Source organism: Lampetra planeri, chromosome 9 (genome assembly GCF_965212315.1).
Source record: "Lampetra planeri chromosome 9, kcLamPlan1.2.h2, whole genome shotgun sequence".
Classification (NCBI taxonomy): domain Eukaryota; kingdom Metazoa; phylum Chordata; class Hyperoartia; order Petromyzontiformes; family Petromyzontidae; genus Lampetra; species Lampetra planeri.
This window is the reverse complement of record NC_136115.1, coordinates 2,478,751-2,550,839: the sequence shown is the minus strand read 5'-3', so window position 1 is coordinate 2,550,839 and position 72,089 is coordinate 2,478,751. Positions and strand designations below refer to the sequence as shown.

At 47.1% G+C, this 72,089-nt stretch overlaps 2 protein-coding genes across 3 annotated transcripts; one reads left to right on the top strand and one right to left on the bottom strand.

Moving 5' to 3' along the window:
* The first annotated feature begins 35,278 nt into the window (after window positions 1-35,278).
* Window positions 35,279-47,238, top strand: TIMM23 (translocase of inner mitochondrial membrane 23). Its single transcript, XM_078597376.1, has 7 exons — window positions 35,279-35,585; window positions 37,797-37,855; window positions 38,657-38,750; window positions 40,208-40,292; window positions 41,606-41,664; window positions 43,315-43,425; window positions 46,802-47,238. The coding sequence occupies exons 1-7, from the start codon at window positions 35,483-35,485 to the stop codon at window positions 46,915-46,917; spliced, it is 627 nt and encodes a 208-aa protein (XP_078453502.1). The 5' UTR covers window positions 35,279-35,482; the 3' UTR covers window positions 46,918-47,238.
* A 3-nt stretch (window positions 47,239-47,241) lies between these two features.
* NCOA4 (nuclear receptor coactivator 4) lies at window positions 47,242-59,454 on the bottom strand. 2 transcript variants are annotated; one of them, XM_078597369.1, is made up of 10 exons: window positions 59,287-59,454; window positions 56,070-56,201; window positions 54,628-54,768; window positions 52,376-52,470; window positions 52,151-52,259; window positions 51,140-51,229; window positions 50,751-50,906; window positions 48,540-49,799; window positions 48,140-48,232; window positions 47,242-47,918 (listed from the first exon to the last, which is right to left on the bottom strand). In XM_078597369.1, the coding sequence occupies exons 2-10, from the start codon at window positions 56,187-56,189 to the stop codon at window positions 47,913-47,915; spliced, it is 2,070 nt and encodes a 689-aa protein (XP_078453495.1). In that variant the 5' UTR covers window positions 56,190-56,201; window positions 59,287-59,454; the 3' UTR covers window positions 47,242-47,912. The 2 variants fall into 2 exon arrangements, with proteins under 2 accessions (XP_078453495.1, XP_078453496.1); XM_078597370.1 differs by lacking the exon at window positions 51,140-51,229 and having other exon boundaries at window positions 59,287-59,444.
* Window positions 59,455-72,089: the final 12,635 nt, after the last annotated feature.

Below are 72,089 nucleotides of genomic sequence, written 5' to 3'. Positions count from 1 at the left end.
TTGAGGCCAGAACGCCGCACAAGGGCTGGTGTGACGAGCACCACGCTCGCCCACCTTCGTCTCCCGAGTAGTGATTGTGTACACATCGCACCAAGTACCATGGGTACACATCAGATACCCACAGCACGTATACATACATGCACACTGATACGTATGGGTACATGTGCAAAAACACCTTAACATTTCCCACTTTCTTAGATGCATCGATACAATTGATTATGTCGTCTTGTTCTGTCTTCACTTTCGAAATTCACATTTTGTCTCCCTGAATTTCCACGCAGACCTATAATAAGTATGGCGTGGAGCGGTGGCGCGGCTATTCAGTGCGCACTGCACGGTGAACATCCCTTCTTCATCTGTCAATTCGATTATTCGGCCACGGCTAGCGACAGTGACGAGCCACATCCAAAGTAAGCCCGCGTTGACCAGCGCGGCCAAGTATTCCCAACCACCGAGCCACGGCAGTCGGCCGGAGCATTCAACCGAAAAGAACAACGGAGGACCACGTGCTTACGACCCCCCCCCCCACCCCACGGACTGCCTGATTCCGGTCACCACCTTCAAAACGTGGGCGAATCGAGCGAGGTTTGCGGAGGAGACGCTGGCCAAACCGCGGGGGCGCATCGCGAAAGTCACAGAGATCTAACTCAGGAGGCAGAACGATAGCAGGAGCAGCAAATCCATGCAAGCTCAGTTTACCACGCAGGCTTTCGCGACCAATATCATCCATAATTATAGAGGATTGACGGGTGGTGGCGGGTTTTAACGACACGTTTATATATTTACGCGATCTAACCCCCCCCAAAAAAAACCCTCGACTATGGATCATTCAACCTCACCTGAAGCCGTCGCACGTGCCTTTAAAACGTGGATCGAGATATTTAACGTTGCTATTCGTTAAGCCGTACGCATGAAGACGGATTTTAACAATCCAGTGGAGACCTTCACCACCACTGCCCGTCGATCAGGTTCAAGTGGGGTGAGTCGGGAGCATTTGAGATGTTACTCCCCATTGATGTGAGGCAGACCGGGAAGCGAACGTAGGTCGCCGGGTTGACAGGGCAGTGCGCGAACCACTGAGCCACCGCTCCACCTTCATTAATTACGCTGCTAATAAAACAATCGTCACATTCGTCAACAACGGCTCCGCTATGTAGAAGGGCCATTGCCTGAAACGTCGCCTATTAATGTATAGATATTTTCCGCATTTTCGGACAGTGCCATTGACAACTGTGTTTAGTTTGGCTTCATTGTATGGTAATCAATTATTGATTCCAAATACAAAGAAAAACGTCCCCTCTATCTAGCCTTTAAAAACAGACTATTTGTGCAAGTGTTGTTTGCAGTTTCTGTCTTCCCAGTGGCGATGTTTACACACCGCATCAGCTGCTCATTGAGGCTGAGTCGACCTAGGGGAGTCCCAGGTCTTTGTCAGCGAGCACTTTTGAAGGCCGGCACGACGCACGAGGGGGTTGGGAGGCCAGCACCACGCCCGGCCGCTCCAAAGACAAAGATCCCCCATATAGCCTTAGCAGACTGTAGGGGCAAGTGCTGTTAGCGAGCACCTATGAAGGCCGCAACAGTACACGAGGGGGTGGGTGGCCAGCACCACGCCCGACCGCCTTTGTCTCCCCAGTGGCGATGTTTACACACCGCACCAGGTACTCATTTGAGGTTGAGTCGACCTAGGGGAGGCCCAGGACCGGTTCAAATAATCGTCACTGTGGTGTTGGCCGTGAGCCGGAATCGAACCCGTGTCGCCGGGTTCATAGCGCAGCGCGCTAACCGCACCCCCACCGCTCCCCCACCGCTCCACACAGACGCACACGCACATCACCCACTCACTACGTGATACCCGGCACTGTTTGCGGCAGTTGGCATTGCGTGCTTGTGCCCTGTGTCTCTGCGCCTGATTACGTAATGCTGTGCTAAGCCGCCTTAAACTAGGCTGCCGTGGCAAGTGAATCCGTAAAATATATATTTAAATAAAAAATTTCCTGTGCTAGTGTGCCTGTAAAAGACAAACCTCGATTTGCTTACACTGTATGTCTGACCTCTAATTGCGCATGTGGAAGAAGTAAGCTTTTTTGTAATGGTTATTTAAATATATAAAAAAATCCCAAATAGTTCATGTCATGGATATCAATGCATTGCCCTATTTAAATGTTGCTTTGAATAGCCACGTTCCTACAGAATACTGTTTGTCGCAAATATGAAACAACAGTACTCATGTCAGCCCTGCATGTGCTAAAATGGTTGAGACGAACGACGGATTGGCAGCCGAAGGAGGGAACAACACGGCCAATTGGACGTCTGCCGCACCACGCAAATCATCAAACTCGCGCGCGTGCGCTTTGTGGATGCACCGCTTTTGCATCGCAAGACCCTGAGAGATGGCGATGGTTTCCCGCACCTCCGATTGGCACGGTTGGCTACGTACGGTGCGAAAGAAGCTCAACATACATGCCTTCATTGTGGTGGACTGAATATAACGATGATGAGCATGTGCTCATAAGGCAGTGCTCTATGAAACCCGTCACGCAATTCTGGATTAACTATTCACCCCCGCAATGCGATGGCATACGCGGGTTTACGTTTGCAACTGAGACTGTGCTGGTCTCGCAAGTTCTCTCACCCTCTGCCTAATCGTCAACTTGAAACTATTTTCAGCTTCGTAGGAGAAAGCGCCAATGTCTTGAATCACGTCGTGTCGTGTCTCCAATTGTATCGCCACGGATGTGTTGAAGGCGCGCTGTGAAGTATGGAAATGCATCATCATCATCATCAACAGCCTTTATCAATCCGCTGATGGATGAGAGCCTCCTCAAGCCGTCGTCACCTCTCCTGCGATGGAACAATCCACCCAGCAGCTGCACACGAACTGATTTAATCGCTCCATCTCCTCGGTGGTCCACCTATCGGATGGTGTTCCACTCCTTGGCCGTGACGTGTACTTGTTGGTAATAATAGTTTAGTCATTGTATCCACTGCTGCTGAACTATACTCCATCACTGTGGCTCGGTTTAGATATCATTCGCCACTGATGAGGGTGTTGAGCGGTGACCCGTTGCAAATGATGGAAGACCACGATCTCACTGGATGTCTCACATCAAACACGGTGGCGAGATTTTAACTGCCTCGCCTGGTATACATGAGGTCGTGGGTTTAATCCCGACCCTGACGCCTGCTGTATATTTTGAGTTTGTATGTTCTCACCGTCGTCATAACGTGGATTTTTCTCCGGGTCTTCCGGGTTTCTCCCTCCATATTTAGAAACATGCGCTTCGAGGATTGACTGCTATACATTTCTACATGATAATCCACTTAATTGGGCTATCATTTGTGGTCAGGCCGCTTCTGAACAAGATCTGTATAGCTCAGTGGGTCTTACATGCCAAAATACAAATAGCTAAATAGTTCAAACAGCGGACGAGATGGAAGCAACGTCATTCGCAAGAAGCAGCGACGGACAGAGACCGCTGCAAGGAGATAACAGCGAAGAAAACGTCTCGTGCTATATACGATCCAAAGCGCCAAGCCATGGGAAGAAGACCCGATGCTAGCCACGACAGGGAATATGACTTAGATTCGTCGCGTTCATAGCGCGATGTGCTAACCCCCTGCGCCCACCAGCCAACCCCAAGCTCAATAACACAGGCGTGCGCGCGTACAAGAGAGGGAGATAGATTGCACGGAAAGATATAGACGTTGGGGAGAAGGGGTGAATTGGCGGTGCTGTCCGAAACCAATTGCATTTGCCAAATTAAATTCGATTCCTGTTTATAAGAATAAGGTTGGCTCCACTGACTGGTGATCCGATCACATTTGGAGCTGTAAATATTTTCATCGCGTTTCAGTGTAACGTGTGTTCTCTATTGCTTTCAAACAACCACACACACACCTCGATATTTTTTATAACAGCACACGAGAAGGCGCTGTGACAAAATAGATCTTGAAGTTGTTGTTGATGGCGTTTTGTTTAAAATATAAGTCTGGGCAACGATTGTCAATATATAATCAGACTCCCTGGGTTCGAATCCTGTCCGCGGCTAACAATGAATTGCGCGTGATATCTTAAGCGGTACATCCCACCCCCTCTGTATTACTCTACACATTTACACACGTAGCTTATGGCCATATTCACCCGCAATCTGTACGATCTCGTCAGATCCCGGAAGCTAAGCGGTGGTTAGCCTGGATAATGTTTGGAGGGGCGACCACCATGCATAATTCCCTGGCTGACAACAACAATGTGGACTCCACGTGTCCCGTCTGTATGGGATAGAGTGTTTCTCCCTCGCACGCGTTGGCCATCTCAGGGTGCTTTGATTTCCTCCCACATGTAAACAGTAATTAAGTGAGAATTATTTTATTATGTTTTATTTTTATTATTTTATTATTTCCCTTCTACGTGACTTTACCGAAAGAACCAAGAAGATGAATCCCTGCAGTCACGAAAGCTTTAAATCGAAAAGTAATTAAGTGGCCGATAACACCTTCATATGTAGAAGACCGCAAAGCTTGGGAAATTTCTGACACTGGCTCACGGCATGGCTGTCTTCCTGCTCGTCTGTGGTTCCTCTTCGCGCCTCTGAGTCGTTCTCTCTCTCTTCAAATGAGTGAATACTGTGCACGTTACAGGTTTAAATTGTTATTACAACAAGGTTGTATAGGCTGCTGCGGGGCTGTGTTGTGAGCTGTAGGTATACATTTGGACGAATAACCCCTATGGCCGACATGGCGTGGGGAAGCTTTCCTCGGTCTATAGCAATGGATTGCCAAAGGCCATTATATCGTGATATGCAATGTTATCGATTGCCAATAGTGTATTGATTGGTTACAAAAAAGGTTATCGAAGGGTCATCAAGAGAGCACGAATTACCCCAATGGTTCATTTGAACGCTGTACACAGACGACGCGAACGATGCACCTCAGTGGCCAGCATACGCAATGTCATTTATTTTAAAGCCGTTTGTCGGTCCACCGTTGAACGAAGACCTCCATACGAGCGCGCGACATGGGTTATATTATTTTCTTTACCATACATCATCACGATGGTCAGTGCTGGTTGATAAAGAGTCGAGGGCAAAGGGGGGCGAGAGGCGAGGTGGGGAAGGAGAAGGAGGGGGGGGGCAGTATCATCTGAACCATGAGTCACCACTGAATCAAACTCGCAGTGCGCGCAGTGCGCGAAACGCCGCGTCACTGTCTGATCGCAACTCAACGTACACATTGAAGAGTTAGTGATTTATTTCATTGCATATTCGGAGTTCAGCGGGCGTGTGCGTGTGATGAATAATATCGGAAGTGGCTCGCGTGTTTGGGAACGCGCCAGGGGTCACGTCGACCGCGGAGATGGAGCGTTGTGATCGGACTCGGGTGTCGCGGGCTCATAGCGCAGTGCACGTGCTATCCCACTGCACCGCTGCTCCAGCCCAATTGTCTGATGAGCACTTTCGTTCTGTCGGAGAGGATGCGTTTGCTACACTCTGACCCGTAAGGCGGTCGCACCCTCGGCGTCATTGATGCACCACCAGTGCACAGGGATTCGACATACAATAGATAACGCTCCATTGTGTGTGCCTCTGCGCTCATCACATCCACATGCACATCGATGCTCGGTGTATCACCTAGCTCTCAATGCAGCGCCCTTGCACCGTCAGCTGGCAAACGAGACAAAAGTCGCCGTTTGCTTTGACCTCTACACGACCAAGGTCAAACGTTGCTTTGTTTATTTCACTACGCCCAACGCAAGTTTCTGTGCTGTGTTGCGTTGCTCGCTATACTCGGCAGAGCGGTGCTCCACTGAGCTGAGTTCGATTCCCAGCCATAGCTAAAATAGTAGCCTTGCACAGCCTCCCAACCCACACACACGCACTTCACCAACGCGCACTGGCAAAGCGTCGTGAAGTATGGTAAATCAACCCACATGTGTGAAAAAGAGCTTCATAGCTCCTCGGATTCCTCCAGTGTAAATACGCACTCTGATTCTGAACTCCCATGTGCCACGCACGTAGGGAGGTCTGCATCCAGCAGCGAAGTGACAACCCGTTTAGATTATAATACCGTGGTTCATCACAAATACATTACGCAATGGCAAGGCGTTCATCTGAATCTTGCCCATTAATAAACTACATAGATGGATTTTAATGAGCGAAATCCTATTCAAAACATTTGTGAATTGCATAAATAAAGACCACATATAAAAACAATTGTGGTGGCTTGGCGAAGCCTTCATCCAGCAGTTGATTGGCCATGGCTGCTGCTGATGCTCCTGATGATGATAACATATCTGTATGTAAATATCGGTTCATGAATCACCATCATGAACCGAGGTCTGACCCCCGAGTGTCAGCGCTCTGCAAAGGGTAACGGCAACAGACGAGACAGACATTCTACCCACGCCTGTGCTGTCATCATCAAATCAACTCGTGAGAATATTTTGGCATTCACACGCCCATTCGCCGTGGTGGCGAGATGTTAACTACCTCGCCCGGTATACAGGATGACGTGGGTTCGATCCCGACCGTGACGCCTGCATGTTTTGAGTTTGCGTGTCTCTCTCCATGTGGTCGCGTCGATTTTTTTTCGAGGTCCCCAGGGGTTTCCCTCCACATTTAGAAACACGCGTTTAGAGTAATTTGACTGATATAAATGTCCACGTGACGATAAGCCACTTCGTTGAGCGGTCATTTGTGGCCAGGTTGCTTCTGAAAAAAAACTTTAAAGCTCAGTAGGCCTTACCTGCTAAAAAAATATAGTTTAGAATAGTTATAAATAGTTTAACGCGCAAGGCTGCCACGAAGGTGCTGATTCACGCGCACACAGTCTTCAGTAGTGTCGCAGTAGAGCACAAATGATTGCCACGTGGTCTCAAAATTTGGTAATTTTCGGGTAACTTTTTAAACGTGGCAACATATTTGGACCGTGACGCGGGCACACGTGGCCCAACTCCTTATTTTTCCGAATGACGCCACGACGTGCGTTAATGTTCTCGAACCGCGAACATTTGCAACAAAGCGGCATTGCATTTAACCGCTCAATCATCTGGGCTCAATCACCGCGTGCACGTGACTCGCCGGGGAGCATCGCGCGAATTTGTTTTAATTTTGTTCGCGTTTGTCTCGAAACGAACCCAACCCATCTATCGGACGTCCAGGCCGCTCGAGAGCCGCGTCCTTTGAACCACATTGGTCGACCAAGGAACGCACGCGTTGGAGAGAGAAAAAAAAACGCGAGCTGTAGAGAGGTCATTTGTTGACTTGAGAAAAGTAAGAGGTGGGTTTTGGGGCACGACTGGGCAGGACATTTCACGGCTCGAGACAAAGGAGGGAAAGAACACGCTCCAGGTGACGTGGACTGCAGACGTGGAAGCGACACGATCATCTGGTGTGCTTGTGCGTAGGTGAATCGTTAACGTCACAGAACCGTGACAGATGGTGACGGCTTTGTGGAGGCCTTCATCCAGCAGTGAATTGATAATTGCTTAACGATGATGATGATGATGGTGATCGACAATTATCGACCCAGACCAGCTGATAACGCCAACCGTGCAGACCAGTAATGATACCCATTTAAAAGAGACAACCCACGCTTGCATTTGTAGGAACATGATAACCCCTTTTGCACGGCACCTAACTCTGAATGCATCACGTGGCAATGCACACACACACACAAAATCGAAAGTTATTCCAATTCGAAAAAAAAAACCCGTCCCAGAGCATCCGATGCATATTCACGGCACATATATGCATGGTAGAGAGCAGGATACTCATTATACAATGTAGTCAGTGGCGATTACATAACACGTATTTACATATACAGTAGAGCAATGAATATGCACGTGCACCGCGGCACGAGAATTAATTCACGCAACGCGTTGTCCAAAAACCTATCTTTTGAAATATATTAAAAACAAACACATATACTTGGCATAGTACGTCTGCACTCGATATTTATACAGAGCCGACACCTAATAGACCTCATCGTCATCATCAGCCATGTTCTATTCACTGCTGGATGAAGGCATCTCCCCGATCCGTCGTTATATCTCCACGCAAACTCCGGTCATCCTCGCAGCGGCTTTGATGCTGGCAATGGAACAGAGGCGGCAGTCAACGCATCGCGCGATTTCAGATGCGCTTCTGCGGCCGTCTGGAACGCTCTTCTTCCCGACATTCGGAAGCCACTGGAGCTATGCACTTTGAAATCATCATCTAGGTTGACAAACTAATTTACGTCGTACTGCTCTTTGTGTCTCGTTTGTTGTCCTTCATCCGCACCTCCGATTCGCACGGTTGGCTACGTCCTGTTGTAAGGAAGGTCAACATACATTACACAGTTAAATACACGTCTCGCAACGCATAATCACATCGGGCTCTTTCCTCCTCCTACACGCGCGTTGATTCCCATTGTTCTATTTCCGCGGTGGGTAGGCGGGGGGGGGCGAAACGGGCGCGGCACGGGTTAGAGAAGAGATGGAATGATGCGTGCTACGAGAGGATATGGAGTCGAGTGGACTTGCCAATGACTGAAAGCAGCGGCGTCAAAATCGGCCTCGGTGGAGGAGGCTCGTGAAGGACGCTGCTACTGGACAGCTGGAGGCAGTCGCCCTCCAGCAACAAGGCAGGTCAGAGAAGCGACGCTCACAACAACGAGCGGAGCGCCAGGCGGATTAAAACACATCAAGTTGGTACAGTCGAGGGCACAGGTGGTGCATCTGGCAGCCATCTCAGTCAGTGAACCCACGGCACCTGGGTCTGTCTCGTGACCTTCTGCCAGCGGGCGTTCGACACTTCACATGACCTTAAAGTGCACGTAGCCTGGCACAAGCGTCGTGGTGACGAGCGGCGGTTATTGTTGTCCTCTCCTTTAGCTGCGCACTCCGTCGTTTAAACTCGACCACCGCACTCGTCATTCCTCCAGAGTGACGGGTCTTGCCCAAGCCCACTTCATCTTCGCGGCAGTCAGACACCTGTGTGTGTGTATGATGTGTCTCTAACGTGCGCGTGTTCCGTAGTCCGTGTCTTCCTCCTCTTCCGCGGCTGATCGTAATCCCAAGGGGGCATCTCTTCCGCGCTTCTTCGCGCACTCGTCAGATTTGTTCCAGTTCTCACGACGTCCGCGTGTGCCCTGTCGGATAGGGACGGCGAGAATTCACGCCCCACGTGGTCGTGGTTTGGACTTCGCGCAAAACAGCAGATGGTCGTGTTGGGTCACCTGTACGTTAACCATTCGCCTTTTCTTCATTAGCCTCAATTATGCCTGGGCCTGTTTATAGCATCAACGACTGGGTCTGTACACTGTACTATTCATACTACTGTTATACTAGTTTATTTTATTTTACCAGGTAAGGCGCACTGAGCTATATAGCTCTTTTTCAGAAGCGACCTGGCCACAAATGATAGTTCAACGAAGTGGCTCATCATCACGTGGACATTTATCGCAGCCAAATCCTCTAAACGCACGTTGATTCTAAATGTGGAGGGAATAACCGGAGGATCCAGAGAAAATTCCACGCGACCACGGGAAGAGAGAGAGAGAGAACTTGCAAACTCCAAATCTAGAGCAGGTGTCAGGAACGGGATCAGACCCACGACCTCCTGCATAGCAGGCGAGGTAGTTAACATCTCACGACCTTGGCACAGTGGGGGGGGGGGGGGGGGGGGTTGAGCTGAGCCTTCAACAGAAGGGGTCCCCCCCCCCCAACACAACGGGACTGGCCCGGTACTACTTGGTACTGCTACTTGTGCAATGTGCAGAGAGAAGCGCTTCGTGTACGCGATGTTGCAGCAACGCAACCTCCTCTACGTTTCAAGGTTGCAAGAGCTATATTTAGATAATGCCTGTTTCGGGCACTGCGTATCTGCACCGTGCGCGCCCCTATATATAGCCGGTCGCATAGCATCTATACCAAGCGCAACTTGGCGGCGCGTAAAGGAACTAGAGGAGAGCTCGCATATACGATTAATTAAATAACATATTTCAGTACTTTGCTGATTATTGGTTCGACTCATCTGATGACACGAAACGAGTTGCGGCGGGCAAGGGGGGGGGGGTCTTACCTCTGCTCCCATGCGTGCCGCTGGACGGGAGGTGATGGCCGAGGCTCGCTGCTACGCTGGAGGCATGGTTTGTGGCGGGATTTTCCGCCGTTCTTTTTTTAAGGGACCTGAATAATCGACGAATGGTTCCAGCTTTTCAACTCGAGCATGGTGGCACTTATCAGCCGACAGCCTACACCTTGCATGTGTATGTTTCGCGACACGGTACAGACGTCCGTTAAAATATGTTGTTACCCATAATGCTCCAAAAAACGCATAATGAGTTTGTCTAGAATGTTGATTTTAGTGATGGAACAGCGCCCCGTCGTTTAGACAGAATGCTCGTGCCAATCACACGTGGTAAATCAGGAGAAATTATTTAACAAGCTAGATGAGATCAACAGGGTCAAAACGGGTTCTGAGTTTGCTTCCTTCAAAGCAAATACTACCGAATAAAATTGGTCTGGAAAGCCAATAGGCCGATGACTAAACACATCTAATTCGTATGCAGAGACGCAGAACGGAGATCTGTTCATGCATGCTGCATATTAAAGTAATTGTATTTTTTCATTTGCTATACAGCCAGATAATACGACAAATCGCTAACCTTAAACACCCAGTCGTTCATAAAAGTCGAAGGCAGTATAGTACTATAGTAATAGAGCAAGCGTTTAGTGCGGGGACGTCCAACAATACGAACACATGACATGAGTGTAAAGTACAAGTAAGGTAAACACATCACCCAACACATGCGAATACAACTAAAACATCGCCAAAACTGCGGACACGAACTCAACAACTATCCTTGTACCACAGCAGTGATTGCCCTCTCTGCATTGTGAACCAGGGCAATTGCGCTCAATGAACTCGTCCTTTGAAGCAGCAAAGTGGTGGGCGGAAGGTGGGGGAGGGTGCTCAGGATAACTTCGAGCAAAACAAAGATCATGCTCAAGAAACACTCAACAGGTTCGTTAATAATATTTCCCCCCCAAAATATAAATACCGTACGTATTTTTATGCAGGGAATTGGCAACCATTCGGGCAATGGTTATTCTTCATAGTTTTTTGCTGTTGTTTAGACATCTCTGTCATAGATGAAAAATATGATCCGTATGTGTTTTTTTGGGGGGCATTAGGCCACGTGGTAGTAGTTTCCTCCTAAATTTATTGTCATTAACTCCTCTTCTGCCCGACAAGTGTGTCACGTTTTCAAGGATGTTGTTGAAACGTGTCAATGCATCAATCAAATGCTGATCAAGAAAGTTCATCCCCACTCGGTGGCTGGAGACATTTCAAACTGCGATGAGCTTCATCAGGTAGTGGCGTCGGGAATTGCAATTTTGACTTAAGAGATGTTGGAAAAATACAGGAACGGACTTGACTCTTTAACCAACCTGAAGTTGTCCCAAGTCACTACAGGTCGAAATTCCCGTACAGAGTTCCAGGTGTACGGATGTTCTCCGCTCATAAACGCAATTAATAAAAAATAATAATAAATCACGACGTTTCGGAGGCAACACAAGTCTCCGTCATCAGGTGGGTCTGTCACAGCCAGATTTGCTGTATCACTTGATTTTTGTTTATTTTATTTTTATAAATTTTAATTTCATTTTGTACCTACGTGACTTTACCTAAAAAACTAAGAGTATGAATCCTTGCAGTCACGAAAGCTTCAAATCTAGAAGGGATGTTAATTGCCTTGCCTGTTATACAGGAGGTCGTGGGTTTGATCCCGACCTTGACGCCTGTATATTTGGAGTTTGCACGTCTCTCTCTGTGGTCGTGTACATTTTTCTCCGCGTCCACCAGTTTTTCCCTCCACATTAAGAATCAATGCGATGAGAGTATTTGGCTGATATAAAATCCCACGTGATAAGTCACTTTGTTGAACTATCATTCGTGGTCGAGTAGCTTCTGAAAAAGAGCCACATAGTTCAGTGGGCCTTATCTGGTAAAATAAAATAAAAAGTTGAGTTTTATATTAATAATTGTTCCACGAAATAATCAGCGTCGTTGCAGAGAATATAAATAAGACAGCAGATAGACAGCCAAATTACCCCTTCTGCACAGATCTGTCTGGCCACGTAAAAAAAACCTACAATAATTCGTTTGTATACATCTCATCACACAACCCACTGGCACCACGGTCTTCTAGAAGTGCATAATTTCAGCAGAATTGATCTAATGAAAGCAACCACTCTGAAACGATTTCCGACAAAAAGTCCCGGTAGATGTGCCAAATTTGAACGTGGCTTTTTTTTTACTGGGGTGTTTCATCAGTCGAGTCCTGCTTGCCCTGAATCAATGCATTGTTTGATGATGATGATGATGTCTATATGATGATGATGTCTATGATGATGAAGTTGATGATGATGATGTTTATGATGATGTCTATGGAGATGATGATGTCTATGATGATGTTTATGATGATGTCTATGATGATGATGATGTCTATGATGATGATGATGTCGATGATGATGATGTCGATGATGATGATGTCTATGATTTTCGATTTAAAGCTTTCGTGACTGCAGGGATTCATCTTCTTGGTTCTTTCGGTAAAGTCATGCAGAATGGAAATAATAAAATAATAAAAATAAAACAATAAAATAATATTTTAAAGTTTTATTTTCATTATTTTATTATTTCCATAATAATATTTTACAGTTTTATTTTTATTATTTTATTGTTTCCATTCTGCGTGACTTTACCGAAAGAACCAAGAAGATGTCTATGATGATGATGTCTATGATGATGATGATGATGTCTATGATGATGATGTCTTTGATGATGATGATTTACACTTTCTCGTTGCAAAAAATCCCCAGCAGTAGGCGCAGTGACGTCAACTGCCAGTGGGATGTCGGTGAAAGTCGCCGCACGCCGCCTCTGCGCACGTTCCACGAGGCCGTGATTATGTAACAGACTCCCATTAATAATTCACAACGCGAAACTGCACGCACTGCTACTGCCTGCACAAGTAGGCGGGCACACGCACGCCGGGGAGAGAGAGAGCGAGAGAGATGCGTGTGGTTTTCTTTTAAATTTAGATTTTTCTGGGTGTTTTTTTTTTTAACGAACGCATTCTTCCGGAATATAAGGCGCGCGCCGTGGAATAATACGCATCCACCCCAATAAAAGCGCGTGTGTCCGGTGTTGATAACGTTATGGAAAGCTGGTCACAAACAAAAAATACTGCACGCGTATATTTGTTTTACGGGCTCCATCGTCAACGTTTTCGTTGTGGTTGTTGTTGTAATTGAACCCCGTCTGTACACAAGCAGCATTGAATGTTACCAGCAGTGCACTGTACAACGTTTGTCCGAGTCATTTGCTGCAAGGTGTGCACTGTTGCGTGGCTAAAGCGTGTTGCGCATTGCCCGTGAGTTAGATAGACCCTTAAATGTGGAATTTCCATTCATTGCGCTCATTTATTTTTAAATCACCATCTGGGGGGGGGGGGGGGGTCTGTTTTCTCCCCACCTCCCGCTCAGATCAGACCCCCCAACTCCCATCGCCACCCGCATCCCTCCCCTATATCCTTACCTGTCGGTTCACCTACACGTTGATCCCCATGAACGTTTGAATTTCAACCGGAAGAGTCCGCAAAGCTGTTCGGGGCATAACATGTTGGCACCCAACCAACATCCATAATCCCATCATGCGCTGGAGTGTGCCGTGGGGGTGCTAAACCAAGCCCATCATCTCTCAGCGGTCGAAAAAATATTTACTGCTTTGTGGGGAAGTAAATTATGGTTTTCCGATGGGTAGACTCTTCCTCCCTCCCCCCGCCATAGGAACGTGGAATGTCCACCACTGGTCATGGTAGCACCACCTGATTATTTGGGCAGGATATAACTGATCGTTTTTATTCAATGGGAGGGGTGGGGGTTGGGGGGCTGGGGGGGGGGCGTGAGGGGCGTGGTGAGTTGCCAGCCACGTGCAGAGAGCTTCCGAAATGCATGCATTGTCGGAGATAATTTCTTAACGCTATTTGCTAGCGCGTGTCCCTGCGCGTTACATAACCGCGCTGAGTAAACGCGAGCCGTGCGTGTGTCTGCCTCCCTTGGCAAGCGCAGTGATTAAACAACCTACATTGAAATCCTGGGCTCACTCACTAATGGATTATTAAGTTTTTTCCAATTCACTTCCCCCCCACCCCATCACCAGCAGCTTACCTACTTTTTGTCAAGGGGCCACACCTCCCACACGCATCTCACGTGGGATGTAGTAAATATCAGCAGAATTCCGTTTTGTTGTCACATATAAATACAAATATGTTTTTTAAGACCATCAGCATATTGGCTTTTCCAGACAAGTATTATCAAACAGATATGTTTTAAGATGATTATCTTTTCCTTAACTCTCAACCGGTTTCGACCTTTGGTTCTAAGTGGTAGTCAGGCTTGTTAAACAAATGCTCAATTTTTCTTGGTTCTTTCGGTAAAGTCACGTAGATTGAAAATTAAAATAATAAAATTAAAATGTCATTAAAATAAAAGCAAAAAACCCATGAAGTTTCGATCGCAAAAACAAGCGGTCTTCATTAGAATATGAATTCCTGCAGTCACGAAAGTTTTCAGTCAAAATTTAAATGCTCCATTACGAGATGTTATTGGCAAGAGCGTGCACTCCGTATACAATATGGAGCTGCCATCAACGCAAAAAAGGTCGAAATTGTTTCAACGTATACTGCTGAATGGCATTGGTCTGGAAAGCCGATAGGCCGATAGACTGAAATAAAATTAGCATTCATATTTTGAAACACAGAATGGATGTTTGCTTTTCGTGTATTTGCTTTTACCCACAATGCCCCACGGCAATGCATCGTTCGTTTGCCTGAGAGGATGACTGTTTTACGATGAGGCTTTTTATCGCCGTATTCTGCAGATCTTAAGACGCGCTCGGTGTCAATAAAGTTATACATATATCAGCACACACACACACATGTACCGTATTATAATACGCGTCCCAATCACTTCTTTAAAACGCTGGAGGAAAAGTGCGTCTTATACTCCAGAGAATACGGTAATCGATCACTGCGTTTTCACTTGCTTAATAAAATGTAACTTTGCTGGTTTGCAAACAACCAAAAAAAATCTCCTTTCTACAGCAAGGCCAGTCTATCACAATTTTTAAACGCCAAACAGTCAATTCCATGAATCTTTTCTCTGCCATGGCAATTGGGAAGGACGAGGCCTTGATGAAAAAAAAATGCCCTTGGGAGCAGGAGCTACCAAAAGGCATAAACTATCGAGCAAAGAAACATATTTTGCAAATTGCTCCATCAATGGGATACTGGTGTGGTGTGCTGCTAAGCGCACTGTACTTGCACTCCAGAGGTCACTGGTTCGATCTCCTGGCGCGGCAGTTGGAGACAGTGGTGCAATGTTCTCAAATCCTCCTGTGCCTCTGCCTGCTCGGCAATATCAAATGTCGTACACCCACGGCGATCGGTAGGTAGGTCACGTGTGGTGTGATAAAGCATCGGGACGTCAACCTCTTACCAAGACGTCCGGCCAGTGTGAAAGAGTAGGCCAAAAGCACCCTCTCGTGCAGTGTTCTCCACTAATTTGCATACACTTGGGCCACTTTCGCCGATGAGACATCATCGGTGTGAGGGCCGCCACACATTTGAAACCATTGTTGGGTTTAACAGCAGCACGATGATGATGATGGGGGGGGGGGGGGTGTTGTCACTCTTTGTGTACTGTCGGGGGGCCCGCATGTCAGAGGCCGCACTAAAGGCCGCCAGGGACCGCCAGTGGCCTGCGGGCCTTGCAATGAAGAGCACTGCTCGAGTGGGACTCCAGCGGAGGCCCTTCTGTCAGCAGTGGCGTGAGCAAGCAATTGCACAGCTGCGCCTTCACCCCTTGACTGCTTCAAGCGGCCCCCTGCCAATAAACAGTGTGCACGTGGATGCAAAGCATACATTGCAAAGACCAACGATAATACATCCACCGAGAACACGGGGATAGATGTTTGGTACGGTTAAATTCCAAAATACGTCCAAAAACCGTTGTCAAATATGTGAATGCATTGCCCTTTAATCAAGGGCAGCAATGACCTACTTTTTTGACCCACAGAGTTGTAGCACACAGCACACACACAGCTCTTAAAATCCACAGTGCTGCTGCATTCGCTCTGACATTCGCAGCACTGCCAAACAAGTTTGCTCTTGTGTATAAACCCCTGCCACATATACTGTATCGTGTAATGCATGCCCAACACCGCATTTCGGTGTGTGTGTGTGGCTTTTGCACGCATCACGAGCAACTAGAGACATTTTTTTTTTAAACCGTGCAGCAAATTGGCAACCGAACATTTGTGATCGATAGATAGACGAATCACGCAGCGTTTGTGTTGGCAGACAGCATAGGATGAAACTACGAGGCATTATATAAACTACCTAAAGACAACGTTTTGGGCGCATACGGTGTGAGAGAGTTGAATTGGCTGTCAAGTGAATTGCCGTAACGAACGTTGTGAAATCACACAATTTGAATACCAGGCACAACTATTTAGTCAGTATTGCAGACTAGCTCAAGGGGTTTTCTCGTTTTTTTTACGGTTCATTCTCAATCCACTTCTGGATTAATGCCGTTCAACAAACTCCATCGTGTCGTTGATTCAGACCAACATTTACATTTTCTGGAAGTTATTAGTGAATATGCACCTTGTATAACAATATAATAATGACATATTCTTGGTTCTTTCGGTAAAGTCACCGTAGATAGAAAACAAAAATCTAAATTAAAAGCAAAAAAACCCCACGACGTTTCGATCGCAACACCTGAAGAAGACCGCTTGTGTTGCGATCGAAACGTCGTGGGTTTTTTTTGCTTGTAATTTAGATTTTTGTTTTCTATCTACGTGACCTTTACCGAAAGAACCAAGAATATGAATTCCTGCAGTCACGAAAGTTTTAAGTCTAAATAATAATAATAATAATGACAATTTAAAGCCGATCGTCAATGCACTGCTGGGTGAAGGCCTTCGCCAAAGCCTTGCAATGGCCCCCAGAAAAATGTGCATCGTTTTTCGTGCATGGGTGTTGTTTGGCTACACCTCACCACACTGGCCAGTTGGCCGTCGCTTTAAAGGTGGGGCCCGGGATCGGCTCGGATATCACTCGCCACCGATGTTATCTGTGGCCGCCAATCAAAACATCGTGCGGTCACATCGCCAAGGCTCACTCGGTAAAGTCCAACCAGCAGAGAGGCGTGTGAACAGAGGTGAGGCTTATTCCGCCCCCCCCCCCCAACTGATTTTCATGGTATCTGATTTTTTTTAAACTATATTTATTTAGGCTGTTTAGCTTAATTTTTTTTTTACCTAATTTCAACTTTATTTTTCAGGACAGTTTTGTCAAGTTTTTGCAGTAGAGGGCAATGTTTCCAAATGTAATCCCAAGTAGGTTATGTTTTAGCATTCCAATTTTTGGCCAATATCAAGTTCAAGTTTACGTGTTTTTTTAGCCGAGTAATTGAACTGATAATTACCGATAGAGAAATCGATTAATTAAATCATCAGACAGCCCAGCTCTACACACGTTCAAGACTGACAGCAGCCGGCCATAGATGACAATAATTTCAACTTACAACAATAATTAAAACTCACTGTCGGAGAAAGAGAATGGAATTCAGAGGCACCAGGAGGAAACACAGACTCGCGTAAAAGTCAGCAGCCACGCGGAGAGCCGGCGCCTAATTTCCTGCCAAGCTCTGTGCTCCTCTATATATGAAGACGTTATCGGCCAACTAAAGCGTGTTTACGTGTGGGAAGAAACAAGAGCACCCGGACACAAACCCACGCATGCAAGGGCGCAACACCGTATCCCATACAGATGACGCAGTTGGAGTCCACGTCTGCTGTACCGTCTTCTTCCGGCAAGCCAGGGTTATGGCATCTGGACGCCAAATGAGAATTTAATTTCTCAACATTTCTGCGAACCTCCAACCTTCGCATCTACACCGCTGGGTTGCAGCCGCGTGTCACCGCCACCGCAGCCGCACAATGCAAACCATAGCACGATGGGCGGGCAGCCCTTTCAGCGGCAATGGTTTATTTTCCACTAAGCGATGCCACGTGCACAGTGGGTCCATCGCAATGCACAGCGGACGTTTGTTTTCTGCAAATCATTTGGAACCGCAAAGCCAAGCGCGTGGTTTCCTTTACCAGCGACTAACAGCAGCGGCGATGTATCGATAACTTCTGAGCAAAATGCCCCTGAGCGCATGCAACGTGGAAACAAATTGCGTACGCGCATGTGCACGTACGGGACACGAAACACGATGCTTTACGTCCCATACGTGACGCCGTTTTGTCGAGAGTAATGTAATAGGAATTCAATGAACATGCTTTGTGGTAACGTCAAGGCTAGAAAGGTACTTTTTTTTCTCGAGAATACTTGTATGCATCTTTAACTTTTTTCGCACCGTACTGGGCTAATCGGAGGTACTTGACCATAACATCCACATATGGATGGCAACTCTATCATTAAAATATGGATCATGGAGACAGGAACGATGTCTCTTACTCTATAATTCCGGGAGCTGTGAGCAGTTTTATGAAACACCTTCAGTGAAAATATTTCCTTCATTTCCACTGATTGATTGGTTGTACTATTTTAAACTTCTTTCGCACCTTACGTAGCCAACCGCGTTAATCGGAGGTGTGAAATTGATTGAAATATGATGTCAGGGCAGTTTGTTGCATGCAAATGACCCCTGGGCTTTAAGACAGCCACCAGAATGAGAGGATAAGAGTTTGCAATAAAGGAAGTTTGAAATAGAATGTGGCATCAAAGTTGTGTTGTAGTAGATGCATTCAGGAAGAGGAAGTTGCAATCAGTGGGGCACATGTGCAGGATGGGGGATGAGATAAACAATTTACAGCTTCGGAATTGAACGAGGTTAGAAGAGTGGCGTAGATGCAGTCAGGAAGAGAAAGAACGGTGCAACGAGCGGCATTACAGGAGGGAGAATGTTCACCAACGCAGTCAAGTTCAAGTTCATTTATTAGGTATAGCCCTGTGAGCCATTAGGCTCTTGAATCGGGTGCAACCGCAACAAACAAAAAACAAAAACATGAACAAAAAAACATCTTAGAGTGAATATGTGACTGAGTGCAAACAGAAAATCCAAGAAAAGACAGCAACATATTGCAGAAAAAAACACCGTACACCAACGCTGTGTGCAAAAATCTCAGTGGGATGCAAGTCAAACAACCAACAACAACGAAGTGGCCCAAACAAGTTGGTAGCGAAGAGTATGACCTCAAACCAGATGGTGGAATACCGTACAGAGGACACCGCTTTGAGGAGGGGGTGGGGGAGTGGCAGGTATCGATTCTGATAAAGCTGCGGTAAGATCGCCACGACGAGATGTGGTGGCATCAGTGGTTGTTGGCTGTCGTCACTTTGACAAAAGAATTCGACTTTTTGTTTACTGTCATTCCCCCCCTCCCCCACTCCGCGTGCCCCACTTTATCTTGATTGCGCAATCGGAGCCACGTCATCGACGAAGTAGCGCAACCCTCTGTGTTAGAAAACAGTCCGAATAAGTGGAAATCACAGAGCCGCCCTCTGAGATCCCTTCTTCCAGTGGCCTGTGGTCCACACATCGGAAGGCCGCACTTTTACACCCGCTCTGCTTTTGGGGAGTAATGTTTGTCCCGTGACAGTCAAACCGATAGGTGACATCTCAGCGCTGGAATTGAGCAAATGGCAAGGGCAGAATCATATTAAACGTGGCGGCCATTTTTTTCGTGTTCGCAAATTATGACCTGGCTAAGACCATCAATTCACGACGCCCCAGGACCTGGTTTAACCACAGACAGCCGCCTTAGATTGGGGTGCCAACTCGGCATTCTGGGCGTTCCAGCCACACCGCTGTCAACCCACACGGTTTACCCCGTGTTCTTGTACAGCCAAATTGAGTTTTCAGGTCCACATGGCGTACAGCCGTTTCAATGCGGGAAACATTTTTTTCGTCTATGTGTCCTTCCCTTGTGATGGGACTTTGTCGGATGGACGTTGAGATGTATAAGGGGCACGGGGTGATCAATAAGGTCTGAATTGGTCTGCAATAAGGTAGGGCACTGATAAGGGGTTGACAGGTACGAAGCCACCTCTGATCATTTTGAAATCACGAAGACAAAATGTCAACGCGAGTTGCACTTTCAGCAAGGGTTCAGCACCGTGTAGTTTTGTGGGACTGGTGGTGTTTTAAATGGAGGGTTACTTTGGGATATGCCCCCCCCCATTCACCCCACTTCCCCAACCCTACAACCACACTCCCACCTCATGGTGTATAAATAGCATTTAGACCCATCCCCATTCAGCTGTTTCTGAATTGTGAATGGGCTTGCCATTCACGAGGGTCTATCCGGCTCCCGTGATTTGAACTCCCACGTGTCATAGCACACGGGCTGACAATAATCACGCAGTGCTGTGTTATAAGCGCGCATCGCCATTCAGATGATCGTTTGTGGCAATGCACTTTCTACACGCAGTATATTAAAATAATCGTATTGCTATGTGATGCATTGCTGAAGAGAACTGGTTGGAAACAACATTTCCCAACATCGAGCTGTGAGAATTACAGATTATTCTCAGTCAGATTTGCTTAAACATTGCAAACATTGCAGGTGGCCAGGTGGCTTGGCGGGCAGGAAACTGAGTTGGCATTTCTGAGACCCTGCCTGGGTGCATAGCCAGGCTGCCGCCAGTGATTGAACTGTGTTCTCAAATGTTGTGAGTTGATAGTTTCAGCCCTGGCACAAATAGACTACAAAGACAAATGTCCCCCTTTTATTTATTTATGTCAAATTTTCTTGCTGTGGATTTCACACCTGATGATGATTGCTTGTGTTGCAGTCGAAACGTCGTGATAATTTTTATTGTTTTATATTAGCATTATTTTATTATTTCCCTTCTACGTGACTTTACCGAAAGAACCAAGAATATGAATCCCTGCAGTCACGAAAGCTTTAAATCAAAATATATAAGCCTATTACGTAATGTTGATGTCTTGCTCTTTGAACGCCTTGCAGTGCGCTAACCGCTGCGCCACCGCTCCACACCCCCGCAGACAGCTCGATGACCTTTAACATGTACAGACAGGTGGGGGCCCATTGAGAGCAGAAATCTCTTCTCGCAGAGAGACCAGACTTTAAATACAAGACATCTGCATTAATAATTAAGGAATGCCGTCCACGCGTGGGACCTAGGGTTGGCGCCTCTTGGGGTATTAAGAAGCCGGCTCATATCGTGGGCAGAAGAAACATCTCAAAATACTGGAAAAATTAAAGAATGTAATGGAAATTATGAAAAAAATTCAGCAGCCTCTTTCACATATATTGTCCCTCCACATAAACATTTTAAAATGTTTTTTTTTAATATATTTATAAGAAGCCCATCAGCCACACGGCCTTCTGTGAGTGCATCATTTAATTGTGTTATGCAACTGAGAACAAAGACTCAACAAGAGGACGCGTGTGGGAGGAGCTTCATCTGTGACGCTTCTACCCCCCCCCCCCCCCCATTTAGTCGCGCGATATTCCACGTCGTGGCATAACCTTTCCGCGGTTCCAATTTCCTCGCGTCGTCAAAGATAACAGCGAATTAAGTGATGCCCACTTGAAATTCGCGGGGCTCATCGCAACCCGCGACTTGCAATGGACTCTACCGTCAGCCGTGGGAACACGTGGACGCGACTCGGCTTTGTCGTTGTTCTCGATGATTTTTTTTTCTCTCCGGTTCATTCGCGGGGCTCAAATGCTTCACGTGGGGGGGGGGGGGGGGCACGATGCTTGGCTTAGAGGCAGACGGTGGGACCGTCGGTCCGTCGGTCGGTCGGTCGGTCCGTGCGTCCGTCGGGATAGCTGGCGACTCGTCTAGACAACACCGACACGCGCTCACGCACCGCGCTCTATTCATAGCGGCGGGGTGATGAGTGCCCTGCGATAGCACACTGTACACAAGATGTGCCCTTGTGCCATCTGGCAGCGACGTTGTTGTGTCATTCCCTGTGCGCGGGCAGACACAAGCCTCGTGCACAATCTCGCAGTGACGCTGTGTACACAATCAGTGCACAATTTCGCAGTGACGCCGTGTACACAATCCTCGTGCACAATCTCGCAGTGACGCCGTGTACACAATCAGTGCACAATCTCGCAGTGACGCTGTGTATACAATCCTCGTGCACAATCTCGCAGTGACGCCGTGTACACAATCAGTGCACAATCTCGCAGTGACGCTGCTGTTCTTATGCAAATGTATTATGCAAGCTCGTTGTGATTATTTTGCGTCGTTATTCGTAATGATAAACAACCTCTGTGCACAATCTCTCTGCGATTCTGTATGCCAAGTATGCCAGCCCGGTGTGTACCGTATAACCTTCACGTTCCTCTGCGCACACGCCCTGTCTATTGTGTACACTCTCTCGATGACACTACTTTTTGTCCGAAATCGCTCGAATCTCTGTACACAAACTTCCCGTGGAACCTCAGTGATGCTGTCGTTGCAGTCCACAATCCCTATGCAATCCAACAGCCACGCGTATTTCCTATACACACGCCTTGCGTACAATGTCAAAGCGATTATGTATTCCGTATACACACGCCCTATATATATACATTTTCCTTCTGTGACGCTATATCACCTGCATGTGTGCAAGCATTGTGTCCAATCGAATCGCGCCTTTTGGCGTCATCTGGTCCAACACCATGTGAGACTAGGCTCTAAGGAAAGCTGTCTCGGGTGTCGACCAATCAACTTCAAGGACAATGCATACATTATCAGAGTTATGTTTTTGTTTGCATTATGACTGCAGGTATTGTGGTCTATGCAAACATGACTCTTTGTAAAAAAAGGTGTCAGTTTTGTTGCCATATAAAAGGGTAAAAAAACAATTACTGGCAAATGAGGTTCCAATGGTCCAATCGAATCGTGACGATGTCGCTGCTCATGTGCACAGTTTCTTCTGCAACCGTCTCAATTATGTTGTATAAAATTTTTTTTTTTTAAATATGAACAATCTGACCACTATTCTGCAGTTGCCGTGCACAAAGCCGCATTGCACAATCCGCTTTGTGATTCTGCCTGACCCGTGCACGAGCCCCCTGCACCACGTGTTCCTTCCATAGCCTCGGGGTCGACCAACCAGCGGCTCTGTTAAGGACCGCTTCGTGAGCCTCATCCACAGGTATTGTGGCCCCTTGCAATATTGAGTTGTTTGTTTGTTTGGCGAACCCAGGCCCTGCACCGTACACAAGCCTCGTCTAGCTAGACACGCGCTCTCTCTCTCTGATGATCACGTATTTCCTATGCAGGATCCTAATGTGCGATCTCATTGTTATCCTCCTACAGCGTCACTCAGAGAGATTGCATAACCCCATTGTGTGCAGCAACAGCAGTATCACTGTTCGATTGCACACGGGGATCACGCACGAGGCATCGGGCATCGTATACAATTCTGATGTGTAATACAAAGCGCCTCGGTGCCGAGATGTTGACTCCCTCGTCGGGTATACAGGAGGTCTTGGGTTCGATCCCGACACTGACGCCTGCTGTATATTTGGAGTTTGCACGTTCTCCCCGGAGAACCCGGATTTTTCTCCAGGTTTTCCGGCTTTTCCCTCTACGTTTAGAATGAACATCACACGTTTCGAGTAGTTGGCTGCTATACGTCTCCACGTGATGATAAGCCACTTCGTTTGAGCTATCATTTGTGGCCAGTGAGCTTCTGCAAAAGAGCGATATATCTCAGTGGGACTTACCTGGTAAAATTAATACATCTTCTTGGTTCTTTCGGTAAAGTCACGTAGAAGGGAAATAATAAAATAACAGACATGTTCTTCACCTGAGGACGGCTGCTTGCGTTGTGGCCGAAACGTCGTGAGAATTATTTAATTACGTTTTATTTTTATTATTTTATTATTTCCCTTCTACGTGACTTTACCGAAAGAACCAAGAAGAAAAATTTATATAGTTTAGCTTTTATAGTTTAGTATGTCTGTGATGATAGTGACCCAATTGACACGTCGAATTGACAATCTCTCTGTAATAATGCATTCTCTATACGCAAACAACGTCTACAAGATCTCCATTATTCTACAGTTCCCATGCATAACCCTCTTTAAAAAATGTATCTTTGATGTATGTTGAACTTCTTTCGCACCGCACGTAGCCAACTGTGTTCATCGGAGCTGCGGCTCTGCTGATCCTGCACACAATCCTCATGCTCGCAGTATGCAGCTGTATTCTGCGTACACAAGCTTCGTGAATATTCTCTTTCTCAGTCTCTCATGCTGAAGTTCCCCAATATCATTCCAATAACGGATACAAGCGTCCACTGCGTGTGCTAAATGCTCTCGGTCTAAAGCGTTATGCAAAACCACACGCTCCCGATTAACCACACTGGGGTCATCATGCCTTAAGCCACCATCAATAAATTTCGTTCTCTGGTCTGCATTCATAGTATTATAGGATTTCTCGCCATTTACGGATTCGAATTCCAATTCCCATCTAACAGTCTATTTGTGATGAGCAAGCAAGCTTCGTTCAAATTCCCCGTTGTTATTCTGCCGTTCCCATATACACTTCCAATGCACAATCGCTCCCCGAATCCGTATTCTCCATATGCCAGCCCCATGCACAACCTCACCGTTATTCCGCAGTCGCCCGTTCACAAGTCTCCTAGTCCCGCTGCTGCTACCCCCATTCGCAATCATCCTGCAGTCTCTCTCCACGATGCTGCCAACCCCGTACAGAGCAGTGTTTATCAACTCTTTAATTGGCTGAGAATAGGTTTTCCCCTTTTTTCTGCCAACAATTGCTTATTGTAACCCCACCTTGCTGAATTTAGTTTCAACGGAGTAACCCCCCTTGCCTGACCCAACATGACTCAGAGAAATAAATGTGTGAATAACGAACATTACCAATTGTCCATTTTTGTGAGATATCCCAACTGGCTCGTGACTGCAAGCGAATAAAACTAAAATTCAACGACTGCTCCGCATGCGTGCGGTGATTTGTTCGCGCCCACTGATTACTCTTGGAAACGACATTGTTTACGATCAATCAGTTTATAAATTTAGTTTATATATTGTCAGATTCATACATGATTATTCACAATTACTCATGTATGATATAATTTTACACGTTTATGAATCACCTCACCTACCCCCTGGGATATTGGCACGTACCCCCAGGGATCCGCATATCCCCGGTTCAAAGCCACTGCCATTGCTCGACAGCCCCAGAGCACATTATATAACTCAGCTGCTGCTGCTGTTGATGTATGAGCTGTGCACAGTCTTCCCCTCCTAATGCCACAGCGCCTATGCACCAGCTCTGTCGACAATTTGCTTGTAATGCTGCTGCTATTCCTGTACCCAATCCTTGTACACAACCACAATATTACAAACTCACGACGTTGCACAAAGCAAAGATCCCATACCCCCCCCACCCCACATACAGCCTTCAGCAAGAGACTATTGGGGACAGTGCCGTTCGCGTGGTGTTAGCGATCAACAATGAAAACCGTCACAACGCCCGTTCACCTTTGCCTCCCCAATGCCGATGTTGACACAACGCAGCAATGATCGCGTCGTTTGTGGCTCGCTTAACATAGGAGAGGCCCAGGACCGGTCAACGTGTTCGTCACCGATGTTGGCTGCGAGCTGAACGCTCACACCGCGTGACGACTGAACCCTCCACACACACTCCCGTGGTCCTATCTCTCCACATTGCTAAGGAGACCCCTAATGGCAGCTGTCCCCGTGCGGCTCAAAGTAAACACAGCACCGGCCTGCAAGTAGGGGGTGGGCTATGTTGCTACTGGTTATTCCTATCAAGTTATTTGAATAATATTTTTCGAAAAACGTCACGGGCTCTTTAATAAGTGAAGCAGACGGCTCGTGTTTCGTGGTCAATACACCCCAACAATTATTCACACACAATCCCGACGCCAAATCCCACCCACCCCACCCAACTCGAGTCGCCCAATCACATCCTGCCAGTCCCACGCACGGGGCAGCAAATATAGGGCCGTCCTTAAATGACGTCACGCACCTAGGGGGGGGGGGGTCAGACATTTGTGACGATGTGTGACGAGGGGGGGGGTTTGAGAAATGTGACGTCACATCAAAATGCGCAACTTTAAATACATATGGACAATACGTTCTACTTAATTAAATATACTTTTAAATAAATGTTTTCTCCTACAACATCAGAGTGCAGCGTCACATTAAATACGCACCACAATGACAATAGTTTAAAGCGATTTGAAGCATGTTTTATTTGGGGGCGGGAGGGGGCAGAGCTTTGTGACGTCATATTTGAGGGGGGGGGGGTCTGACTTTTTGTGACGCCGTGTGACGAGAGGGGGGGGTCAAAAATTGTCCAAAATCGCGTGACGTCATTTATGGACGGCCCCTGTGACCTCCCTAGCGCCAGATAACGGATCTAAATCCGAACTGCATTTCCTATTGCACTGATATTACGATAAGTCGAGCTTAGTGAGCGGGGGTGGGGTGGTGGTACATGGCCAGCGCCCCTCCGATTAGCACGGTTGGCTACGTACGGCGCGAAAGAAGTTCAACATTCAGCTTGCTGCACCCGGAGCGATGTGAGTGCCGGCGGTGGGCATAAGGAAACCAAGCAAAAGTGGAGTGACCCAAGAAGCTCAGGGGGATGGTGGTGGTAGGGGGGCTCTGATTGTCATTCGTCTGCACTTCTCTTACCTCGCTACATCTGTAACTCTTGCCGATGTGTCATCAGTGGCAAGGATTGTATACACGGAGAGGAGATGGCCTCAAAAATAATGTCTGCTTAGGGCCGCCAACGGCATGAGCCCCATCACTGGCCAAACATCCTAATGCTGTAAATTTATAAATGCAATCTATTGGTATGACACAAAATAACGTTGCCCCCCTACTGCTACAACTTGGCACGACCCTGAAAAAAAGAAGAGCCTTGGAGACTTTTTTTCTGAATGAGGCTTTCCTGGTTAAAGCATCATCATCACAATAACATTGCATATTCATTATTCTACATACTGTATAATCGTCATCCCGTTGTTTCTCCGTGATAAAAAAAAACACGTCCCACTGTTTTGTGCATCGTTCCGGGATATGCGGTTGCACTTAAGAGGCGATATGAATCTAATTCGTAAGTTGTAATGGGAAAGTATAACATCCCACGGGGCAGCTGTTACGTAACGTGCAGAACGCCCACTCGACTCTCAGCCACAATGCATGCGCACGTGCCCGCGTGAATTCGGAGGCGTCCCTAGTGGTACAACATCTTGTGTGCACAGGAGCGTAGGACATGCACAGTCCGTGTAACAGTCCTTGTGTCAATCCACTGCTGGATGACAGCCTCACCACGCCGAGCGGATAGTGGCATACGTTTGACCATACTTCACCCATCTGGTTTAGTGCGGGGTGGTGAGGTGCGGGGGGGGGGAAGTTGAGGACCGCTTCAGATATCGCGTGACCCACCGATGTTAGCGGTGCCCGGGACTCGAATTCAAAGCGCAGTGCGCTAACCACTGCACCACCGCTCCTCCCTCTTTGCACTGCTGAATGCATTCCGCGCATAGTTTATCCGGCCCTATAAACAAATATATGGCTACTGCATTAAAGCAAGTAACTGCAGTCATTGCGTGCTGTGCACTTCTGTATGTACCCGTGTGTATAGTCATGCAGTGATATATACCGTACAGTACACGCCTATGAATCTTAGTCATTCCGTATGACCACTTTATGCCTTCATGCCAACACAAAGCATAATGTTTATTTTACCCGCTGTTTGGAATTGCGAATGATACAATCTCAAAACTAAATATTCCCCACGATCGGACCGACGGAGAGTTGGCTGCATCCCTGGCACAAGCACCTGTAAAAACAAGGAAGAATAAGCAGGCGTACGCATGGCCTCTCTTCGTAACGCTTTCAAGTAGGCGTGTGTCCACGAAATGGTATTTACATACTAGTTCATGAAGCCCGTCTTCGCCAGGCAAAAGTTTTCAATAAATTATAATAATAAACCTGATACGATTTTTTACAATTGTTATCTACGATCAGACATTAACAACTACATCAAAACATTTCTGCAAAAAAACCGACTTGATTTAACTTCTTCAATTTAAAAAGACGTAGCCATCGAAAACCGCTCCATTTCAATATTCCGTTCTTTTTTATTATAAAGAACAAAAATTTATGAACTTAATACTCTGAGGGGACGCTTCTCTCTTTTACCGTTTTCGAATTATTCAGATTTGAACATCATCAAATTCGTATATTTTCGTTCAAAACCGCTTTAATCCGAAACATCTCAAAAACAATAAAAGATATGGCAATGGTTCTCGCTTTAATTCAACTTGCTGTTTAACGCTCTATCAAACGAAACATCCCGCAATCTTATATTTTGAACGGTTTCTGAATGACACGCACAAACATGTTTATGGGACACATAAAATCGAGATTTGTGGTTAAATAATAATACAATTTCGGATTTTCAGATTGTTCCTGTTGTTTGTGTCCCAAAAGCTACCTATGTTCCCACTTTTAGCTTTCTACCTTGTTGGGAAGTGCCCTAGAGGTTTTTGAGACGTACATATTAAGGTCTGTATTTATATAGGTGAGATAGAGAGGCAATGCGAAAGCCGACGGATATCCATCACGGCGAAGCGCCCGTGAATATGTGCACGTACGATCGCCGTTTTAGCGCTGGGTGAAGCACAAAGCACGCACGCCCCACACACACTGACGAACACTGCCACACATGTGTTCACACTATACCTAGCGATCTGGCTATAGTTAAATCTTGACTTGAAGCTTTCGTGACTGCAGTAATTCATATTGTTTGGGTCTTTCGATAACGCCACGTATGGATAGGTTCAAAGAAAAAAAAACTACGCTGTACCTTTTGTTGTTTGCGAGCACCTATGAAGGTCGGGGTGGTGCATCCAGAACCAGGCCCGACCGCCTTTGTCTCCCCAGTGCCGATGTTTAAACCGCGCATTCAAGGCCGAGTCTACCTATTGGAGACCCAGAACTGGTGGCCGGGAATCGAAAGTAGTGTTGCTCATTAATACGCTCCCACTTGCCTTACACCGACGCAAATATCACAACAACAACCGCCATTCGCCACTAAGTGGCGGTGACGTCACCACGACGCTTGTGCCAGGCCATGTGCACCTTGAGGCCACGTGAAGTGTCGAACGCCCGCTGGCAGGAGGTCACGGAGCAGACCCAGCAGGTGCCACGGGTCGACTGACCGAGACGACTGGCTGATGCACCACCTGTGCCCCCTACTGTGCCAACTTGCTGTGCTTTAGCCACCCGGCGATCCGCTCGTTGTTGTGAGCGTCGCTCCTCCGCCCTCCGTTGTTGTTGGAGGGCGACTGCCTCCAAATGCCCAGTAGCGTCCTTCACGAGCCTCCTCACACGCACTGACGCACACACACACGCCACGCAATGATCCCCCGTAGAGACTTTATAGGCAATTAGGCCAAGTCACTGTCGTGTAAGCGAGCACACGACGAGGTGGGTTGGTTTGGCCAAAACCAATTCCCGCCCCGCCGCCTTTGTCTCCCCAGTGATGAGGTTTAACACATTTAGCACCAGGTACTCATTGATGCCTGAGTCGGCCCTCGGGCGAGGGAGGGCACGAATCGGCTCAGACATTTCGCTACGACGCACACAATCCACACGGCACCACATATTTGCAAAGACCCCCCCGCCCCCCTAAAGAGCTGTTAACAGTCTGTTCGGCCAAGTGCTGTTAGCGAGCACCTATTATGGCGGGTACGGCACGCAACGGGATGGTGTGGCCGGAATCATGCCGCCTTTGTCTCCCGATTATCGATGTTTACACACCGCACCAGCCACTAATTTGATGGCTGAATCGACGTCGGGGAGGCCCAGGACCGGTTCAGATCATCCTCAGCGGTGTTGGCCGTGAGCGGGAATCCAACTCGGGTGACAAAGGTTTCGTTTACGCACGCAGCACGCTAACCTCTGCGCCACCGCTCCCCCAAGACACACGCACGCACACACCCCCAGGAAATCAGGGGGGGGGGGCGGTGAAGATGAAGGGTCTGGTGGAAAAAAAACCCTCTTTGCCATCTGCGTGTTCATTTATAAATACGATGGTGGGGGGCGGGGGGAGGGGGCGGGGGGAGGCGCTGCTGGGGAACTGACGTCACAGCGTCAATTGCACCACGAGCCGACAGCTCCTCCAGCACGCGGTTACATAACGGGCGGGGGGGGGGGCAGCCCGCGGGGGCCCGGCGCGCGCGCCCCCCGCGCGTGTGGGCGTGCACGTGCGCGAACACGTGCGCGTGCGCGTGAATGTGTGTCTGCTCGTGAACACGTGTGTGTGTGTGTTTGGTGTGTGAACACGTATGTGTGTGTCTGCTCGTGAACACGTGTGTGTGTGTATATTTGGTGTGTGAACACGTGCGCGTGTGTGTGTATCTGCTCGTGAACACGTGTGTGTGTATGTTTGGTGTGAACACGTGTGTGTGTATGTTTGGTGTGTGAACACGTGTGTGTGTGTGTATGTTTGGTGTGTGAACACGCGTGTGTGTGTGTATGTTTGGTGTGTGAACACGTGTGTGTGTGTATGTTTGGTGTGTGAACACGTGTGTGTGTGTATGTTTGGTGTGTGAACACGTGTGTGTGTGTATGTTTGGTGTGTGAACACGTGTGTGTGTGTATGAACACACGTGTGTGTGTGTGTGCATCGTCTAGCGGTTGGCGCACTGCGCTACGAACTCCGCCACCCGAGTTGGATTCCCGCTCACGACCAATAACAGTGACAGGTTATCTAAACCGGTCCTACGCCTTCCGTAGGTCGACTCAGCCTCAAATGAGCACTTGGTCACGGTGTGTGCGTAAACATCAGCGCTGGGGAGACCAAGGCGGCCGAGCGCGGAGTGTGCCGTGCTCGCTAACAGCACTTGCCCCAACATTCTGTCAAAGGCCACACGGGGGGGGGTATTTGTCTTTGTGTGAATGCCCTTGTGTGTGTGTGCTGTGTGTGCGTGAGAACTATATTCAAACCGATGACTTCACCGAGGTCGACTCAGCCTAAGACGAACACCGTACCCTGTACGCTGTGCCAACATCATCAGCAGCGCGCCGACGAGGTCACGGTTAAACCCCGCCATCGTGTGACGCACGCGATGACTTACTAGGCGCTCGCTAACACAACCAACGCACACCTGTGCCAACAGAACGCAGCAGTCTGCGCGGATCGCACAGACTGCTGGCATTGTCCCCTTGTGCGCGCCTCGAGTGCCGAATCTCATTGCAAACATTCACACGGAGCTCCCCGTGCTCGCTCACGTCCCATTCATTCAATCCGCACCACCCCCCCCCTCTCCTCCTCGCCAAGGCGCATCCTCCCTGGAACATCAAAATCGCAGCCCCCGCCGTCTAGAGAACCACCAACCCCTCCGTCCTGCCTGCGATCAGGCGGACGGCGAAGGCTGTAACCAGCAAATCTTCAAGTGGAAACAAAAACACGAAAAAAACACACACACACAAACACAAACAAACACAAAAAAGACGAAAAACCAAAAACACACAAAAACACAAAAAACTAAAAAACATAAGATCCACTAACAATACCGGCAAGTTCCGTCGGTGGCAATGCGCGCGGTCGTGTTTGGGGCTTCTGCGCTGCGCTCCAAAGCTGGCGACCCGAGTTCGATTCCCGTTCACGGCCAAAGCCAGGGACGATTATCTGAAAAGGTCGTGGGCCCCCCCCTAGGTCGACTCAGCTTCAAACGAGTGCCTGGTGCGGTGTGTTAACATATCGCCACCAGGGAGACAAAGGCGGCCGGGCGTGGTGTGCAGTGTCGGCCTTCATAGGTGCGCTCGCTAACGGCACTTTCCCCCAACAGTCTGTTGAGGCTATACGGGGAATCTTTGTCTTTGTATGCGGGTGAATGGAGGGGCCGTTGGAGTGGTGGTTTGTGCACTGCGAGACAAATTTGACTCTTCCAGTTAAATCCCTTCATCAGTGCTCGCGTACATCACGACACTCTGCGTGGGCTGTACCTTTGTCTTGATGCCAGCGAGCGATTCTATTCAAGCGTGAACGGACCAGCGCATCACCCGAGCGCCTTTGTCTCCCTCGTAAATTTGCATTCCGGGATCAGAAACATCACAGCGATTCCTCGAGGCGTATGGACGATGAAACGATGGCACGTGATCACAACCATCTCAAGGCGTGTATTGTTTAAGATATCCAATTTATTATTTCTGGGGATCGGCACGGTCGTTCAGATGCGTTATGAAACCGCATTATTGTCGGCCACGCTCAATCCACCGCTGAATAAACGCGTACCCACGAATTAATTGTTGTTTTAGCATACCCACACTGCTTTGCCTGTCACTTCGTAGGCGTATAGTTCTTGCATACCATTTAGTGTTTGGAATATGACTAAATAAATACATTATTTAAATGCTGCAGTTCCAACAGCGATGTTCACAGGGAGAGGAGCTCTATACCACTGACTATGCAACCCCCCCCACCCTAAGCAGCAAGTGCAGCCGATACCAGCTCGAGTGTGCTTGTGTTTGCCTCCGGGCAATGAGTGTTTGTGACCATATTTGTGTTTGGTTTTGTATGCCCAAACAACAACAACCGCCATTCGCCACTAAGCGGCGGTGACGTCACCACGACGATTGTGCCAGGCTATGTGCACCAAACACACATAAACACACACAGGCAACAACCAGATCAAAGACGCACCCCCCCCCCCCCCAACGTTTCCTTAACACGTAACAAGGACGAACACAGCGAGAAGTCGGGAATACCCACGTACGCGTGCATGCACACATCCCAAAGTGACCCATTGCGCTCAGCCACGGAGCGAGTCGCGACGTAGCGCAGCAGAGGCCACGTGCAGCTGCATGCGTTGTTACAGTGATGTGGATCATGGTGATGATCGTGATGACGGTACGTATGTTGAACTTCTTGGGGTTTTTTTTTTATCGTTCGTCGCAGGCGGGGACGAGACACGGGAGCGCCGTGGATTTTGCTCCACTGGCTTCTGTTGCTCGCATCACGCCCCCCCTCCCCTGTCCCCCACCAGCCTCTCACATCCCTTGGTGATCGCTCATCCAAGCATTAGCCACGCTCAGAGTCGTATGTTGAACTTCTTTCGCACCGTACGTAGCCAACCGTGCTAATCGCAGGTGCGGGGTTAAGACAACAATCTAAACGCAAAAAGCGAATGCGAAACACATTCCTGCGGAGGGAGCTGGTAGGAACGTTGGGTTGCTCGGTCAATGGCCAGGGTCAACGGCGGCGTGGTGTATTCCGCAAATATGCCCGACTGTGAGGGCGGGCATAAGCCGGCGTGAGTAGGTTAAACGTTGAGTTTTATAAGGGCACCACGGGGTGACCAGCCCCTCCCCACCCAGCCCCACCCTCCCCACCCAGCCCCTCCCCACCCTCCCCTCTCCACCCAGCCCCTCCCCACCCAGCCCCTACCTGCACGACGGACGGACACAATAATCCCCTGTGGGTTGGTGTAACCAGGAGGTTCCTACCAGTATTACATCCAGCATCATTGAGCGATTTGCCAGAAGAGTTATTATGGCCATTGAAGTAATATAACTATAAGCTCCTGGCCATCTCGCCGCGCGAGCCTATAACACCTGGTTATTCCCAGGGCAGTATCCCATACAAGTGCAAACCAGGCTCAACTGACCTCTTCGTGGTTGCATTTGTTGTGGTTGCACTCCCCATCTTTTGGTTATCATTCCGACACTAATCTCGTCCGTCGGTCAATCAGTCCTCCGCGCCATGACGCCTCCTGCCCAAACCCCCCCACTTGATTTTTTTTTTGCTCAACATTTAAATGTGAAGCCCGCGATGTTTCTTCCCCTCGCCACGTGCCCCCTTCGCCTGTTTCTTCGTGTAGAGCGCAGACAGCGGTCCATGCATAATGCATGCGTTGTCTGGTTCACAGGGGCGGACTTGTCACTGCTGTGTCTCCCCCTTGTGGGTGGAAGCCGGTCGCAGGCAGACAACTGACAACGGCCATCAACATCATCGGCATGAGACATTGCCAGAGTCTCTATACTGCTGTATTATGAAAGCATCGTCAGCCATGGTCTATCCACTGCTGCAATAAAAACAAATATCTATTCGTACATCTAGAGACACTTCCCTTTTACGTGACTTTACCGAAAGAACCAAGAAGAACCAATAAAATGAATCCCTGCAGTCACGAAAGCTTTAAATCGAAATTTAACCGCCTCTACGGGGAGGGATTCCACATAACTCTGAGATCCTTCAACAAGCTCCGTGATAAGAACGCACAGCTAATCGAATCTCTCACCTTTATATATGCTCCAAGCACGTGTGCTGTTTCATTCAGACGCTGTCGCCTCGACAGACCTGGTTTTCACCTGAGGACGGCTGCTTGCGTTGTGGCCGAAACGTCGTGAGAATTGTTTTATCATGTTTTATTTTTATTATTTTATTACTTCCCTTCTACGTGACTTTACCGAAAGAACCAAGAAGATCTACAGACACGTTTGTCTATCCGCTGCTGGATGAGGGCCTCCCCACGCCGTGCGGGCAGTGAGGATGCTGTGGAGGGGAGCCCAATCGCCGTTAAGTCAGAGCTAAACTTATTCACATCTAGCTTCATATCTAGACTTTACTTCTTAGTCGATATTTCCAGACCGCCACTTTGCTGACTTGGGGTAGGGATGATTGGCGTAAGGCACTACCACTACCATATATCATGAAATATTTTTTTTTACCTATATTCTTCTAGTCATATGAACAGGTTGATATGAGATCAAAATAAGGCGAGGGAGGAGGTGGGAGTGGCTGGGTGAGGTCCTACAGAAGGCGACTACTCTCTCCGCCGTAGACTCTCTCCGCCGTAGACTACTCTCTCCGCCGTAGACCAATCAATCACCTTCAAAGACAATGCCATCAATAATTAGCGGAGCGTGGTTTTGTTTTGCGTGTTCACAGCAAGTCGCTTAATCCCTTGTAAAACAAGGTTTCTGTTTGGAGTTCCAACATCTTAACACCTCCTGTTTTGATCGCCAGAAAGGCTAACAACCTATCACTATTATTATTATTCTGCTGTTTTTCTTTCAGCTACGAAAATTTTGGGGGGGCCGCGAAAACCGAACGCTTTCAACTTGACGCCGTTGTCTGCGTATGACGTCACCACGCACGCACGCGCGCGGTGACGTCACGGGTCACGTCGGTGTGACGTCACCGCGCACGCACGCACGCGGTGACGTCACGGGGCATGTCGGTGTGACGTCAGCGCGCGCCCTCGCTTGCCCTTGCAACCAGAACGACGCTCGCTGCCCGCGTTGTGCCCAGAATTGTTGTGCTGTTATTGTTGTTGTGCTGTTGTTGTTGCTGCTGTTTGACAATGGACGGGGGCTCGGGCAACAAGAACTTCGGCCTCTTCGGCGGAGGCGTCTCGGGCCCGCCGGGAGATTACCCGGCTCCCGATGCCGGCATCCAGCTGCCTCGTGAGTTGAGAAGGGAGGCCTAGGCCCAACCACGCCGACACCACCACCATCATCACGCTGACACCACCACCACGCCTGCACCACCCCCACGCCGACACCACCACCATCATCACGCTGACACCACCACGCCTGCACCACCACCACGCCGCCACCACCAATACCACCACCACGCCGACACCACCACCACCACGCCGACACCACCACCACCATGCTGACACCACCACCACCATGCCTGCACCACCACCACACCACCACCACCACGCCGATACCACCACCACGCCGACACCACCACCACGCTGACACCACCACCATCATCACGCTGACACCACCACCACGCCTGCACCACTACCACGCCGACACCACCACCACGCCAACACCACCACCACACCACCACCACGCTGACACCACCACCACCACACCGACACCACCACCACGTCTGGTTGTTTTTCACAATGGGCTCCTTGGTGGTGTCAGTGAGTAAGGTTGTAGTTTAGTAGGAGGGCTGTGGCGATGTCGTGGTTGTGGTGGTGGTAGTGGTTGGTGGTAGTGTCGCGGTTAGCGCGCTGCGCTACGAAGCCGGCGACCCGGGTTCGATTCCCGCTCACGGCCAACACCGGTGACGATTATGTGAACCGTTCCAAGGCCTCCCCTAGGTCGACTCCGCCTCAAATGAGTATCCGGTGCGGTGTGTAAACATCGCCACTGGGGAGACAAAGGCGACCGGGCCTGGCGTTGGCCACCCACCCCCTCGTGTGCCGTGCCGGCCTTAATAGGTGCTCGCGAACAGAACTTGCCCCTAAATGATGTTTAAGCTATACGGGGGATCTTTGTCTTTTTATAAATTCTCCCGACACGTGACTTACTGTACATTGACATGCGTCCGTACAGTTACTAAACATTCAGTGAAGGCGGTATACATTGTGTACAATTGTACACGTGTGTATTGGTGTGTATGTATATATACACGTGTGTGTGTGTGTACTGCGCACAAATAGATGAACCAGACACGTGTGTGTTACATGTACTGTACATTGACACGTGCGTCAGCGTCTGTGGAGTTTTGTGTAACACGAATGCCGAGTCGGTGCAGACACCCACTGTGTGTGTGGGTACATTCACCATACACTGTGTGTGTGTGTAGGTAGATTCACCATACAATTGTGTGTGTGTGTGGTTTGAGTTTCTTTATTGGGGTGAGATGGAGCGGTGGGCGCAGTGGTTAGCGCAACGTTCCATTTCCCGGCCACTGCTGTCGTCAGCGGCGAGTTCGGGCCAAGTCGACCTAGAGGGAGGCCCCAATGACCGCTTCCAACATCACTCGACGCTGATGTTGACAGTGGGGCCCGTAGTGCGAACTTGGGTTGCCCGGTATAACGCAAGCCACGTGATGACGCTACATCATTCAGACAGTCACGACGCACGCCTTGCAATCAATGTCGTGTCTAAATTTCGATTTAAAGCTTTCGTGACTGCAGGGATTCATATTCTTGGTTCTTTCGGTAAAGTCACGTAGAAGGGAAATAATAAAATAATAAAAATTAAACATTTTTTTAAACGTCGTGAGAATGATTTTATTATGTTTTATTTTTTATTATTTTAGTATTTCCCTTCTACGTGACTTTACCGAAAGAACCAAGAAAATGTCGTGTCTGTTGTTTGCTCAAGACAGCCGCCAAACGGACGCCTTGACAATTAACGGTGCTACAATTTGGATACATTTTACCTCGAATATTTTAAGAAAGATGTAACAATAAAAGCCTTTGCCGTGGGGGGGTGGGGGTCTGCATTTTGACCACGAGAGGGCGATACACAATCAGTGAAACGAGAGGTTCAAGCGACAGCGATTTCAAAGTTGCGGCAACGTCAAAATGTCACCAAATTCGTACAACATTTACGTCCTCAGATAACCCGTGCGAGATTCCTGGCCACGGCCAACTCCAGCGTGCGTGCGAGTGGTTATCTCGAAACCCAAGTCGTGCCCGACCAGCGCGGTAAAGTATAGTCGAAACGACCCAAATGTTCCTACGACGCCACGTGCAGCAGCCATGGTGGGTGGCCTTCGTCCAGCAAACAAAATGTCTGTAGGTGTTCTTCACGTGACCTCTAAAGGGGGGTGGGGAGTAGGCAAGTTCACACTGGGCCCATCTCGTTGGGATGAAAGCTTGCTAATGCCGTGTTGTTCTTTCTGCTCTTTCTCTCCTGTACCTGCAGTGTCTGGAATGAGCCCCCTCTCGCCCTACCTGAACGTGGACCCGCGTTACCTCATGCAGGTGAGGGCGTTGTGCGTCACTTATCGGTCGAGTGATCATCTTTTTTTTGTATAGATTTATACTTAAAGTTTTGATCTGTATTGTATTATGATTGTTATTGGGATCAAACATCTAAATGGAATTTTTTGCACTTTTTGTACGCAGCATGGAAGTGGTGGTGCTTTTTCTGCATGGTCTTATTGTTTACGTGCGTGATGTTTAGATTTGTGTACAATGAATTTCAGGTGTATCTTGTAATTTTATTGTTTGTTGCGTTTGCACCCATATCAAGAGCCGAATGGCTCATAGGGTAAATCCTAATAAATGAAACAGAAAAAAACTGAAAACTGATCTGGCCCAAGCCGACTTTGAGAAATTCATCATTTCACATTTCGCACCTCTGATTAGCACGGTTTGCTACGTACGGTGCGAGAGAAGTTAAACATACGTACTTACATAGCGTTGATTTGCATCTGTGCAGTGTTTTACGAATGTCTCACGTGACCACAGTTGTTTTTCCGCTGGTTTCTATTTGCTTCATCGCTGCACTTTTTTTTTGCTTTCATTTTGGTGACCCTTGCAAATGAGACTCTCTCACCTGGTTAAACAAAAATCAACCTGAACACTTGATGGCTTCGTATCTCCCATTGTATGGTCTCTTTTTGCAATTGTATTGCAGAGTCCAGCTGATCCGGCATCACTTTGGGAGACAGCCCCATTTAGTGCAAGTGCACGCGCGCGTTATTCTTGGCGAGAGCGGTTTTAACCGCGGTAGCCCGTTGTCCGTTGATGCCCGTCTGCTGATCGTGCAATCTTGCGCAGGACCAGGATGAGTTCATCCTTCCCACGGGCGCCAACAAGCAGCGTGGCCGCTTTGAGCTCGCCTTCTTCACCATCGGCAGCGCCTGCCTCACCGGTACCGCTGCACCGATCGTCGTGAATAAAACCGCCATGGCACAGTAGCATGCAATGCTGCGCTATGTGGTCTGGATTCGTCATGGGTGGAAAAAACCCGATTTTTCCAGCGGCAGGCATCGTTTTTTTTTTTAGAACCAATTAAACTGGATTTCTCCCAATCTCAGATGATCGGGTTTAATATAAAAAGACAATTAAATCCGATTGTAAAAAACCCGACTGTGCCACCCTTGGGATTCGTAGCATCTTAATATATGCATGTCTGTCTGTATGTTGAACTTCTTTCGCACCGTACGTAGCCAACCGTGCTAATCGGGGGTGCGAAGGGAAAGACAACAAACTAAATACAAAAAGCAGTTCTAAAGAAATGAGTTTTCAATCTAGGTGATTTAAAAGTGCATAGCTCCAGTGGCTTCTTAAATATCGTAAGGAAGATCGTTCCAGACGGCCGCAGAAGCGCATCCGACAGCGATGCGGCGACCGTCTTTGTTCGACGGTCAGCCAAAAGCCGCCGCGAAGATGAGCGGAGTTCGCGCGATGTTTTATGCTCCTTGACGAGATCAACAAGATATCGTGGTTCATTTGTGGCAAAGTATGTGCAGCTGCGAGATAGCACTCCGATGTGTTGCAGTGTTGTTCTGTGTGTTGTTCATCACGACGTCCAAAGATTTGCTCCCAAGTGCTGGGATCGGTTTCACACGATTGAATTTAAGTTCCCATTGGGGTGCTGACGTTCCCCGCGAGCGCATTCAAAAATTTTCCCGCACGGTATCCATGCCGCAGCCAGGTGGCGCAGTCCCCACCCGCTGCTGCATTGTGTGGAAGATGATGAGCTCTATATTCTTGGTTCTTTCGGTAAAGTCACGTAGAAGGGAAATAATAAAATAATATAAATATAAAAAAATAAAAATCATAACGACGTTTCGACTGCAACACAAGCAATCATCATCAGGTGTGAAATCCACAGCAAGAAAATTTGAAAAAAAGTGGTGTTTTTTTTTTACGTAAATTTTTTTTCAAATTTTCTTGCTGTGGATTTCACACCTGATGATGATTGCTTGTGTTGCAGTCGAAACATCGTGAGAATTTTTATTGTTTTATATTTTCATTATTTTATTATTTCCCTTCTACGTGACTTTACCGAAAGAACCAAGAATATGAATCCCTGCAGTCACGAAAGCTTTAAATCAAGATGATGAGCTCTCTTTACGCGTCTAGACCATCAGGTGGCGTGCTGCCCCCATTTTTACGTCAAGCCTCGGGCACGGTTGGTATGGTTATGTAACTCTGTAATTTAAATTCCAGTGAAGCCCTCTTGTCAAGAAACCTGTAACCCTGATTTCACCAGAGTGCGCCTGGGGCATGCAGAACAGGACTTGAAGCCGTGGCAATGTGTTTCAATAAGCATACGGTTTCTTGAGTTCTGTGTGTGTGTTTTGCACATATGAACTTGTGCAGGCGCCTCGTTTGGAGCTCTGAATGGTCTGAGGCTTGGCTTTAAAGAAACGCACGGCATGAAATGGGCAAAGCCAAGAAATGTCCAGTAAGTATTATATTATAACAGCGGTCTTCGTGATGCACGTATCCTGACTCACGCTAAATTTAATGACTTGCGTGTTTTTGCACTTGTAAAAACAAAAGTCATCGTTTTGCTCACAATTCTCAGTTCCTTCTGAGGTTCACACAACACACAAACTGAAAACATCTTGGCTTATGACCCACATCAATTCCATTGGCTCATGGCGCTAGCCAATCACACTTAGGATTGTAAAATGTACCCCAACAACAAGCGCGATGTTTTGATTGGCTCGCTGAAAGGAACTGTGGGTGTTCGAACCTGCCTGACATGGCAACGTGCTTTCGCAAGTTTTTAAAGTTGGCTTTCAACATTTGCTGATGTTGCATCCCCCCCCCCTTGTCCGTGTGCATGCCAAGTGCATTTGCGGCTCTACACAGACACTTTATGAGCCTCTTTTTGCGCTGTCAATGACAACTGAAAATATAACTCTTTGGTATGGATTCCTGCAGTCACGAAAGCTTCAAATCATAACTGAAAATGATGGCTATTTTATGTTTTATTTACATTTGGGATACAGTATTTGTTTAATATTTCAATTAGCATTGTATTTAATGTTCAGTAACGTATTTAATGTCAAGCCACTGCTGGATAAAGGCCTACCACCCAGCTATGTCGATCATGGTTTTTTTTATTGACCTTACTTCACCATGCTGTTAAGTGCAGGTTGCTGATAGTATGCCTCGATAATGATGTTAGCTGTGGCTGGGGATCGAACTCAGATCGATAGGGATGAGAGCTTGTGCGCTAACTGCTGAGCCACAGCTCTCACAAGATTAGCATTATTTATACGCATGATTACATATAGGGGAGTAGTGATGGAACTGTTTGCTTACTAAGCTATGAGCTGATGATCTACAACTACAGCCAACATCAGTGGCAAATTGTATCTGAACCGGTCCTGGGCCACCCCCAACAAGACCGCATAGGTGAGCGTGGTGAAGTATGGTGGGAAAAAACCTCCCATAACAATCGCATCCAGTAGTGGCTTGAAAAATGGTCCTGAGTTATCATTTATGACATTGTTATGCATTTAACTGACATTCAAGTGTTGTGTTTATCATCCAAACAATTTTAAGCGACTATCAAAAACACACACATTGTATCGTGTCTTTTGCTTGCACAGATGTTTATTATTATTATTGTTTAAAATGTGTATGCATGACTTGGATTGTGATATTTGCTGCCTGTACGCATTTCACCAGAAACAGCTTACGTTATCTATAGTGATCTCGCGTAGTTCTGCATTTTCTTTTCTAAGTCACGATGTCAATTTTCAGGATCCTCAACATGGTCACGCGCCAGGGTGCTGTTTGGGCCAACACGCTGGGCTCCGTGGGTAAGTTTGGCATTTAGACACATCTTCTTACATGTGTGTGTGTATATGTTGAACTTCTTTCGCACTGTACCTAGCCAACTGTGCTCATCGGAGGTGCGGGGGGGTGGAGGGTAAGGACAACAAATTAAACACAAAAAGCAATTATAAAGAAACGAGTTTTCAATTCAGATGATTCAAAAGTGCCATCGCTCCAATGGCTTCCTAATATCGGAAGGAAGAGCGTTCCAGATGGCCGCAGAAGCTCATTTGAAAGCGCCGCACGATGCGCTACAACTGCACAGGTTTTGTCGCTTCTGCTGCGTGGCTCTACGATGATGTATCTGGCGCGACGTCCGACGTTTCGCTCAAAATTCTGGGAGCTTCACGAACTGAGTTATCGGTTTCCCGTGCCATGTCGGTCAAGCGAATGTCAGTTGCTGAAGAAGCTCCTGGGGCCGCGGAGCGAAACGTCGGACGTCGTGCCGAACAGCCCGAAAACGGGTCCACCATGGGAACCTCATTTGCCAGTAAAAATATGATAATTGGTTTTTGACCCTTCTATCTGGCAACAAAACTGACACCTTTTTACAAGGAGTCATGTTTGCATAGACCGCAATACCTGCAGTCATAATACAAACAAAAGACATAAGGACAGTGCACATTATAATACAAACAAAAGACATAAGGACAGTGCACATTATCAGAGTTATGTCTTTTGTTTGTATTATGACTGCAGGTATTGCGGTCTATGCAAACATGACTCCTTGTTAAAAGGTGTCAGTTTTGTTGCCAGATAGAAGGGTAAAAAACCAATTATCAACGGGTCCACCGTTTCGCTCCTTGTTATATAATTTATAATAAAAGATGAGGGTTGTTAAAGTAGCACATTTATAACTCTCAGGGCTTCATTCCGCAAGGGCCATCCGTCAGCTGTCGCGTGACAATGCCACTGGCGGTAGAGACTTGCCACCTGCATTTGAGTTTCTAAAAAAAGATGAATGCAGCGCTTTTTTACTATTTCAAGACGGCAATTTCTGCTGAAGTAAGAATTCCGCAGTCTATGTCTGCATCAAACGTACGTGCAATGACGCACACAGCTATGACTGATGTGAATGTATACAAGCTTTGACATTTAAAATGTTTTATTGCGACCATGTTGGTGTACCAGACTTGTATACAGCCCCACAAAATAGGGTCCCTATCCCTTCAAAGTTGCACTTTGCTTCCACGAAACTGGGTTGTGCAACAGCTTTGTCTGGCAAAAATGGCACTCGAGTTTTTTTTTTTAAACTTGTCATTCAAATCTCAAGAAATTGGTAAACTTGGAAAAAATGTCAACCGTATATTTCCCAGTGATGTATGAAACATAAATTGCCGTGCTGTGGTCAGGTGGCTCAGCAGGAGAGATTGAGCAATTTCAAATCATGGTTGGGTTTTAACTCAGCCCATCATCCCTTTGGGGTGCGATACAAATAGTACCACTTTGTGTCTTTTAGGGAGGCTCATCCGAGCCATGCGTATTGATTCGATTATTGATTCACCCCATGTACAGGGGGAATTTCCACAGTGGCTCATGGCTACAAGTGGGAGATGAGCATCGTCCGCGCTGCTCATTCTGATCTGGAAATCACTTTTGACGTTTCGGTAACAATTCCTTCCTGTCCCCCGCAGCCCTGATGTACAGTGCTTTTGGGGTGGCGATCGAGTACGGGAGAGGAGCGGAGGATGACCTCAACACGATGGTGGCTGGATCGCTCACGGGCATGCTTTACAAGTCCACCAGTAAGTCCATATTTGCACCAACAACAACAAAAACATTGTAATGATTTGTTTTTTTTTATGGCGTCGTTCGTGAAAATTGCATCTCACAATCGCCGAGAAACCACAGACCAAGCTGGAAAACCTGCCAGGCAGTAAACCGGTGCCAACAACTACTCTGCAGTTCTGTATATATGAAGATGTTTTCAGACACTTGGTGGATGTCTGTATATGTTTGAGGAAACCGGTTCCTCCACGCATGCAAGGGGGAAACACTCTATCCCATACAGAAGGGACATGTGATAGTAGTGCACACTTTGCCGCATTGCATTCTGCTGGCGAGCCAGGGCATGGCACCTCCTCGATGCCCACGGGAAGGGAGTTTTGAAACATTTGTCATTTTTGCGGTGGTCCAACAACCCCCTCGCCTCCGCAGTGCTAGATTACAGGCCACGTGCACAGCCACCACCGCCAAAGCTGCATCAGTGCAGGGCTTGGGTCATCTGTTCGCAGAGAAAAAAAAATGTTTTTCTGGCGTGTTACAAATTCCTCTTGCACTATATTGGTCATGCAGCGAGACAAAGAACATGTGTGCGGAATCCCCGCGGCCGGCACAGCGCCAGGTGAGAGCGCCATTGAATGAATCGACACTGGTCCCGGAGTCGCGTTGGCAGGCTTTGTTGACCAATCGCGACACGCCGTCTTTCTGTCGTTGGTTCAGCCCCCCCCCTCCCTCCCGTCAACCGTCATTACGAGGGATGTGTTCTCGACTTTCGGATGAATACGAAAACTCTGGTCTAAATTCCAAATTTCTGACGTTTCTTTGGGAAAGAGAAGATCGTTTGGGATTGATGCGAAATTGTGACGCCCGCTGGAGGCGATGTGACTTGGATGATGTCACGGCTGTGATTTTCCCGTCATATCTGGCGTCGCTTGGGATCGGGTTGACGTCACTGTTGTCAGCACTTCAAATTTAAACATAGGTCCATACTTTTCCTTAAACATCTCAATTGTTTCAATCCAAAACCAGAATTGAAATCGGATTTTTTTAAAGTCCAACCCCTCGTTTATACATGTTAGCTTTCGCAGTTGGGCTGAATGGGGAAAAAAAATAGTTTATCCTTCAGGCGGTGAGTGATTGGTGTGAGACCATGGTTGTTTTTCCAGGGGCTGCAATGATTCACAGCAAGGCCCTCAGCTAAGCTCATTGTTCTGACTTGAACAATTTGCCTTGAGCCACCTAACCACGTGAACTGTTTTAAAATCCGGCACACTTTCAGTTAATGGTGAGAAAATACCCAAGTCCTGTGTTTTAAATTTTTAAACACAGGCCCTCTGCATTAGTTCACCGATTTCAACCTCTGCCCCAGCACTTACTGACGTGCTGGTGGTATTGTCGGTAAACCTTTGCCCCGCTCTTGAAACTGCTTATTTGGCAAAAACATAAAATCCCCAGCAGCTGATGGAGCAGACTGGCCTTTACAACACAGAGTTTTCGCAGACATGCTTTTAGGGCTTAATGCTTATTGCCATTTTTAATACCAAGGTCGAAACTTTTTTGTTTGTTTCCCACCATGTACATCCCTTTGTCAATCCACTGCTGGATGAGGATCCCTCCCCATGCGGTATAGGTTGTTGTGGCGGAGTTGTTTTTATCGTTCGTTGCCCTGGTCAGTGCGAGTTTGTGCAGGCAGGGAGGAGACACGGGAGCGCAGTGGATTTTGCTCCACTGGTTTCTGTTTCTCGCATCACGCCCCCCCTCCCCTGCCCCCCACGAGCCTCTCACATCCCCTGGTGATCACTCATCCAAGCATTAGCCACGCTCAGAGTTGTATGTTGAACTTCTTTCGCATCGTACGTAGCCAACCATGCTAATCGGTAATCGGAGGTGTGGGGTTAGGACAAAGAAATAAAACACAAAAAGAAGTTCTAAAGAAATTATCTTTCAATCTAGATTTAAAAGTGCATAGCTCCAGTGGTTTCCTAATATCGGAAGAGCGTTCCAGACGGCCGTAGAAGTGCATCTGAAAACACGCAATGCATTGACCGTCTTCGAGGGTTGGCCAAAAGCCGCTGCGAGGATGACCGGAGTTTGCGTGATGGTTTATGCTCCTTGACGCCATCAGCAAGGTATTGTGGTTAATTTGTGGCAAGTACTTTGTGTGTAATGAGTGCGAGTTTATAATGTATTCGTTTGGCAACCTGAAGCCAATACAGCTCGGTAAGCACTGGACGGACACGGTCCGATCTTGCAAAGTTGCTTCATCGCATCGCGCACTTTCAGATGCCCTTTTGTAGCCTTCTGGAACGTTCTTCTTTCCACTGTTCGGAAGCCACAGGCACTATGCACTTTCAAATCTCGATTGAAATCTAATTTCTTTAACTGTTTTTTTAGTTTGTTGTCCTTTCCCTGCGCGTCCAGTTGGCAATGTTGGCTATGTACGGTGAAAACGAAGTGCCACATATATGCATAAGCTTGCGAGGTCCAGGCAATTTGGTCAGGGCTCTATTTTCTTTTATGGCATCTGAAATGCTCACCTTGCAATAATAAATCCCACGTCAAACCACTTTTTACCAAAACATTGTGAAGGGCGGGTGGTATTGTTTTATTGTGGCCGAGTTATTCATTTGCAGGGATGCTCCTAGGAGCTACAAGTCCGCCAGTAAAAACCTTATCTTCGGTTGGATGCGGTCATCGTGCCACTTGCAATATCAGTTTGAAATGATTCGCAAAATCTTTACAGGGGGTCTAGAGTCACGTCCTCAACCAGTTTATCAACTCCAGTCCTCGTGACCCACTCCCACTGCGCAGCTTTCTGTGATTAACAATCATCAGGGAGGTGCATTGGCTGAATTTGTATCTAAACAGAAGGATCGGAAAGTTGAAATGTGGGTTGTGGCATTGGATGGAGAGATTGGTTAAATTCTAGACCAGGTTCAGGACGACCCAGACAAAATGTAAATTTGTACATTTGGCACATCAGATGTGAAAGATTGAAGGATTTTGGTAGACTTAAAAAAACAGAAAACTACAACTGTTGCTTAGCGACTCAAACGTTACCTGTATAATGAAATCAAAGCTCACGGTGGGGGACAGGATGGGACTTACAAAAAGGTGGAGCGTGTGTGCGTGAGCGGCATATGCAAGTTGAGTAACAGACCTAATCCACTACTCCTGCTGGAACTCGGCCTGGTCCCCCCCCACTCGCACCGCTTTCAAGGTCTTTTGAAAACTTTTGAACCCAGTGCCTTTGTGGACACTGGCGATCGCTTCCCTTCTGTCCTTCCCTTGCCCCGGTCCCTCCCGCACCGCAATTCTGCACTGCGAGACGTTTGTTACGGGCGCTCTACAATCGTAAAGTTGTTTGTGTGTTTATTCATCATCATCATTGTCTTGCAGGTGGGCTCAGAGGTGTTGCGAAAGGTGGAGTGGCTGGGTTAACCCTGTCGGGTCTCTATGCCCTCTACAACAACTGGGACCGGATAAAGAGCTCCATGCGGAGACAATCCATCTGACTCCGACACGCACATCTTGTGTACATACGCAAAAGCATCAAGGCATCAATGCTGTCGATTATTTAACAATGTTTGTCTTGTGCTGGAAGATGTTTATTTTTATTTTCTCCCCTTGGCATTTGGACAAGTTTCGATTTTGTATAACCCCACACTCATCTGTTTGCAAACTATAAGTGATGGTCAACTTAACTTCTAATCACAATTACATTCTCCCCCCCCCCCCTCCAATATTTTGAATGTTTGTAGAGTTAATTGGCCACAACAAAATGTCTCCATGTAAATGAAGTGTCATTGTAAAATAAAACAGAGGTACACGACAAAGGGTGCTTTCACGTGAATTTATTACGATAAAATCTGCATTTTATGGAAATGTTACATTGCATTAATTGCACTGAGTAAAGTATAATGCTTACCCTTAGCTCCTCAGGTATTAAGCGTATAAGCAAATATTTCAGGAGATTAAAGGTGTCATTTTAAAATAGGTTAGTGGTGCAGTAATATCATTAAAGTTATACTAAAGTATCATTTAATGGGCTCGGTCGTTCAAAAACGATTTTAGCAAGATGTTCATCACAATGAAATTTCCAAAATATCCCACGTCACAAACTATCATGAAAATGACCGGTTTTTAATGTGCAATAATGTATATTAGCAATTGCAACTGTAAAATCAATTCAAAGCAAGAACTTTCTGTTAGAAAGATTCCTGCAGAATTCGGGCATTGTAAAAGCCGTTTCATAATTAGGTTTCATAGTGTTTTAGCCCACGAGCAATAAGTGCATGAATGAATGCAGTCTCATTCGGCTTGAGGCGTTGACGGATGCACCACCTTGAAAATTAAATCGGGAACCTCTATAAAAAAAGGTTAACAATGCCCATTAGGAGTTAAGCACCATCAACATGTATGATGGCCTACAATTTTCATGTTTAGTTTCTAAACGATTAAGGTTTTCATAAGAGGCCATTGGCAAGAAAGTGCTGTTCTTGGTAGAAATTCACATCTGCGAACAAACAAAATGCTTGGGTCAAGACAACACGCACACGTCCAACTTTTCACACCAGTGTCTACAAAGAGTTTAACATAATAATCAAAAACAATCATTGCATCTGTTCGATAAAACATGATCATTTTATACACATGCAAACGCTCGGACCGTTTCAGGAATGAGATTTCATGTCGTAAGGCTCCAATTAAAATAGAAGATGACGATAAAATACAAACCTGAGAGTAGAGAAGCCATTTTTTGTACGGAGGTTCATCCACGGTGTTCATCTTTGAGAAGACGTTACAAAACGTGTGCATTTCTTTCTCTTCCTAAAACACAGCAAGATAAATTCAGCGTTAGAACAACGCAAGATCATGTACATATGCTTCTATCATGCGGTACTTTCTTTGGAGAAACATTCTTATCATTCACGCGGAAACATAGCTCTCCGTTGCGGGTTTTTGGCTTAATTGCGTGTCGTTTTGGCACAACGTCCGAAGTTTCGCTCCGCGTGCTGGGAAGTCACAGCTTGCGACGCTCGGAGAGAAACGTCGGGCGTGCCGAACAACCCGCGATAAGAAAAACAGAACGGCGCACGTACGCGGTAGCAGAAACAAGCAGCGACCAGGCCCTTACGTAGGAGCGCTTCTTTAGAAGCCACTTGTCCGTGTCCTGGCGAAGGTGATCAATCGCTGGGGAGCTACCAACGCTGCCGCCGCTGCTGCTGCTGTAAGAGCTGCACTCTCGCGCGAGGATCCATTTGGCGTGGTCGCACGGCCCACCGTGCGGCAGCTCCACACACTTGAACCCTGGCGGCGCCACCGCCGCCACATCCCTGGCTGCACACTGCGTGGCCAGCAGCCAGTTTGTGATGGAGGCGGTCATGGCCTTCTCCATCCCCCGGCTGAGTTGCGGCTTGAGAGAGGAGTGCACTTCCTGGGCGAGGCGCGGCTGGCGTGGGTGAAGCCACTGCTCTTTCAGGTCATCCTTCCCTCCCTCCTTGAGCACAGCGGGACCTGGAGGCTGCTCGCTCTGCGACTTCTTCTCCGAGACATTCAACTCAGCCATGGACTTCTCCACCCCGTGGCGCTCATCTCTGGCTTTTTCGCCGTGCGGTGCGACGACGACGAGACTGCCGTTTTTGTCGCGGCCCTCCTGTCCCAGCAGCCACTTGTTCTGGGCCTCACGCTTGCAGCTTCCCTCGCACACGCACTCCGCGAAGCTGGCGCAGGGCTCGTTGGCCTTGCACGCCTTGCGCACGCTCAGCTCCGGGGCGGGGCGGGTACAGGCGAGCCACTCTTGCTGCTGCTTCTGCTGCTGCTGCTGCCCTCCCAACTTCTCCCCGTGGAAACCTTCCGCGGGCTGGATGCGAGGGGCCGCCTGCTGCAGCAGCCAGCTCTGATAGGGCAGGCGCTCATCCTCCGCGGCCTTGTCGGCCATGCACCAGAGGCTCGCCAGGTTTTCGATCTCCACGGGTTTGGGTGCGATGGGCATACCGGCGCAGCAACCGGAACAGGGGTCTGGCTGAGGCTTCCGCAGCCAATCCTCGAAGGCATAAGTGGCCGTGAATGGCTTCAACACGGCCTCCCAGCTCTTGCGAGTGGCCTCGTCGATGGGGGTGTGGTGGATGCCGGCGGACTTGTGTTGGGAAGGCTTCAGCAGCCACGTGTTGATATCCGACCCCTTGCAGAAGGCCGAAAGCTCCACCATCTCGTCATTTTCGCCTTCGTTGTCAGTGATTGTATCGTCTTCAGACAGGGCGTCCAATATTTCAAAGGTCGATGAGGTGGACATGGTGCGTGTGTGGTTTGCGTGAATGTTTGGGGCCTGGTCTTGTATCTTCAACATGTAGTTTTTCACCTCTTTTTCAGCAGGGGTCGATCTGTATGTTGTACTCTGCACAGAAAAAGTTACATTTGTTAACTAAAACGATGATCCGTAATAATAAAATCACATATCAGAGCAGGGGTGAGGATCCTACAGTCTGTAACTTCGTTTCATCGAGCCCCCGCCCACATGAGGACTAACACGTCGAAACAAAGCAGAAAACAACATCAATCGGTCAATGCAAGCATCTTAGCTCTTATCCACAAAACAGGTTTCCCTCGCTTTATATACGATGTATGTGAAACTTCTAAATCTCACCGCACGTAGCCAACCGTGATAAATCGGAGATGAGTTTCAAAGAAAAAGGACACAAAGCGAAACCGCACGACACAGCTGCCTGCCGAGTAGTACACACAGTGGAGCGCGCACAATGCTGTCCCACATCCAACCGCATAGCCGCAGGAGTGCGTTTAAACCGCATCGTGTTGCAAAAATCGCTCAAACCGAAACTGCATAAAAGCGAGGGCGATCTGTAAAATCGGGAACTAGAAGGGAATATTTTCCGCCTGCCAACAGTCTAATTTAGCACGCTCAGTCACCTGTTAAGGGTGTGCCATAATTTTATGAGGACAAAACTATGGTGCATGATGATGATAAATACATGGAAACATTTGAGAAAGTTGTGTTTACAGTATTGTGTGTTAAGATGAACGCAGAACACCAAGCCGTTTTACCCAAAATTTCAATGAAGCGTCATCCATTTACAAAAGTTAATAACATTGCAAAAAAAAGGTCCATGTAGATGCGCAATTACTTGCCAAAAACGTATTTGAAAGTCCTAGTCACCCTTCAGTAAGGAAGCGGTCCCCCCCCTACCCCTGTGATAACAGCGATTCCGTGTGTCACAGCACATCCCACGTGACCCTGAAGTTACAAACCCGTGTGACATTGTTCCACGTCTAACATTGTACAATTTTATCAACGGCACCTTGGCTTTGGCACGTGTGCGTAATGACTCACCTTGTTGGTTTCTTCCATAGTGGCACTTCCTTTGAACAGCCAGTCATTCATGTCCTTGCTTGGGGAGTGGAATGTAGTCGTGGGGGGCAGCGCAGCCGCGCTGGAGGTGGCTTTCAGAAGCCAATCGTTGGGAGTCTCATTGCGGAGTGAAGACTTCTGTGAACGCATCAAAAGTGTCGTAGCAGCGCGTGTGCATTAGTGCGTTTTATCGCCGCAACGTGGCGTTGACGTTCCCTGTGAACATGCAACATTTCTCCTGCACAGTATCCACGCTGCAGCCTGTGCTCCCCCTTTACTTCCATGCCACCCCCCCAATCCTCAACTGTTGGCATAGACTGGGCCCCCGTCTAAATTGTAGAGCAACAAACAACAATTACAAATTAATTTACCTGCAGTGCAGAAGGCTCCTTGAAATGTGCAACAGAAGAAAGCTGCTCCAGTATGGGACAGGCACTGTAGTGGCTGGTGGGGTACTCTCCCTGTTGAATCAAAGAGAAAACGTTAAGGTGCAGCCCTGCAATTCCTTGCTCACACCCCACTGAAGGAGATTTTAGCCTTCTTTTCCACAATGGCCAGATGTCTCGAATGAGGTGAGAGTCCCCAAACTTTACCCCACTGCAGCTGCCGATCCAATGTGGTATACCCATGTGTACTGTTGGACCAAAAACTGCAATTACAATTTTGCAACCTGGATTTAGAATGACCTCTGAACCAGGCGTTTTATTTTCGGACCTATAATACCCCTCTCTCCAGCAAAGTAAAGTTTGTTTAATTTACATTGGGTAATGTATGCTCATACCTTAATAATGGCCAGCGATGTGCTTGAATAATAATGTTTTGAAACAATGTATGTACTTGCTATTAACACATGGATCAGATGACATGGGACTGACAACTGACATTTAAAACATGTTCCAAAACTGCAAAGAAGAATGCTGAGGTGCATATTTGGAGTTGCAATGCGACAGAAAGAGCCACGCCACATGGAGCAGATCACATATGCAGGTTAAAGACATTATATATTTGGCACTTAAGAAAAGCGCCCTTGGACTCGTTGCTATGAAGGATACCAGCCACTGGCTGAGACCAACGATGCAGTGGCAGTCAAAGGAGAAAACGTGCCCGAGGCAACGTCCACGACAGGAATTGCAGCAATAGAATTGTCTCAAGTGCAGCAGGTAAACGCATTGCCCTGTGAGATGGCGATGGATGTCAGCGACTTGGTGGAAGCCTTCATTCGGCAGTGGATAGTCCAGGATTATTTTGATTGACTAAGAAACTCATGACATCAGGATGGGTCTCATTTCCCCCCCCCCCCCCCCCCCCCCGAGTAACCTTGGGCACCAAAATGACAAAATCAACAGCAAATAAAAATCACGGCCGGTTTTGATTATTCACACCTGTGTGACGATGTTCCCAAACGTCGTGATAGCCTTTCTCAAGGCCGCAGCATCGGCTACAAAACCTATGGCATCTGTCTCCTCGGCATTCAGGTTGAGGCTGCTACACCTGCACACACGTGAACATGCAGTGGTTACATGAACCTTACAAGAGGATAAACCCATATCAATAGGCTAAAGCTGAAGAGAGCAACAGGGTGCGTACGGTATGCATGGTCTTCTTACCTCTGCAGGCACTCTGTGATCTGGACGTTCAGATGGGGGTCTGGGTGCTGCAAAGCCTCCTGTTGCTTGAGCAGACACTGCAGCCATCCCAGCACCTGGTAAGAAAAGGTTAAAGGCACAGCCCTGCAATTGCTTGCTCATACCACAGCTGTGGAAGGGTCCTCCCACTAAGAGGGGGCATAGAGAGCGCCCCTTTGGCCGACTCTTTCACACGAGCCAGAGGTCTTGGAGGATGTGGAGTAACCCCACATGTTACTTCGCATTACATTATCTACTGCTGGATGAAGATATACTTCACCACAGGGGTTGGTGGCCCAGAACCAGTTTAGACACCACTCCTCACTGATGTTAGCCAAGATTGGGAATCAAACTCAGGTAATCTCTGGTTTTTAGGTTTAGGGTGCTAATCACTACACGTATCCCAGCACATCAACAGAATATCATAATTCAGACAAAGTTTTTTTTTTTCTTTCTGTAGAAGTGGTATTTGCATGCGCATGTGCGGTTTGGTTAGTAAACGGTGCCAAAGTGGTTCATCTACTCTCCTACAGCCCGCTGTGCTCTGGTCCACATTCAATGCCACGTGGCACCTGTGAAAATATTCATTTCAAAAGTGTGTGGAATACCTATGTTGACACAGCCCGAAACAAGGAAAAAAAGGTAGCGGTCAGAATATCTGCTATGTAGGAACAAAAGAAGCTGAACATGGGGCCGGTCCGACGTCAGAATAGTTATGCAAGAGCGGCACCACACGAGACTGCTCTAAACGTTGTACGTTCAACTTCACTGCACAAAAGTATATAGGGTCACCGTGCAGTGCTAATGCTCCATTCTGTAAACAATCGTGTTTGCTGCACATGTACACAAGTGTCCAAAACTTTACAAGGCAAGAAGGCATTCACTACAGTAACTCGAATTTCAAGACTACTGTAAAGATGCTTAATTGCACAACGATGGATGCGTCTTGACAATGATAAGAACAGCAATCTCTGGCCAGCACAACCATTGGCAAAGAACCGCTATTGCTTAACATTTACTGTGGCAACATATGTCCGTGGCATAATGCCACTAAACGCCAACGAATTTGGAATGCAAGGCACACTTTTTTTGTGGGCAGTTTTATGTCCAGAAAGCGGTGTTTAATAACATGCTAGAGTTTAAAATGATCAATTACAGCTGAAAGAAAATAACGCCGATATTATTCTGTGACATTTGATTACTTTTGGGTAGTAACATTTATAGGACATGCGCAAATGTGGGGATCTGGGGAAAAGGGTCACTCAACCAACCAGTTTTGCTCATCCAATTAAAAGCTTACTTGCGATTACTTAAAAACATGTGAGCAAGAGTCTAATATTGGCTCTATTATACAGCTTTGAAAGCCGATTTTGTAAACTCCCATAGCCAGTGTTGTAATAAATACCACTACAAGTCACGTGAAAAATAATAATTGAAATACTGCCAAAATTTCAATTTGGGTTATACGTAACCACCCGCTAACAATTTAAATAGGGTTACATTTTGACATCCACGTGTTTTTACCATACCAGTTGGCAAAGCAGCTTGAATTTTACCCTCCGATACAAAGCAGGGGGGGGAATTTAACTCTCAGGACACAGCCTTGATTAGCACCGTTGGTTACGTACGGTGAAAAATAAGTTCTACATACATACAAATAGACCCCTCTGGATGAGGTCTCTGGTATGATTGGTTATAAGCTGTTGTATGACCTTATACAAACGCATCTTTTTGCACAAAGGGATCAAAATATATTTTGTGAGCAAATATACATTATTGCTTGAACAGGTCTTCCACAGCTGTTCACTGGAACAATGTCGAGTATTTCAGTGCTGCATCTCCGGGTTAAAAAAGGAAGTAAAGAGACCGGTGCCACCACATGAATGAGGATGACGCGATGGATCTCAGCGATCACAAAACTGGACAGGGTCGGCAATGAAGAGATGAGGAAGGAAGCAAGAGTGGTTACCCATTCTCAGGCATATCGGAAGGTGATTTATGTGGAAGCACCAGGGCAGACCGAGAGTCAGTCCTAGAAATAGGTGGTTTGCAATGGTGAAGCAGATTGTCAAGGAATGAAAAGGGGACATGGAGATGGCCCATGACAGGAATGGGTAGATACAAAAAATTACTTGGAGGGTAGACCCCACATGACTGGAAAGAATTCCAGGAAGTTGGCAGCCCGTGCTTCACTTCCCCCATTTGCCATGTGCAGCATCGGCTTGCTCTGGTACCTGGTTGAGCTGATGCAGCTGATTGTCCAGCACCTCCTCCTTCACCTGTTGAACCACCTCGGTCTGCTCCAGCAGCCACACCTCTCGGCTGCGCAGTGACTCCAGCTGCCGGCTCAGGCAGTTGTGGATCTGAGCCCTCACCTGACACACAACCAGAACCACACAAATACACCCTTTTACTCATACATTTCAACATTTTACACGCAAGTTGTAACAACTCCCGTTGCCACGATTTCAATTCATATGGCATGGCATGTCATGTTATAGAATGTTTTTTTTCGACATTTTATTCAAATTAAGCTAGGTGGCACTGAATTCTGGTTTGCAGTTATGACTCATTATTGAGAATAGGTTTTCCCCTTTTTTCTGGCAACTCATTATTGACTCGTTAACCGTGGTCATGTAATATACAGGAGCTTTGTTAATCCACTGCTGGAGCAAGGCCCTCCCCATGGCAAATCAGCCATGGGGGGTTGTAAGACCATACTTTGCCATGCTGGTCAATGGGAGTAAGTGCCTAGGACTGGACCAGATATCACTCACCACTAAGGTATTTGTTATGGCCAACAATCAAACTCAAGTAACAGTGTTATTAGCACAATTTACAAACCACCATTCTACTCCCAAAGGGTATATAGGAAAGACCTCAAATAGTTTGTCTACACCTGACGAAAACGTAGTTCTTGTGTGCATTATGGGTTTACAGTAAAGAATATAAGATCCCATGAGAGTTCAGATGGCCTCTTCGACATTGAAATAAGCTATCAGAATTTATTAATGTAACGATAGATGACCGTTATAACCAAGTGAGAGCCCATGGACACCGCAATGTTATTTTAAGGGACATTTTGGTTCAAATAAATATCCAAATTAACTGCGTGGGAAAGTCCAATGTGATAATTTCAAAAATAAATGTCAGCCGTGGCGATTTCCCTGTGCACTATCGGGAAACACCACCCTCCTCCACACATGGAGAAACAGCTAAACTCTTCCACATTCTCTGGTGTCAAGAACCAAGTCAGACCAGCGATAAGCTTATCTTTTCATCACGTACATAAGGCCGAGTTCCCACAGCCGAGACTCGTTCGACACATTCCCACCTGAACAGCGACACTTTCGGGTAAATATAAAGGACAGATTTCACCCCACACGACGAATCTGGCCACGCAAGTTCAATTCCCGAATACAGCTAACGTCAGTGACAAGTAATATCTGAACCGGGTCTCAGTCGCTCGTTTCGCCAACCCTCAACAAACGAGCGTGAAGTCCGCTTTAACAACCCCCATGGCCAATACAGCTTGGGAAGGGTTAGATGCAGCAGTGGATTGACAAACTGCAACAAAGTATTAGCACTATTATTACATTATGTTCGGTAGTACACCTTGAGTGCTCGTGAACACTTGACAAGGTTGCGAAATTATTATCAAGCGTGTTGCACTCACGTGCTGTACGTTTCCCCGAAGTTGCTGCTGTGTCGTTGACACGTCACCGATGGCTGCTTGAATCTGACTCTGGGCTTTCAGACATCTCTCCTTGAGAGAGGCGACAGGATTGGAACTCATTCTTGCTGTTACCTGCAAAAGTGAAAGCATCGGAAAAGTTCAGAGGATAATGCTTAACTCGGCGAATCTCATTTTGCACTCACGGGACCAGTAATGATTGACTTATCTTATGTTTATGGCTTAGTGTCCTATATATTGACTATAAAGTGTTGTCTGGTTTATGTTCTGAAGTTAAGCAATTATTCACATTCAGGATAGGCAGGTCAAAAAAAGCCATCATATATTTGCTGTGTGTTTTAAATAAAAAGTTGTGGGTGAGTCTTATAATCCGGTACGCGTGTGTGACCAGATCGGTCTAACTTTATTGACACCGGGCACAGGTTTGGGGTTCAGTTTTACTTTGCAAAGTGTCCGATGATACAGAGACTACGGTAGTATGCTAAAGACTACAGCGTATGCATATATTCAATAACCCCACATGTACAACTTCACGATACATGCCCGGCTGAATCGAACGGCCCTTTTCAAATAAATCGGCACAGTCCTAATATATTACACATTCACCGTGGGGACTTTGTACTGTGTCCAGATAACGTATAACGTGCTGGTGTTTAGTTTGTTGGCCACTGATGCAAAAAGAAAAAACTAAATGTTCTACTTGTCAATCGAAACGGAAAAATAAATGGGACACTGTTGGAAGTGATGTGCAGAAAGCACGGAAACACAAGGCCACTAGTAAGACGATATTCTTGCTCTACATTTTGAAGGACAACTATTATCCGCGGACGTTATTCCGCCAATCCGGCAGAGGAACAAACAGAATCATTCAGAACACATGGAGGTTTAAACGACTTTGTTCAAACTTAAAGTGCGGGCATGTGCAGCAACATCACAAGACTGAATAATGCATTACAGGAGTGGTTAGCCAAGGAATGAAACTCGTCAACAATGACTAAATTTCGATTTAAAGCTTTCGTGACTGCAGGGATTCATCTTCTTGGTTCTTTCGGTAAAGTCACGTAGAAGGGAAATAATAAAATATTAAAAATAAAACATAATAAAATACAATTCTCACGACGTTTCGGCCACAACTCAAGCAGCCGTCCTCAGGTGCAGCACAGGTCTGTCGGAAAGACAGCGTCCGAATGAACACCACCAAGCTTGGCAGCGTATATTTAAGTTGGGTTAGAGGAGGAGGGCGCCTTGACAAAGCAATTTAGCATATTTATGGAAAATGCAGATATGTAATTAGTCACTACTTGTGGAAAGTGTAGGTGGTAGGGGAGAGTCTCAAAGTCATATTATGCCCGTGTATTATGTAGGATTAGCTAATGACTAAATTGAGTCCTGGCATTGACACAGACGACGATGATGTCAGGATCCCACAGGCGAATTGTTACATCGCACGATGTACGTACGATCGTGCGTAAATGGCAGCGGATACGTGGGGCCTTCATCCAGCAGTGGACTGACCATGGCTGACGGATGTGCACGCTGAACTTCTTTCGCACCGTACGTGGCCCAACCGTACTCATCGGGAGGTGCGTATACATCATCATCAATCATCATCACGGTGATGATGATGATTGATGATGTATATTCATCCATGTGAAACACATTACAAAGACAAAGATCTCCCGTCTAGCCTTAACATACTGTAGGGGCAAGTGCTGTTAGCGAGCACCTATGAAGGCCGGCATGGCACACGAGGGGGTGGGTGGCCAACACCACGCCCGGCCGCCTTTGTCTCCCCAGTGGCGATGTTTACACATCACACCAGGTACTCATTTGAGGCTGAGTCGACCTAGGGGAGGCCCAGGGCCGGTTCAGATAATCGTCACCGGTGTTGGCCGTGAACGGGAATCGAACCCGGGTCGCCAGGTTTGTAGCGCAGCGCGCTAATCACTACACTACGGCTCCCCACATCACACACATTACACCACAACCACACACACACTACCACACAACACCACATACACACACACACCTACCACACAACACCACAACCACACACTCTACCACACAACACCACAACCACACACTCTACCACACAACACCACAACCACACACTCTACCACACAATACCACACACACAACCACCTTCACTCATCCCAAGGGGGGCGATAAAGCCGGCGAGCGGCCATTGTGTGGCGCGCGCTCACCACGTAGACGCGGGGTGCTCTGGGGAGGCGGTGGGCAGCCGTGCAACGTTCATAGCTCAACAACAAACATCATCATTATCTGTTTTCGTATCGTTCAATCAATCATTTATCCACACGTGCAAGTGCAACAGTAATCACCCACAGCGTTTTAATTTTAAAAAGGTCACGCGAAAAAAACGGATTTTGTTAAAAGGAAATGTTCACAAATGTGTGTTGAGGCCTATTTTTGGGGTGGGTTTAAAAGCCACTGTTGTGGTATTGAGAGATAAAGTCTCTGATGTTACTAGGCACATGGGTAAGATCAACATCTTAAAGGAGATATTTCTGCAACGTCAATGCTGAAATATATGCAAATTAAATTAACAGCAGGGTTTGAAACAGATAATTATAAATAGTAAAAAAAAAGCCACGGGTGAATTTGGTTACGCAACAACCGAATTATATACTTATTTCTAACCTATCATCCACTGTCACACCTCGAGCCATTTCGCTAAATACTCGTATTTCTCAAATACCACAATGGAAAGTTACATGGCAGAAAACAATCCCAGTATTTTTAGAACACCTACAAATATAAACACACTGTAACACAACACCCTATAAATTACCAACTATCACTCACAAACACATAACCTTATACTCCAACATAACTCAAAACGATATCAATTTACTCAATAACCCAGCATCGCAGTAACATCGTGTACCACGGCTAAAATTGTCATCACGTAACGTCGATTGCCGGCGTCGTCCGTCGCAACTCCCCCTTGTCAACGACACCACCCAAAGGGGCCCCCTCGTCAGAAAGGGGGGGCCCTCGTCAGAAAGGGGGCCCCCCTCGTCAGAAAGAGGGGCCCCTTGTCAGAAAGGGGGCCCCTTGTCAGAAAGGGGGGCCCCCTCGTCAGAAAGGGGGGCTCCCCCCACTCGGGTCACCCCATAACGCAAAACGCCGCCTCAGGCCGATGGCGCTCGGCCCGTCAAGGCTGGTCGCCACTCACCGATCAAAGCCACGCGGACACCGACGGCGGGCAAAGTCGAGGAGGCGGTCCTCCTCCTTCACAGGGGTCGACCGAGCTCGGTGGGGACGAGGAAGCGGCTCCCCGGCGCCGCCTTTTAGGCGAAGAGGCGACGTCGACGTCGCGGTCGAAGGGAGACGCCCCTCGCGCGTGTCTCCGCCCCCCTCTAACCCCCCCACCACCGCTCCCCTCTAACCCCCCCCCCTATAACCCCTCCCCCCTATAACCCCCCCCCCTACCCCCCCCCCCAACCCCCCCCCCCACCACCGCCCCCCAGTCGCGTTTTCCCCCTCCCCCATCCCCAGAACGTGCCCTTGAGAGCCGGCGGGGCTTGCGTGGTGACGTAAAACGGGGACTTGCGTGATAGACGTACACCGGGGGTTACGTGGTGACGTACACCGGGGGTTACGTGGTGACGTAACGGGGACTTGCGTGGTAGACGTACACCGGGGGTTACGTGGTGACGTCCACGGGGAGGGGGGGTTGCGTGATGATGTACGCGGACACTTGCGTGATGACGTACGCGGACGCTTGCGTGGTGACGTTAACGGGGACTTGCGTGGTAGACGTAGACCGGGGGTTACGTGGTGACGTACTCGAGGACTTGCGTGGTGACGGACACCCGGGGCTACGTGGTGACGTAAACGGGGACTTGGGTGGTGACGGACACCGGGGGGGGGGGGGGTTACGTGGTGACGTACGCGGGGCTGACGTGGGGGCATGCGTAATGACGTCACATCGTGTGTCGCGACCACTATGCCCCACCCACGCCTCTACAATTCTTTGGGCTCTCCCACACGTGGTTCACTTTTGCCGTACGCTCCGGATTATACGACGCACCTGATCTCCCCCCCCCCCCGCCGGTATTTAAATAGCAAACTTGAGTTGCGTATTTTATATACGTGTATGAGACCAGACATGTGTAATTGCATTATCCAGCTGACTCTTGCGAATGCGACCATCATTGTCTCTAAAGTTATCACTTGGCTAAACTCAATAAACTTGAACCTGAAAACCGATAACACGTTTGTAGCGCGTCTTACCGGAGGGATTCGTGATCCGTGAGAAGGAACGAATCACGGCGATCAACAGCAGAGGAAGACGACGAAATATCCATTGGAGTGGCATGGCCTTAAGTAATACAGTACCATAGTATTTCGATTTTGTGTTCAGTACGTCGCATATCCGACAGCCCCATTATCCGCCTTGACCAATTTAACCGCCAACACTCAAGTGCAGTATTTAGGCAATTTCTTAAAGTAATTTGCGAAGCTCTGCAGCTGCTTGACCACGCCACCGCTTTGTGACGTCATGGTTGCCCGGGGTCACCCATCGCTTGCTCTTTCGGCTAGACTTGTGATCTTTGTCTTTGTAAATGCTTCGCCCTTTGCGAACGGGACTTGCAATCCAGACGTCGTCGGCGTGAGCTCCCGCCTCCGGCAGTGCATCAGAGAAATCCGATGAGCCATGAAGCTCCTTTTCCACAGATGTCCAGTGAAAACTATGGGACACGTGTCGCTTCAAGTTCAAGTTCATTTGTTAGGTATAGCCCTGTGAGCCATTCGGCTCTTGAATCGGGTGCAACCGCAACAAACAAAAACCAAAAACATGAACAAGAAAAAATCTTAAAGTGAATATGTGACTAAGTGCAAACAGAAAATCCAAGAAAAGACAGCAAAATATGGCAGAAAAAAACACCGTACACCAACGCTGTGTGCGAAAATTCCAGTGGGATGAAAGTCAAACAACAACAACCACAAGACAACTTAGATTAAGGCCATCAGTCTTACTCCGTACTACAACAAACAAATGTGGCCAAACCAGTAAACTTTTCGAAATCACCAAAATAAAGCAATGAAACAGTGATCATAGGAACTGTGACGGAATTTTCACAATAAACGACAAACAACATGTACTACCAAAACCCTGCAGCCATAGCTGGCTGCATGAGTCACTCCACAACAGCAGGAGCATCAATCGGAGTATTATAATTTTTCAATGCACCTTTAAGATCAGCACACTAAATAAAAACACACCGCCCGTGTCCTCCAGCCAGCGGTATGAGGTGGGCACACCACATTTTGGAAGCCAGATCACATGTGGTGGGGGCAACAGCGTGGGCACATGCCAACTTCTTCCAAAGGCAATCTTAGCAGTGTGGAATAGTTGGCCAAAAACACCCTCAAGCTCCCTTTTACTGGGATTTTTGCACACAGCGTTGTAATACGGTGTTTTATTTTTTTCTGGAAGATTTGCTGGTTTATCCAGGATGTTTCTGTTGCGCGTCGTCGCTTTAAGATGTTCTCTGTTCATATTTTGTTTGTTGCGGTTGCACCCGACTCAAGAGCTGCATGGCTCACAGGGCTACACCTAATAAATGAAACTTGAAACTTGCGGTAAGGTGCCTTCCACTAACAATGGCGTGACCAAGCAATTGCGGGGCTACACATGGACCTTACTGGACATCTGTGAAAGAGAGCTTTACAGCTCACGGAATTCCTCCAGTGTAAATATATATTCTGATTATCATCTAATTGTGGACATTTTCTCCCTCTTACCAGATACAGGTTACAGTATTTGGTGATACCGCTGCGAAATTGGCAGTGGTGCACAAGTGCAAATCACAGAAGCAAAATCTACACATTCGTCAATGCCACTCTATACATCCATGGCCAATGTGCTGTGAAGAAGGTCCATTGCACGAAACATATATGCTTTTACTTTATGGCTGTCTTAGATACTGTAAGTTCCAGTTTTTCAGGAGCGTGCAAGCAGCATTCTTTTCATGTTCAGTCACATGTTTTCGACAAACACATGCGAGTCCTTAATGCTTCTTTCCAGCGTCAGAAGTTTAAACACAAATGTTAATATTGTCCAAGCGTCACTGTGCATGAGTTTAGTGGCTCGCGTCCTGCACTATGAACTCGGCGACCTGAGTTCGATTCCCGGCCACGGCTTACACCGGTGGCGAGTGATGTCTGCATGCCTGTCAACCCCTTATCAGAGTGCCTACCTTCTTACATACCAATTCCGAACTGATTGGTCACCCCGTGCCCTTATAAATCTCAACGTTCATCATACGAAGTCCCATGACAAGGGGGGCAAACAAATGGACGAAACATTGCCCGTTTTGAAACGGATGTACGCCGTCTGGACATGAAAGCTCAATTTCCCTGCACAAGAATACGAGCAAACCGTCTGGGTTAACAGGTATGTGCCTGAACCGGGCATGGCTCCAACATTCAGCTCGCACTGACCTGCGTAAACTACGATCAAACAACCCCATTGCAAAGAACCGTGTGATACATTTCGAGAAGGGGTCGCTTGAAATATTTAATGGAATTGTCCACAGGGGGTGTAGCAACAACAACACATTCTGATTAAGTCAGTTATTTGGTAAGTTTGTGTCCGGTAGATTACTTCATTTTGATGTTATGCTCTGTGAGACTATATGGCACACATATTTGTGTTAATTAAAGCAAAGTTGTGTATTGGCTTGTGGCGTTTTCGTCTCTGTCCTAAAGCGTCTCGTCTCAATTTGACATAAAGGGCATCCAGCCAAGAATACCAGCATAGTGTGCTTACTATGTTGCACTTATTTCGCACCGTACAGAGCCAAACGTTGCTGATCGGAGGTGCGACTTGGATTACTACCTGTGAGATCTTCACTCAAACCTGCTCTAGAGGATTTGTACACCCCTAGCTGCAACTGCTATTCAGAATGGCCTGAAATCAAATGTATCATTCTGGATGACCGCTGCAAAGTATGGTCTTGAGTTTTTATTCTAGTGTGCTGATCATTAAAGGTGTATTGAAAAATTAAGATTCTGCTACTGATACTCAAGCTCTTATGGAATGACTCATGCAGCCAACTATGGCTGCAAAGTTTGGTCATACATGTTATGTATATCGTTTATTGTTAAATTTGAATCACAGTTCCTATGATCACTGTTACATTTTTTTAATAGCTTAATTTTGGTGATTTTGAAAACGTTTTGGTTTAGCCATATTTGTTTTTTGTAGTACAGAGTTAGCCTGATGACGTTAATCTACATTGTCTTATGGTTGTTATTGTTTGACTTGCATCCCACTGGGATTTTTTGCACACAGCGTTGAAATGCGGTGTTTTTTTCTGGAAGACTTTGCTGTTTTTTCCAGGATTTTTCTGTTGCGTGTAGTCACTTTAAGATGTTTCTTGTTCATGTTTTTTTTTGTTGCGGTTGCACCCGAGTCAAGAGCCGCATGGCTCACAGGGTTATACCTAATAAATTAAATGAAAAATGAAAATGACAGGAATAAGCATGCCCTTTGGCAATCGACTGCTGAATGAAGGCCTCTCCACAACGTGGTAGGAGCAAAGAAGTACACTATGATGTACCCTACTATCGTCGCACATCTAGGCTCAACCATGCGAAGCTTTAGGCATAGTAAGGATGCATTCTGGTCTTCGGCGTTTTACTGAGTAAACTTCTCTAACATTTATCAAAGCCAACATGAATACGGTTGATTGTAATCCATTATCCAGAGCAGATCTCAATGTCACATGGGGCGGGCACACGTCACTTGTACCCGTTGTTTTATGTGGCTCACAAGAGACGATTGATGTCATCACCGGGATGTGGCAGTCACGAGAGTTCACGCGCTGCGCTACAAACCCGGTAACTCGTGTTCGATTCTCGCCCATGGCCGATCACTTGTCACCAGCAACGCGCTGACCGTGGCAGTGAAGGATGGTCAAACAACCCCGATGACCAAAAGGCGTGGGGGGGTCTTTTTCCCCAATACCTTCGATTAGCACGGTTGGCTGCGTACGGTGCGAAAGAGGTTCAACATACAATACATACATATTGGGCTGTACATGATGACCTGAGAACCCACTAAAATGAGGCTATTGTGTACATTAACCTATATTGAAAACATAAACACGTCACTTGGCACTGACAAGTGAGACATATGACCTGGGTCCATATGGTATGGACCCGCACCTCCAATTCGCACGGTTGACAACGAAAGAAGTCCAACATACATTGTGAACAGGATAATAAAAAAAAGTTACGTCCTCAATTTTATCGTGATTTGTTTTTTCGTGCAACATCACGAGATGAGGTAGCAATTTGGATCTCGCATCGCAGAACAACCCTTTGTCTTACAGAACGGCCATCGAAAGTGAGGTATCACATATCGACGCCCGAGACCGCCTCGATTGACCTTTGGTCTGCTGACTATCGCAGAAGCGCTTTCCGCCTCGCCTCCCACCAATGCATGTCACCGTGTTCGTTGCATGGCAGTCAAACTGCCGATTTTAACGAGGGTTCGAATTTGGCACAATTAACTCCAGAATTGGTGACTTGGATGACACACCATCAACTTGTCACGCTGGAGAACCCCAGTTTAACGGCAGGTGGCTTGCATGGACTTGAACCCAGAATCTCGATTTCGCACCCGCTCAGCGCTCCGACCTCTGAGCCATATCCAGCCACCTTCATGAACAGAAAATAATACGTGCGCTCAAGTCCATCTCACTGTCTATTCTTGGAGCTTAATTCACCGTTTTTTTGTCTTTTTGTGCGCATCAATGTTAACGTGTAGTAGCCAGATTTCGTTGACACAGTGCATTACATTACGTATTCGTGCTGTCGTGTGATTGCATGACTGCACACATCTAAGCCTAGTAGTACGAGAAGTTTGACAAGAGATCGCGTAAACTTGAAGACGTCGGGATATTGCGGTGCGCAACCCCTGGGCGGTTTAGGATTCAGTAACGTCGCATATCCGGCCGTCACATACCCACCCTGACCCAGTGCAGGGTTTGTGCATGGCCTAAAACTCTCTAACGACGGGTTCTTTAACAATGTTCACGCTGGCCAACACCGGTTGGTGTGTTATGCCGATAGTGACTTGGGAACATACCCCAGCACAATGGATTGTTTGGTTAAACTGCACTGCCCTCTGCTGTTCAACTGTCGCATGTCGAGTGATTTGCTCCCTAGCAATGGATAATTATTACCGCTGTATCTAAAATAGGGTGCCATGGTGGCGAGATGTTAACTACCTCGCCTAGTGTGCAGGAGGTCGTGAGTTTGATCACGACCCTGACGCCTGCTGCTGTATATTTGGAGTTTGCACGTCTCTCTCCGGGTCCTCCGGTTTTCTCTGCACATTTAGAAACACGCGGTTAGAGTATTTGGTTGCTATAAATGCCCACATGATAAGCCACTTCGTTGAGCAATAATTTGTGGTCAGGTGGCTTTTGAAAAAAATATATATAACTCAGTGTTTTATCTGGTAAAGTAAAAAGTTTAGTTTAGTTCATCTCAAACGCATACCCGTACATAATAATATGGATTATGAGACGCAGTTTCTTCCCCTGCAATTAAAAAAAAGGTTGTGGGAATGTTTTATAATTCAGTAAGCGATTTGTATTAACTTTATTAACGCTGGGTACACGTTTGGGGTGCGTCTTACTTTCCGGAGCGTTTTATATTCGGGAGGCTATGGTATCTTACCAATACGCTTTGATTAACATGTCAGATACCATTCACGCTTTCATTAATTTCACTTTTTTCACTGGCAGTTTATGGATTATACATTACACATCACAACCACCTTTTTTCACGGAATGGTTTCATTAGCTGTACCATGCTGATAAGCGCTGGGTGGTGCAGGCTTGAGCACGGTTGGCTACGTACGGTGCGAAAGAAGTTCAACATACATACAGGGAGCACAGATCGTGTTTTGGCTCTACTGCCCTCTGCTGCCCAGCACGGAACCACACAGGAGCCTATTACACCATTTTATCTCATACGTGGTGGTCACCCATCTATTAAATTCCAATCCAGGCTCAATTCTGCTTGGCTTCTGAGATATGATGGATTGCGGCGCATTCCGATTGATTTGGTTGGTCATAGACGTAACAAAATAAACAAACGCTCCCTAAATTTCCTCCAGGACAATGGCCGCGCTCTTGATCCAAATACAGTATCAATTCATTGCTGCCCTCTGGTGTACGAACTGTGCCACGCAAACGCACGCAAGTTCAGTACAATTATGCAGCCGATGATTCGCCCATGTGTTGGGCCAGTGTTCCTCACTCAAATATTGTGAAGGGCCACCACATTAGAAACTGTGATTTTGTCCCACCACATACGTAAAAAACACATTTAGTTTTTACATTACCCGTATTCATTGGAGCTTCGGAAACATCCGTACCAAGAAGCTCACATCGCCTTGTAGGTGTTGTGCCCGATAGTGGCAAGAGACTGATATATTGTTTTGTCTTTGTTGGAAATTTAGTGTACATACATTTGTTTCATATTCAATGAAGCACTCATTAACAATTTCCGTGTCACTCAAAGCCTTCGCGTGTTTCAGTAAAATCCTTACAATGCGAAAGGATGTATCAATAACTGCAGATTCTTGCTCCGTGGCTTGAGATAACAACTTTTCCTGGTATTCTGGGAAGCTTTCAGTATCTTTACATGTACTTGTCGATTTGTAGATTCCGCCTGAAAACGTACTGGATAATCGCTGTGTACTGTTTAAAAATGTATTTCCAGATTGCTCCGTTTCGTGACTGACACGGCTTGCTGGCAAATCAACACAGATGGGTTTATTTGCACTTTGATATATTTTGCGTTTGAACTTTTTAATGAAAATTTTATGGACAAACGTTCATTGCCAATATATTATAATTTTTAAATTTTCTACCGTGCAAGTCAGCTTCCAAAGTTATTTATATTTGGCAGCTAACGTAGTTTGTATCCACAAAGATGACTGGATGACTTTCTTGACGTGATTGATGAGCAAGGTTTTAAACGTAAGACAAAAAAAAACGTGTTTGTCACGTGCTGCGAATACGATGCATGGTTGGATGTCATTTAAAGCAACGCATACCTTCGTGCATTGTAAATGGGTAGCTTATATTTCGGAGACATCGAACACCTTCAAATGGTCTACTGCCAACTCCAGCACTGCCATAGCCTCTCCTGTGTCCACCAGGCCATGTGTTTACAATGAGATACGGTACTTGGTAAACTGCCTCTCCGCTACAATGGGGTGACATTTTTTTACGAGAGGAATCGTTTCACCTCCACCCTTCAGAGGACAACCGTCTCGTTACCAACTCCACATTTAGAGGCAGGCAAGAGGAACACACGAATGAGAGAACATGCGCATGTAAAAGACACAATATTGACCTTCTTGGTTCTTTCGGTAAAGTCACGTAGAAGGGAAATAATAAAATAATAAAAATAAAACATAATAAAATACAATTCTCACGACGTTTCGGCCACAACGCAAGCAGCCGTCCTCAGGTGAAGAACAGGTCTGTCGGAAAGACAGCGTCATTCAGACGCTGTCTTTCCGACAGAATTGTATTTTATTATGTTTTATTTATATTATTTTATTATTTCCCTTCTACGTGACTTTACCGAAAGAACCAAGAAGATGAATCCCTGCAGTCACGAAAGCTTTCAATCGAAACAATATTGACCGTTACGCAAAGTAAGTGGACTTGGGCAGGACACGTCGCTCAAGAATGGACGGTGGTGCCCTGGTCAAGGAGGGACCATGTTCCAAGAAGACGACCACTGTGGAGATGGAGCTATGAAATCAGCTCGCGTGCAGGTGTTAGATGGACTCACTACATTGCGTGACTGAGAGAGAGAGAGAGATGGCAGCAGCTTCAGGAGGCCGTTATCCTGCAGTGGAATGATCCATCTCATCCATTTGCATGATCCGCACCCACAAGAAGAGTCATATCGAGAGGCAATGCGATCTCAAAGGTACACATGGAGCTTTGGCGGTCACGGGAGGCAATTCATAACCCGGCTGCCAAAATCCTCACCCCCACAGTATCCTCTATATCAGCTTGCCGCGGCTCGTACCAACGCGTGAACAGACAGCGTCGACATTTCCAAGGCTCGATTTCTCGTAAAATATTTGCCGGGCCGCTGGTAGACTCGGGTAGACACGTAGCTTTTAGCCAAGGCCATAGTGAGTGGTATATTGGATGTGGTGTGGCACGTGCAGATGAAGCATTTCGGGTCGCCGACTTCAGGTGTATAACAATCAGTATATATGACAGTGATGTGTAATACAGTGAGGGAAAAAAAGTATTTGATCCCCTGCTGATTTTGTACGTTTGCCCACTGACAAAGAAATGATCAGTCTATAATTTGAATGGTAGGTTTATTAGAACAGTGAGAGACAGAATAACAACAACAAAATCCAGAAAAACGCATGTCAATTTTTTTTTATAAAACGATTTGCATTTTAATGAGGGAAATACGAATTTGACCCCCTCTCAATCAGAAAGATTTCTGGCTCCCAGGTGTCTTTTATACAGGTAACGAGCTCTTTGTCAGTGGGCAAACGTACAAAATCAGCAGGGGATCAAATACATTTTTTACCCTCACTGTATGTATGTTGAACTTCTTTCGCACCGTTCGAAGCCAACCGTGCTAATTGGAGGTGCGGGGGAAGGACAACGAACGAGCACATAGAATCACGTCTGATGTGGCGATCCTGTGTGCGTGAAGTTCAACTGCACGGAGGACCCAGTGTGCCGCGGGGTGGCCAGACGCCGATCGATGTAGAGGGGGCGAAATCGTACAAGGGGGCCCATCCCAATTCATTCCTTACGCCAGGGGCCGACGCCAAACACGCTTTGGCACTGTTGTATCACCCTGATACACCACAGTAGGCCAGCTACATTTCCGCTGCAATGCCAAATCGAGGGCAGGGAAAATCTGTAAAAGGAATGGAATAAGATCCACTTAGCCAAAACAAAAAAAGATCCGGTAGAATTCCTCCTCCTCCTCCTCACTGTGCATGCACTCGGCCAAAGTGGCCGGTTTAAACAAGTTGAGCTTGCACGAAACGATGATGGCTCATGGGCGTATACATGGCACAGTTTAAGCGGCATTCAGTTACCGTCGTCAAAACCTTTATCAGCCATGCTCGGCCAATGGCTGGATGGATGAAATCCTCCCCCAGGCAGTCGCCATCCGTGAAGGTCACGCGATGCAGAAATCCATCGAGCTCCCGCACACAAGCGGATTTCATCAGATGTATCTTCGCACTGGGCATCCCACAGAGCAAAATCTCTACCTTCGCTGCCTCTGCCTTCGTTCTGAACCAATGGCCATCGTCCTCGCAACTTCTTTCTTCGCTCATGTACCAGCTTCACATTCCTTATTGCCGTACAAATACTGGAAGAAGGGCCTTTGCTATTGGTGCCACAGGGTCTGGAATGCTATTGCAAATAAACTGCAACTCGAATCACTACCTATGAGATCTTCACTCAAAACTGCTCTGGAGGAGCTGTACACCCCCAGCTGCCACTGCTATTCAGTGGCGTAAAATGAAATGTTTCGCTCCGGATGACCGCTGCAACGTATGATCTTGTGTTTTGATTTAGTGTGCTGATCTTTAAAGGTGCATTGCAATTTTTGATACTCCTACTGATGCTCATGCTGTTGTGGAGTGACTCATGCAGCCAGCTATGGCTACAGGGTTTGGTGGTACATGTTGTTTATGTCGTTTATTGTGAAATTTCGGTCACAGGTCCTATGGTCACTGTTACATTGCTTTTATGGCTTTATTTTGGTGATTTGAAAAGTGTTTTGGTTTGGCCATGTTTGTTTGTTTTAGTACAGTGTTAGACTGATGGCTATAATCTAAGTTGTCTTGTGGTTGTTGTTGTTGTTTGATTTGCATCCCACTGGGATTTTTGCACACAGCGTTGGTGTACGGTGCTTTTTCTGGAAGATTTTGCTGTATTTTCCTGGATTTTTCTGTTTGCGCATAGTCACTTTAAGATGTTTTCTTGTTCATGTTTTTGTTTGTTGCGGTTGCACCCGATTCAAGAGCCGAATGGCTCACAGGGCTCTACCAAATAAATGAAAACTGAAATAAAAATGATAAAACTGAAACTTGTACTGCCCAAAACTCGCTTACTTTTGCTAACAATCAATATGATGGCTCATTTGCGTTTGTTCTTTAAGCCATGTGTTCCGTATTCTGCCTCTCAATGTAGTTCCAATCATGCAGCTCCGCACACTTCTATGCATAATTTTGAGCTCATGTTCCGTTTCATTTACCAATGCCTATATTTCTTATCTATGTCATCGTAGCTAATATACAATGATGGAAAACTATCTTGTTAAGGCACATTGGTAGGTTTCTTTATAATCAAAATACATTTTCAAAAAGCATCCCGATCGCCTGTCATTTGCCTATTTATTTCATAATTGTGATCCCAGTTCGCCTTCTCTGACTGCCCGATGTGCACATGCTCTGATGCATCTTCCAGCTGTGTCTCTCCGACAGATATAGTCTTCATACGTATGGCAGGAAGTTGATCAGCAACACATATCTGTACATGTAAAGGTGGACGAGTGAGTTAGTGGATTGCTTCAGTATTAGCCCTTTGATTATCTGAAATGCTGCTCGCGAATGATAGATGGGGCAGTGGCGTTAATATTATTTCCCTTCTACGTGACTTTACCGAAAGAACCAAGAATATGTGGTCCATGGTTTGAGATATAAACTCACGAGGAGGTTCATGGACCTACAATAGAGACCCATAGGCTCGCACAGACACCAATCAACTCACACAGACATCCACAGACACACACGATGACACTTGGTGAATATCTGAAATGCCAGCGAATGATCGAAGATGGAAGTGCCGTTACTATGGGGCCGTCCATAAATGACGTCACGCACCTAGGGGGGGGGGGGTCAGATATTTGTGACGAGGGGGGGAGGGGGGGTTGAGAAATGTGACGTCACATCAAAATGCGCAACTTTAAATAAATATAGACAACACGTTCTACTTAATTACATAGACTTTTAAATAAATGTTTCTCCGACAACATCAGAGTGCAGCGCCACATTAAATACGCACTACAATGACAATAGTTTAAAGCGATTTGAAGCATGTTTTATTTTAAAAATGGAAATATGGTTTTGGGGGAGGGGAGCTTTGTGACGTCATATTTGAGGGGGGGTCTGACTTTTTGTGACGCCATGCGACGAGCGGTGGGGGGGGGGGGTCAAAAATCGTCCAAAATTGCGTGACGTCATTTATGGACGGCCCCTATGTGGTTCATGGTTTTGGTGGCTGTAGGAGCACGTGAACCGTTCTTTATTGTTCATCTCCGACACATCTTCAATTGTTGAGAAAACCTTTTGTACATCATCATCATCATCTACGTGGCCATCTCCTGTTGGAGTGAAAAGTCTGTTTAGGGTGTGACATTCCTCCTTTGCAGGTTTACATATATACTGTCCACATATATGACTATTATGGGAAGACATTCCATGTACTTAAGTGGGAGTGCTGTATGCCGATAATACCGACTCCAAAACAGCTTTGCAGCGCTCAGGAAAATATCAAATGAGAAATTAAGCCTGGCTTAATATTTATATTAATATTTATATATACTTATGCTATGTGTGTAATGTGTATGCCCTTTGAGGACCCTACACAAAGTGTGTGTGTGTGTGCGTATGCATGCCCAAGAAGCTTCTGTTTGGCCAGATACAGGGGGTATCTGGCCAACCATCGCCTAGCGAGGAGATGGGCTAATGTGGTGATGGGACGATTTGACTTGCCAAAGGTTGTCAAGATCGGCCTCTGTGGAGGAGACTCATGAAAGACGCTAATGGGCAGTAAGAACGCAGGGAGAAATGCTCACAACAGCGAGCGGAGCGTCCGGGCGGCTAAAACGCAGCAAGTTGACCAAGTTTGGAGTACAAGTTGGACATTTGCCGGTCAT

What these genes read in the sequence shown, in the direction of transcription:
- TIMM23 (XM_078597376.1), top strand. Translation starts at nt 35,483, where the DNA reads ATGGACGGGGGCTCGGGCAACAAGAACTTCGGCCTCTTCGGCGGAGGC. An exon ending in ACCCGCGTTACCTCATGCAG is followed by an intron (nt 37,856 to 38,656) that starts GTGAGGGCGTTG and finishes AATCTTGCGCAG; the next exon opens with GACCAGGATGAGTTCATCCT. An exon ending in CAACACGCTGGGCTCCGTGG is followed by an intron (nt 41,665 to 43,314) that starts GTAAGTTTGGCA and finishes TGTCCCCCGCAG; the next exon opens with CCCTGATGTACAGTGCTTTT.
- NCOA4 (XM_078597369.1), bottom strand. Translation starts at nt 56,189, where the DNA reads ATGAGTTCCAATCCTGTCGCCTCTCTCAAGGAGAGATGTCTGAAAGCC. An exon ending in ATCACAGAGTGCCTGCAGAG is followed by an intron (nt 52,260 to 52,375) that starts GTAAGAAGACCA and finishes ACGTGTGTGCAG; the next exon opens with GTGTAGCAGCCTCAACCTGA. An exon ending in CTATGGAAGAAACCAACAAG is followed by an intron (nt 49,800 to 50,750) that starts GTGAGTCATTAC and finishes TTTTCTGTGCAG; the next exon opens with AGTACAACATACAGATCGAC.